The sequence below is a fragment of the Amblyraja radiata genome, chromosome 5 (assembly GCF_010909765.2).
Source record: "Amblyraja radiata isolate CabotCenter1 chromosome 5, sAmbRad1.1.pri, whole genome shotgun sequence".
Taxonomy (NCBI): Eukaryota; Metazoa; Chordata; class Chondrichthyes; order Rajiformes; family Rajidae; genus Amblyraja; species Amblyraja radiata.
The window spans coordinates 78704231-78776319 of NC_045960.1; the positions used below are offsets into that span (position 1 = coordinate 78704231).

The 72089-nt window shown below is 44.3% G+C and overlaps 1 long non-coding RNA gene across 1 annotated transcript; it reads right to left on the reverse strand.

The window, feature by feature from the left end:
- Positions 1–21894: 21894 nt before the first annotated feature.
- LOC116972857 lies at positions 21895–43060 on the reverse strand. Its single transcript, XR_004411927.1, has 3 exons — positions 43047–43060; positions 25722–25727; positions 21895–22054 (listed from the first exon to the last, which is right to left on the reverse strand). It is a non-coding gene; the product is annotated as an uncharacterized LOC116972857 (long non-coding RNA).
- Positions 43061–72089: the final 29029 nt, after the last annotated feature.

The window sequence follows — 72089 nt, forward strand, 5'->3', positions numbered from 1 at the left end:
CCCTCAAGCCTGATCTGCTGGCAGCTCACTGACGGCTGGTGGGCTGGCAGTTGACTCATGGCTATTCCTTGAAATTTCATTTCAAGCCGGGTGCAAGGCCACCAAATTCAAATCCATTTTCCTACCATTTCAAGCAGGGTGCAAGGCCACCAAATTCAAGTGCAGTTTCTTACCACTTTGAGCAGGGTGCAAGGCCACCAAATTCAAGTGCAGTTTCTTACCACTTTGAGCAGGGTGCAAGGCCACCAAATTCAAATGCAGCTTCATACCATTTCATGCAGGGTGAAACCACCATAAAACCACACCAAACTCACAGTTCAGTAGACATTCAGTGTGTTCAGTTGATTCACAGCTCAGACAGAGTCGTGACCTCTCCCTTCCCCATAATGCAGAGACTGAGCCACACCCACACTTCCGGGTTTTATAACCCCTCCCCTTCCTACCGGAAAAGGTGTGGCATTCATGGCGTGATTGACAGGAGAGAGATTCTCAACGTTTTTTAAACACTAATAACACTTTTATTTTTCATTGATTGGAAGAATTATCTGCACCTGCTTAGCGGAGGGGAACTGGGTAAGATGGCCAAAAATCACAGCTAAAATCTAAAATCAATATATAGTGCAAAAAGTAAGTAAGTGCATTTGCAGTAGTGCCTTTTAACTTCAAGCCAAAACACCCAAGCCGCCATTTGCAGTTAGTGCCTTTCAACTACAAGCCCAAGCACCCAAGCCACCATTTGCAGTAAGTAGTGCCTTTCAACTTCAAGCCAAAGCACCCAAGCCACCATTTGCAGTAAGTAGTGCATTTCAATGTCAAGCCAAAGCACCCGCCACCATTTGCAGTAAGTAGTGCCTTTCAACTTCAAGCCAAAGCACCCGCCACCATTTGCAGTAAGTAGTGTCTTTCAACTTCAAGCCAAAGCACCCAAGCCACCATTTGCAGTAAATAGTGCCTTTCAACTTCAAGCCAAATCACCCAAGCCACCATTTGCAGTAAGTAGTGCCTTTCAACTTCAAGCCAAAGCACCCAAGCCACCATTTGCAGTAAGTAGTCTTTCAACTTCAAGCCAAAGCACCCAAGCCAGCATTTGCAGTAAGTAGTGCCTTTTAACTCAAGCCAAAGCACCCAAACTACCATTTGCAGTAAGTAGTGCCTTTTAACTTCAAGCCAAAGCACCCAAACTACCATTTGCAGTAAGTAGTGCCTTTTAACTTCAAGCCAAAGCACCCAAACAACCATTTGCAGGCAGTGCCTTTTTACTTCAAACAAACCATATTTTCATTTTCAAACCACATTAAAGGGACTCACAGTTGAGTAGACATTTGTTCAGTGTTATTCAGAGCTCAGAGAGATGTGACCCTTTGGCTTCATCCATCTTGCAGAGATTGAGTGAGGCACACCACTTCCTGGTTTTATAGTACCTCCCCCTCCCTCCAGCAGGGGCAGCAGAGAGAATGGTGAATTTAAAAAAAACATTAATATCTCTCTGATTTGTCATCAATGGGGAAAATCCTCCAGTCCCAGAAGGCGGAGGGGGGCTCTGAGCGAGGTGGCCAAAAATGACGGCCGTAGGTGGCAGCGTTCTCTCGGAAATCACACCACAGCGAACCAAAAGCGGTCTAGATCAGACTTTTAATAATATAGATATGTGTGTGTGTGTGTGTGTGTATAATATATATACCTACACACACAATTTCCCTCCTGGGATTAATAAAGTTCTATCGTATAGTATTGTGTGTGTAGGAAGGAACTGCAGATGCTGATTTAAACTGAAGATAGACACAAAAAGCTGGAGTAACTCAACAGGTCAGACTGAATCTCTGGACAAAAGGAAAATATTACGTTTTGGGTTGGGTCTGAAATGGGTTCCTGCACACCTTTGGAATGTGGAAGGAAACAAGAGCACCCGGTGAAAACCCATGAGATCAAAGGGAAAAGGAGCAAACTCCATACAGACAGCACCCATATTCATGATCAATTCCGGGTCTCTGGCACTTTTAGGCAGCAACTTTATGTCCAATGTACTGCCCCATAGTCTTGAACTGAATTCAAACATACAGTAGCTGTAAAGGGGAACATAGCGTCACTTGGAGATTTAAGACTGAAAATGGATTGTTTCTTTTTTTTAGTAACCATAGTTATCAACGTATAATTTTTTGTGTGTTGGAAAACAAAATATAGTGGCACGCTGGTAGACTTGCTGCCTCACACACCAGAGATCTGTGTTCGATTCTGTGTTGAATTTGCACATTCTCCCTGCAAGTGTGTGGGTTTACTCCCACATCCCAAAGACGCATTGGCTCTGTAGGTTAACTTGTCTCTGTAAAATTTCCCCTAATGTGTAGGGAGTGGATGAAGAAAGTGGGATAACAGAACTTGTGTGAATGGGTGGACAAAAATGCTGGAGAAACTCAGCGGGTGAGGCAGCATCTATGGAGCGAAGGAAATAGGCAATGTTTCGGGTCGAGATCCTTCTTCAGACTGATGTTGGGGGAGGAGACACGAAAAAGAAAGGAAGAGACGGAGACAGTAGGCTGTGGGAGAGCTGGGAATGGGAGGGGAAGGAGGGAGAAAGCAAGGACTACTTGAAATTAGAGAAGCCAATGTTCATACCACTGGGGTGTAAACTACCCAAGCAAATATGAGGAGCTGCTCCTCCAATATGCGGTGGGCCTCACTCTGGCCATGGACGAGGCCCAGGACAGAAAGGTCGGATTCGGAATGGGAGGGGGAGTTGAAGTGTTGAGCCACCGGGAGATCAGGTTGGTTATTGCGAACTGAGTGGAAGTGTTGTGCGATGCGATCGCCAAGCCTGCACTTGGTCTCACCGAGGTTGATCATACGCTGAATAATCAAACCACATTTTTGTTTGGAAGTGGAAAGAAATAATAGAAATTGCATTAATTACAATGTGTATAAAGAGTTGCGATACTGTATTATAATTTTGCTGCATGTCATTGTGGTATATATCATGTCTTGATTGGTGAATATGTTTAGTTTGTGTCTTTATTTGAAGCAGAAATAATATGTGAATGCTTCATTGAGCATAATTCCGACTGGTAACTACGCACTTCATCTGAGCACATTATCGCACACGTCATACAAGCCATCTTAAATTACCACCTAAACTGTCATTTGGCAACTTAAAAAGCTGCCAAGGTTGCCCGGATGACAACAGAGAAAAATAGTTAAGTGAGAGCCCTGCAAGGTGTATAATATTTTTGACACTGTCATAGGCCTTTCTTACATCTGTTGTCACAACGCACTGTAGTCTCCAAACAACACTTCAGTAATTTTCCTTGCCCTCCATTTCAGAATAATAGTGTTTTAAACCGATAACACGACACTAGCACTGGCAATAAATAAATAAATAAAATGTGCAGCTTTCCAGCCCCTTATCTCATTGGCCACGCTCGGCTGCAAATCGGTATCAATCTGGTGGACCATCTTCCTCTAGTCCTGGGGTTGGGGGATTGGGAGAGGCCTTACAAGTGGAACAGTCTAGGGCCTCTCTTCATCTAAATCCGGCCCTGCCAACAGTCCTTTCAGGTTAGGCTGAGGTTTATTTACACCTCCTCCAACCTCATCTACTGCATCCGTTGTTCAAGATGTGGACTCTTGTACATTGGTGAGACCAAACGCGGCCTGAACCTACCTGATCTCTTGGTTGCTGTAAAATTTAATTCTCCTTCCCATTCTTTCACAGACCTTACTGTCCTAGGTCTCCACCAGAGTGAGGATAAGTGCTAATTGGAGGAACAGCATCTCATATTTCGCTTGGGCTGCTTACAGCCCAGTGGTACGAATATTGATTTATCTCCCTTCAGGTAACCCTGGCATTCCCTCTCTCTTTTCCCCTCCCCCACCCAAGTTGCACTAGCTTCTCATTTTCACCCTTACAAACAGCTAACAATGTCCTGTTTCTATCATCGTTACTTTTTTGCATATCTTTCATTCAATGTTCTTTATCTATCCATATTGTCTATATCTCTCGTTTCCCTTATCCCTAACCAGTCTGAAGAAGGGTCTTGACACAAAACGTCATCCATTCCTTCTCTCCAGAGATGTTGCCTGTCCAGCTGAGTTACTCCAGCTTTTTGTGTCTATCTTCGATTTAAACCAGCATCTGCAGTTCCTTCTTACACAGATTTGTAGGTCAATTGGCTTCGGTAAAATTGTAAATTGTCCCTGGTGTGTTGGTTAGTGTCAGTGTACGGGGTGATTGCTGGTCGGCTTGGACCCGGTGAGTCGAAGGGCCTGTTTCCACGCTGTATCCCTAAAGCCTAAAGTCTAAAATATTTTCAGTTAATTTTATAATCTCTTCATTAACCAATGCGATCTAAACTATGTTATGTTTCTTAGTCTGCTCAAAATGCACAAGGCATTTGCCAGAGTTAATGAGAATTGACCTTTAAATTGATTGAAACCTTTTTCTATTGAATTATGGCAAGCCGTGGGCATTCTATACCTACCATGATCAAAAAATCAACCCTGTGGTTCTTCAATCTGCACCTTTGTTACGCTGCTAACAGAAAATGCCAAAAATATATATTTTGTATTATCGTGCTTTACATTTCATGACAGGAAACAAGTCCCTAATTGTTTAAGTAGTTGCGCAACAAGCAAACACTGAATGTTTTCTCTGACTTATTCATTCAGCCCGAGAAGTGTTGTAAAGGCTCTTTAGTTGTAAATTACTTGTTCTGCCCACAAGTCGCTGCAATACATTCATATCCCGTGTTTTCTGTTGTCAACTCCTTGTTTTAAATGCATTAGGAGGCTCGGAAAATGTGGTAGAAAATGTGGTCAAATTCACCATTCAATTTACCACAGCAACGTTTGAAGATTAAATCTCCAAACGTGAGACAAATGATTGAGAGGGAAAGATAAACCATGATTAAATGGCAGAGTAGACACGATGGGCCAAATGGCCTAATTCTGCACCAAGAACCTTTGAAATTATGAATTCATGAACCCTGTCTTCCTAAATGTTTCTGCGACCTGCACTACCTTCAGTCACTTGGCCCTTCATTTAATATCTCATCTGAAGGTTGACACTTAGGACAACAAAAAGCATTTTTAAGTTACATACTCAAGTTCTGGAATGGAATAATCCATAATCTTCTCACTTTGGAACTAAAGGTGTTACCTCTGAGTCAAACTCCTATTAAACATTTACCTTCTAAATGCCATGCAAATAATTCAGAAAAAAATATCAGTTTCTATAGCATCAATATTGTTTCAGACAAAGGGCGACATGATTGCGCAACGGTAGAGTTACTGCCTTACAGCGCCGGAGATCCAGGTTCGATTACGACTATGGGTTCTGTATGTACGGAGTTTGTATGTTCTCCCTGTGACCGCGTGGGGTTTTTCCAAGAACTTCAGTTTCCTCCCACACTCCAAATACATACAGGTTTGTACGTTAATTGGCTTGGTATAAGTGTAAATTGTCCCTAGTGTGTGTAGGATAGTGTTAATGTGCAGGGATCGCTGGTCGGTGTGGACTCGATACAACTGTTTCCGCGCTGTATCTCTAAAAAAAACTAAATTTAATATACTTGAGTAGCCAGTGTATATGAGCCTGAACCGTCTTATGTTTGTGCCCATATCAAATCTGCTTAATTAAATATCCATGTTCTCCAGAGATGCTGCCTAATTTGCTGAGTTACTCCAGTACTTTGTGGTTTTTGCTTAAGATTCCAGCATCTGCAGTAGCTAGTGTCTCATTAAATATGTGTTTATTTTGTCTAGTTTGAGCAGAAGGCTGAAGCTCTTAATTCTATTTTGTCCTCATTTATGTCAAACCTGGGTATTGGCTGCTCATCCCTGCTTTCACCTTAAACTAATTTATTTTGCATGGAGGAACAGGAATAGAAATTAATTGAAGAATGGTTGGCTGTTTCGAAAATAACAAGTAATGAAAAAGAATGAGCAGAAGCAAGATAGGAATTGCAATAAAATGATGAAAATATAAACAAATTCAAGTGATAAATACTGTTAGTAGGAACATTATAATGCAATGTTGTGCAATTATCTAAATAAATGAAAATAGAATCTAATAAGCATTTCTCATTATTGCATAATAAAACACTTCAAACTGATTCATTGTTCACAAAAGTGCTTCTCAAAGTGTTTTTCAAGGACGTGATAAGATAGCGATAGAGACAAGCAGGCCAAGATTAAGTAGATATGGAGAGGATGTTTCCAGTAGTCTAGGACCAGAAAAGTGAAGGGCACAGCCTCTCAATAAAAGGACGTACCTTTAGCTCTGAATAAAAGGACCTACTTCTCTATATTGGTGAGCCGAAGCGCAGGCTTGGCGATTGCTTCACCCAACACCTCGGCTCAGTTCGCAATAACCAATCTGATCTCCCGGTGGCTCAGCACTTCAACTTCCCCTCCCATTCCGAAACCGACCTTTCTGTACTGGGCCTCCTCCATGGCCAGAGTGAGGCCCACCGCAAATTGGAGGAACAGCACCTCATATTTCTCTTGAATAGTTTACACCCCAGCAGTATGAACGTTGACTTCTCCAATTTCAGGTAGTCCTTGCTTTCTCCCTCCTTCCCCTCCCCTTCCCAGCTCCCCAAAAGCCTACTGTCTCCGCCTCTTCCTTTCTTTTTCCCGCCCCCCCCTAAAGAAGAGTCTCGACCCGAAACGTCGCCTATTCCTTCTCTCCAAAGATGCTGCCTCACCCGCTGAGTTTCTACAGCATTTTTGTCTACCTACCTTTAGAAAGGAGATGAGGAGGAATTTCTTTAGCCAGAGGATGGCGAAGTGGTGGAATTCATCCCCATAGACGATGGTGGGTGCCAAATCTCTGGCTATTTTTAGACCGGAGATTGATAACTTCTTGTTTAGAAAGTGTATCAAAGGTTGGAAGAGGTTGAGAGGGAAAAATAGATTAGCCATGATCAAATGGTGGAGTAGACTCAATGGGCCAAATGGCCTACTGCTTCTCGGTCTAATGTCTTATGATTACGTCAGGGAGACAGGCCCTTCAGCCCACGTGTACCACACCATACTACAATTTAAACCACATTATTCTCATTTTATTTTCGCCAAATTCCCATCATCTCCACCATATTCTATCACTCACTCATGCACCAGAGACAATTTAGAGTGGCCAAATTAACCTACTGACCTGCACGTCTCTGGGATGTGGGGGGAAACCAGGGTAACCGGAGGAAATCACTGGGGTCACAGGAAGAACGTGCAAACTTCACACAGGTAGCACCGGATCAAACCCAGGTCTCTTTGGAGCTGTGAGCCACTGCCTCTATTAGCTGCACCACTGAGTTAGCCCAAAGGCATTTTATATTTACAAAAGTTACCGCCATTATGGATAGATGAAAAATATTGATGTCCTTTTTGCTTTTTAGTTTATTATAGTCATGTATACTGAGATGCAGTGAAACGTTTTAGGTTTACATGCTATCTTGTCAAATCATACAGTGACCACAATCATACACAAGTAAAAGAGTAGGCCGATTGTAGTCAATAATTGTAGATCCTCTTCTGGATGTCGTCACGTTTACGGCGCCATCTTACATCTTTCAAGTCAAGTCTCTGAAACATCTGACCTTGGTGTACGGAGATATGCATTTCTTATTTTCTCACTAAGGCCCGGTGTTCTGGAAGAACAGGATGGATGATTATGGGTTGGCCTGGTCCAGCACGAGACTGATGGTTCCCTTTGCCGCCCCACACAGCTGCTGCAGGCTGCACTCCATGTGCTTGCTCAGCCAGCTGCTGTAGGGCCTCCAGTGGTTGCCTCGTATTTCCGTTACAACACCATGACCTGTGGCCGCTGCAACCATGCCAGCTGTCATCCCCCACAGCCACCTCTCCATCTGCCAAGGTCGCCATGTCCTGGATCCCTGAACTGACTGGAACCTCAGGGTGCTTTTCATATGTTTATATGTTTCTATAAGAGGGGATCCTATAGAAACACATAAAATTCTTGAGGGATTGGACAGGCTAGATGCGGAAAAGTGTTCCCAATTTTGGGGTAGTCCAGACCAGGGGTCACAGTTTAAGAATAAGGGGTAGGCCATTAAGGACTGAGATGAGGAAAAACTTTCTCACCCAGAGAGTTGTGAATCTGTGGAATTCTCTGCCACAGAAGGCAGTGGAGGACAATTCATGGGATGTTTTTAAGAGGGAGTTAGATTTAGATCTTGGGACTAACAGAATAAAGGAACATGGGGAGAAAGCAGGAACGGAGGACTGATTTTGGATGATCAGCCATTATAATATTGAATGGCGATGCTGACTTGTAGGGCCGAACAGCCTACTCCTGCACCTATTTTCTATGTTTCTATGTTTCCCAAGGGATGTGAACTCACAGATCATTCACAGCCACTGATTTTCCCCTTCACCTTCCACTGCTGCCATCTTGAAATGGTACTTAAGGCCTCTTGCAACTTTCTTGTTCTCTGGTTACCCCCCGGTGATAAAGTAGTGAGAATAATGCTCTTTTGTTGCTTGCACTTCATAATCGCTCCTCAGTTTTACTGCACCATCAGATGGCTGGAAGATATAACCAACAGACACATATTGTAAATGCAGGAAAATCTAGCAAAGGAAATTACCCTTTCACTGCATTCCAGAATATAAACAAAACAAAGCAGATGGTGTTATAATTTGTAAGATGCACAATTTTATAAAACAATTAGCCAGATCCAAGCATGCCATGGATATTACCTTGTTGAATAAATCTTAAGTAAAGTTTATTAGACAATAGAGTAGACGATAGACAATAGTTGCAGGAGTAGACCATTTGGCCCTTCAAGCCAGCACTGCCATTCAATGTGATCATGGCTGATCATCCACAATCAGTACCCTATTCCTGCCTTCTCACCATATCCCTTGACTCCACTATCTTTAAGAGCTCTCTCTAACTCTCGCTGGAAAGCATCCAGAGAATTGGCCTCCACTGCCTTCTGAGGCAGAGAATTCCACAGACTCACAACTCTCTTGGTGTAAAAGTTTTTCCTCATCTCCGTTCTAAATGGCCTACCCCTTATTCTTAAACTGTGGCCCCTGGTTCTGGACTCCCCCAACATCGGGAACATGTTTCCTGCCTCTAGCATGTCCAATCCCTTAATAAGCTTATATGTTTCAATAAGATAACCTCTCATCCTTCTAAATTCCAGTGGATACAAGCCCAGTCGCGCCATTCTTTCAACATATGACAGTCCCGCCATCCCGGGAATTACCATCGTGAACCTAGGCTACACTCCCTCAATAACAAGAATGTCCTTCCTCAAATTTGGAGACCAAAACTGCACACAATACTCCAGGTGTGGTTTCACTAGGGCCCTGTATAACTGCAGAAGGGCCTCTTTGCTCCTATACTGAACTCCTCTTGTTAGGAAGGCCAACATCTCATTAGCTTTCTTCACTGCCTGCTGTACCTGCATGCTTACTTTCAGTGACTGATGATCAAGGACTCCTAGATCTCATTGTACTTCCCCTTTTCCCAACTTGACACCATTCAGATAATAATCTGCCTTCCTGTTTTTGCCACCAAAGTGGATAACCTCACATTTATCCACATTAAACCTGATCTGCCATGCATCTGCCCACTCCCCCAACCGGTCCAAGTCATCCTGCATCCTCAGAGCATCCTCCTCACAGTTCACACTGTGAACTACACAAGAGACAAGATTTCCTCCTAACTTCTTTCGGTTACCTTAGCAATTGTAAACATTATTTAAGATACTAATGGGCCTGTCCTACTTAGGTGATTTTTCAGGCGACTGCCGGTGACTGTCAAAGGGCTCCCCCGACTTGCCCTGTTCCCCCGCCTGTATAACGGGCTGGAGAAGAAAGCGATGTGTGTGTGTTCCACTCTGACAGTCGCCGTTCCAGTTGCCGGTTTTTCAGGCAACTGCCGGCAACTTGACAGTCACCGGCAGTCGCCTGAAAAATCGCCTAAGTGGGACAGGCCTTTTAGGCAATATTTCTTCTCCTTTGTAGCTTGACATTAACTTGCCCAGTTTATGTGCGCTGGCACTGTTTGGTTAGATTTGGAACATGTCAGCAGTAAAAGGTAGTAAAAGCAGTAAAACGGCGACTTCTCCCGCCCGAGTTGCGGGGTTGAAGAGCTCCTGGAGCGGGGCCTTACAGCACCGCCCCGCGCGGCTTGGAATGGCTGCGGGACTGCGAGCGCACGCCGGGGGCTCTAACACCAAGACCCGGTGCGCGACCTTGCATCACCCGACGTGGCTTTAATGGCCACGGGACAATTCGCCATCGCCCGCCGGGGGCTTTGACTTTGACTCTGACATCGGGGGGGAGAGTGCAGTGGAGAGAGAAGTTTTTTTGGCCTTCCATCACAGCAATGTGATGGATGTTTATGTAAATTATGTTGTGTCTTGGGTCTATTTGTTTGTAATGTATGGCTGCAGAAACGGCATTTCGTTTGGACCTCAAGGGGTCCAAATGACAATAAATTGAATTGTATTGTATTGTATTGTATTGTCATTGAATGATCCAGAATAGAATACCATTCAACACATTGTACATTTGTTGGGCCCTTGATAAAGCTATTCAATTAGTTTTGCTCTCCTGCTCATTCCATAACAACCCATACATTTTCCCAACAAATGTTTATTCAAATTATTTTTCTATGTTATAATTGAATTTCTTGCTCCCACACAAAACTGCCAACACAAAAGGCCATTGTAATCTTTCCTGATGGTGTTAGAACATATAACATAGAAAGGTACAGTACAGAGACAGGCCCTTTGGCCCACAATATCTATGCCGAACATGATGCCACTAATTTTCCAAACAGATCATTAAATTGCGTAGGTTCACCAGGTTAATTCCCATGATGGCAGGACTGACATATGATGAAAGAATGGATCGACTGGGGTTATATTCACTGGAATTTAACAGCCCGAGAGGGGATCTTATAGAAAAATATAAAATTCTTATGGGATTGAACAGGCTAGATGCAGGAACAATGTTCCCGATGTCAGGGGAGTCCAGAACCAGGGGTCATTGTTTAAGAATAAGGGGTAGGCCATTTAGGACTCAGATGAGGATAACATTTTTCACCCAGAGAGTTGTGAATCTGTGGAATTATCTGCCACAGAAGGCAGTGGAGAACTATTCACTGGATGTTTTCAAGAGAGATATACAGTAGCACTTAGGGCTAACTGAATCAAGGGATATGGAGAGAAAGCAGGATGCACATGATCCATATCCCCCCCATTCCCAGCATATTCATGTGCCTATCCAAAAGCAGATCAACAGGGTTCCAGACTGTTCATTTGTCAAATGAACCAGATATGAATCCAAACAATTACATTCTTACTTTCTGCATTTTTACAGCTATATTAAATGCAACACAACAAATAAAAATACAATAAATGATGCTTTTTGTAAGTTAAACAGACCACAAAATACTGCCTTGTGTTTTTTGAGCATGGCATATAGTTTCTCAAATCTGTCTGACAGCTGGGGCAGGATGTAAATTGCCGTCATGACAATGGAGATAAACTCCTTTGGGATGTAGAAGGGATGGCACCGTATTGCGAGATGCTCCAGGTGAGGATAGCAGGAGTTCGGCAATACCGACACATCCAAGCACCACGAAAATGGATGACCATAAGGCAGACTCTGCCACCTTTCCCTTTTCCTGAAGACACCGCCTGGTTTGAGAAGACTTTGAGCTGCAGGGCCAAGTCTGGAGAGCTAATATCAAGGCAAGTCTCTGTGGAAAAGAGTCTGCAGCATCCCCTCATGTCCCTTTGGTAAAGCATGATGTGAATTCAAACTTTTGAATTGAATTCACAAATTTGGATCTCTGGGTTTAACAATTTCTCATATCCGACCTTGTGTAACAAATTATTATAAATTACTATCATTTATAAACAATATTATTGCATAGATTCTAATTCCTTCAAATTTAATGAAGACTTTAAATATTACACACTTTTATTTGTTTCATTTTTCCTCCTCTATCCCTCTTTTTCTCAGACATCTTTATTGTGATTGTGCTCTTTCTTTTTTTATGCACTATGAATTCTCCCTCTCATTTCTTTCCCTTCCTGTGTGTCTTCCTGGATCTAGCAAATTATTCATCCACTTTAATTTAAATTCCCAGTCCTTCTGCTTGTTATTTCACAATAATTCAATCTGATTGCTCAAGAAGATTCACCGATAAATGCCCTATTCATTCAGGACGCAATAGACAATAGACAATAGATGCAGTAGGCCATTTGGCACTTCGAGCCAGCACCGCCATTCAATGTGATCATGGCTGATCATCCCCAATCAGTCCCTCGTTCCTGCCTTCTCCCCATATCACCTGGCTCCGCTATTTTTAAGAGCCCTATCTAGCTCTCTCTTGAAAGCATCCAGAGAACCTGCCTCCACCGCCCTCTGAGGCAGACCCGGCATACCATTATTAACAACTATCCAAGCAAAATAACATACCATTCAAACATATAAGTGTAATCTGTAGGAAGGAACTGCAGGTGCTGGTTTACACTGAAGATAGACACAAAATGCTGGAGTAACTCAGCGGGACAGGCAGCATCTCTGGACAGAAGGAATAAGTGTCGTTTTGGGTTGAGATACTTCTTCAGTCTGAAAGAGCCGAAACGTCACCCATTCGTTCTATTCAGAGATGCCTCTTGTCTCGCTGTTACTCTAGCATTTTTTGTCTATTATAAGAGTAATCTAATGTACAATTGAATCCCTGACAGTAAAATCTGGTTTAAAGTCATTTTTCCAAATCAGCATTTTGAAGCCCTATAATAATATAATTTAATAGGTGAATTACAAAAAATGGTGTTCTCATCCTCCCGACAATTTCTGTGCCAGTCACACAAGGGATGTGGATGAATTATTAATCAGGTAGATTGAGTTAACTCACATCGCGTTGATTCCTAAAATAAATAAATCCACAAAAAAAGCAGATTGGCAACTTGTTATCACTAGCCTTGAATACTGTTATGTTCTCTGTGATCTTCAGAAAATGTTGATCAAAGTGAGGCAGAAGAGAATCTTCTTGCGTATGCGTGCACAGCCTAAAGTTGTAATACAACTTGTTCTGTTTGATCTTCTGTTTGTGCACGTCAGGTTGATTGCATTCATTGAAACAGGGTGGACCATGTGAAGGTTGCAATCTCCCACCCCAGAAGAGAATGGGAATGAAGGGCAGCAGACAGTAGTGAAGTGAACTTGCTCCCATTTTGTGATGGGAGCTTTAATGTTTTTGCCAATATTGTCCCACAAACTAAAAACTCGATCCTATTCTGTCATAAGTGTGCCAGATTCCAGCTGAACCCAGTTCGGTTTGAAATTGATTAGTTGTGAGAGTAATAATAATATTCAAAGGCCAAAATTCTGCCTTTTATTTGCAGTGTTGACTTTAGCACTCACTTCTATTGAGAGGAGCTGGGTGGTGCTCGATCCAACAGGATCATTTGCTTCTCCAGCCCCATTTGTGGGTTGCGTAAGGCAGGGATTGTTTCCCCGCACGCAGTACTAGTAGACCCCCCTCGGTCATGACTGACCGTGGGTGATGCATCCTGGTCGGATGCAAGCCTGGGCAATGTCATTTGAAGGACATGCAGCACGCCCCCCCCCCCCCCCTCCACGTTGTTGATCGATCCAAAGGAACAGCAGGGCCGTTACAGTTTGGCACCAGCGCCATTGCAGAGCGAGGTTGTAGTCAACGCCGAACTGCCTTAGGGGCTCTGACTCTGGATTTGCTTGAGGTTTACTCCTGGAGCCTTTTCCATGAATGGATATGGCCACAAGGCAGTGGAGGTTTTAAATCCGAGTTTTCCCTCTCCTAGATGGACTGCCTTCCCAGGCTGACGAGCCCCATCTGCCCGAGACTCATGGGGGTGAGAGTGTCTACCTTCCCATGCAGGTCTATAACACTTGCCCACTGTTTCGCCGGCCCCCCCGGGTAATGTCACGATTGGATTCTCTGAACTTACTGAACTTCCAGCTTCACACCTTTAGTCTGCACATTTCTCGCCAAATCCTCACCCTTTATCCCTTCGAAGCCATCTCGCCACTGCATACATTACGTCTCCCCTGCATAAACTCTTCCAGGCATGATCAAGTCTTTATTCTCCATGTCTCCTTCCCTTCAATTCACTCTTTCATTCTTGCACTCTATCCTGCCATCATCTTTAGCTCTTAAGATCCAACATCTCCACTCAGGATCCTTTCTACTGCCATCAGCAACCACAGAACAATCCTCTCATGCCAACTCTGAATTGAAGGAATGGTGAAGACCATCTGCAACCTTCAGCCTTCCTGCAACCAGGCCACTCATTTGTGCTGTGGCCTCAACACCATCCCTTAATTTCAGATCTAGGATAGGTGATGCCTATCACGAGCAGTTAAATAAATTAGGTCATAAGTGATAGAAGCAGAATTAGGCCATTCAGCCCATCAAATCTACTCTGCCCTTCAATCATGGGTGATCCTTCTCTCCCTCCTAACCCCATTCCCCTGCCTTCTCTCCATAACCCCTGACACCCTTACTAATCAAAAATCTATCTATCTCTGCCTTAAAAATATCTATTGACTTGGCCATCATAGCCTTGTGTGGCAAAGAATTCCACAGATTCACCACTCTGACTAAAGACATCCCTCCTTATCTCCTTCCTGAAGGAATGTCCTTTAATTCTGAGGCGATGACCTCTAGTCCTAGACTCTCCACCTAGGAGAGTGGTGAGACTGTGGAATTCTCTGCCTCAGAGGGCGGTGGAGGCAGGTTCTCTGGATGCTTTCAAGAGAGAGCTAGATTGGGCTCTTAAAAATAGTGGAGTCAGGGGGTATGGGGAGAAGGCAGGAACGGGGTACTGATTGGGGATGATCAGCCATGATCACATTGAATGGCGGTGCTGGCTCGAATGGCCAAATGGCCTACTCCTGCACCTATTGTCTATTGTCTATAGCGGAAGCATCCTCTCCACATCCACTCTATCCAAGCCTTTCACTATTCGGTATGTTTCAATGAGGTCCCTCCTCATTCTCCGAAATTAGATACATGTTCTTTGTAAATTAAGAGAATGAGTAATCCTATGAAAACATCCTAAAGGAACATGGCATGGTGATGTCAAGATGTTTCCACTTGTGAGAAAATTAAAGTAATGCAGTTACATAATTGAGGCCAATCATTTAAAACTGAAGTCATCGAGTCACAGATTCAATGAGACATAATGTTCAGAAATGGGCCCTTTGGCCGAACGAATCCATGCCAATCTTTTCCGGCCCTCTACATTAACACCATTTACGTGCAGTAGGATTGTATCCTTCTGTGACTTTCCATATTAGTGTCTCTTAAATGTAGTTATTATGCCTGAAGTGTGTGAAGGAATATTACCAGGTGCAGAATTCTACTCCAAAGGATTGGGGAGCCAAGATCACAACGGGATTTACAGAGAAAGTAAATCTACTTTCAAAGATCATGCAATTGAGGTCTATGTGGAACTGGCACAGAAGAGGAGACAATGCTTGGGATAGATCAGACAAGACCATATTTGAACAATGTGGCACTGAAGCTGAGTGGCCTCCTCCTGCTGCCATTTTCTACACTCTTATATTCTCTCCTGATCTCAATAAACTTCCTCATCCTTTCTCATCTTGCAATCACTATCTTTCAATTCATCATACCCTCCCCCCCCCCCCCCCTCCCCCCCCCCCTCCCCCCCAGTAGTCTAAGGAGTATCTGCACCCAATACTAATTACTGATCTTCTCAATTCTAGCTGACAATCCCCAGTGGAGGTACTTTCCTTTGGAGGCTGGCTCATGAGCAAGGCAATGTGGTCTACCAAAGCCCAAGGTCAAATATGGCACCATGACTGTGAATAGCCTAGAAATATTTCAATTGTCAGCAAGCAAAATGGAGTAATTCATTGCAAAGTAAAATATGTATTGGATATTTACTAGAACGTTGCCTGGGTTTCAACAACTAAGTTACAGAGAAAGGTTGAATAAGTTAGGTCTTTATTCTCTGGAGCGCAGAAGGTTAAGGGGGGACTTGATAGAGGTCTTTAAAATGATGAGAGGGATAGACAGAGTTGATGTGATCAAGCTTTTCCTTTTGAGAATAGGGAAGATTCAAACAAGAGGACATGTCTTCAGAATTAAGGGACAGAAGTTTAGGGGTAACATGAGGGGGAACTTCTTTACTCAGAGAGTGGTAGCGGTGTGGAATGAGCTTCCAGTGGAAGTGGTGGTGGCAGGTTCGTTGGTATCATTTAAAAATAAATTGGATAGGCATATGGATGAGAAGGGAATGGAGGGTTATGGTATGAGTGCAGGCAGGTGGGACTAAGGGAAAAAAGTTGTTCAGCACGGACTTGTAGGGCCAAGATGGCCTGTTTCCGTGCTGTAATTGTTATATGGTTATATGGTTATATGGTTATATGATATAGAAGACAGCACAACTCCTGGATGCAGCAGCCAAGGGAATGCACAATTGTGATTCGCTGACTTTTGTGCGCAAAATAGCATGAATTCATATCTGAATTTAATTTTAAGTGCTTTTAGTTTCTATTTTTCCATTGTGGCCAAGTGCACTGTGATGGGTGGTGATAATATAAAAAGTGCAATATGGGGAATATGGATTTGGGGTTGCAAATGTCACACTCAATCAATTCTCCCATGTGGAAGGTTTCTTCCGCTATCTCCTAATTTCCTTCTTGTGTCCTCCTATTCCTGTTCTTCCACTCACAGTACGGCTGGTGGTTACAAATGACCCCCTCATGATGGCAAATGTTGTGCAGTAGATCACTACAAATTCTGATTCTCATTCTGTTGAGCAATGCAAGATCTCACAGATTGATTCAGGCACTGGAAGTGTCTTTAAGCCGGTCAGCAGTTTGCCCTATCAAATGCTGTGCCCTATCAAATGTTGTAAGTATTTTCTGCATGGATTGTAAATTAGGATCACCATTAATGTCATTTGTTAGCAACTACTACTTGGTTAGCCAATAAAATAGGTTAGGAAATTAAAAGTGAATCATAGAGAGATAGAGCATGGCAACCCACTGAATCCATGCAGAGGATCACCCATTCATTTACTCTCATCCTGCACTAGTCCCCTTTTTTTAAATTCTCCACACATTCTCAAACTCCCCCACGATTCTAGCACTCCTCCAGGAGCCAGGAGCAACATAGCATGGTCAATTAACCTACCAACACGCATGTCTTTAGGGTGTAGGAAGAAACTCACACTGTCACAAGGAGAATTGGCAAACTCCACACAGCCACCACTCAACATTAGGTATGAACCCAAACACTGTGAACAACAACTCAACTAGTTGTGCTGGTCTGCCATTTGCACACACAAATCTGTTGTTTCCTCTAAAATAATCTGTCTCCACTTCTAATCTCAATTTAACTTGAGCGCAATTCTTCCATAATACAAGGACTGGGCAGATTATATTGTATTTATGTTTTATAACATAGTAATATGTCCTACATAATTTATGGATATATTATCAATTTGAAAATGTAAGATCCAAAGTTAATTTATGCAAATGTAATATAAAATGAATTTAAAATACTTATTGTAATAATCAGCAAAAAATTCTGTTTGATAATCTACTCAGTCAGTTACCGCCTCACATAAATCTCTCAGTTGTTATCATTTAGCTTTGCATTTGAGCTCTGATTGAAGAGCACTCCCTCATCATGAAGTCCTGCCACGCTTATTCCGACTGTAATAAGTTGATGCTGATTTAGTGATTAGGTTAATGATGCTCAATGGTGTATTCAACAAATGCAACACATGACTTCTTGTTTGCGGAACATTCACATTATGTCGGTCACCAAACCTGCAGAGAAATGCCAGCGAAGCAAGAAAACTATTTGAAAAGCTTGCTTAATCATAACTGATTATTCTAAAATTAATTTCAAATTTTCTGCAAATCGTTATTGCAATGCTATCTTAAACTAGGAAGCAATCTAATCTTTGGTTCTATATTTAGCACAAGACTGGTCACAAATTTGCTTGACTATCTTCTCAGTTTCTCCTTTACTTATCCGCAAAATGTCCACCCACCCCACCCCCCCTTTGATTTCCCAGCCTAATTAATTCCATGGCTGAAACCTTTGCTGCCCTTCAACCCAAGGGGCACAGAGTTGACACATTTTGTGAAGATCTGGTATAACATGTTATGCAGATATGTTATCACATTCAAATATTTGTTGGCAAAATAATCCATTACTTTGTTTACTTTGGAGAGCAAATGGCCTTTACCTTTTATTCTCAGTGTCCCTGCTGCCTCCAGCTTCATCCCACCAATATGTTACAACCTCACAGAATACTTTACAACCAGTAGTAACATCCTCCCAATTGAAACTGTTGACTTCCTACCAAAGCAAGTTCCTTCTGCAAACAGACACAAAGTGCTAGAGTAACTCAGCAGATCAGGCAGCATCACTGGCGAATGCAGGTCGGTGACTTTTCAGGTCGATCCGAAACGTCACTTATCCATATTTTCCCATGTTGCCTGACCTATGAGTCAATCCAGCACTTTGGACATTTTGTGTATTAACCAGCATCTGCAGTTCTTTGTATCTACATTTCATCTGCAACCCTCCATCAACGCTTCCTTTCAGATATGTTATTTCTTCCTGTAAAGCCTTATTGGTTATTTTTTCTTTAACTGTGACCAATGAACCTACTTTGATGACAGCAGGCCAAGGGACTGGAGCTTGGCCGTATACATTCCAAAGGGACTGGAGCTCAATGTTAGCTGAGACCCAAGGACTGGAGTCTCATTAATCAACTGTGACCCAAGGATTAGAGTCCAACAGCAATTGAGACCCAAGGACTAGAGTCCAACATCAAATGGGACCCAAGGGTTAGGGTCCAACATCAACCGGGATTCGAGGATTTGAGCCCCACCATAGCTGGTCCCTGAAGACTGGGCAGACAATGGGAAAGGTCTCATTTTCACAATATCTCAACAGTTGCTGTTCTACTGTGTTCCCCTGCCTCACCATGTGGGACAGGGGGTTACAGTAAACATGACAATGATGTCAGTGGCTCTTCCATTTCAGGTGTTCGTATTGTCCTAATAGTTCTGGTTCTAACCTTCTTGTCTCGATGGTTTTGCAGTGAGATTAATGTCCTATATCAATGTCATATCGAGCAATCTATTTTCCTTTTAGATGGGAATTGCTCTAGAATACTATATATGACTCTAAGTTACTCTTTGGACCTTAGCGAGGCATACCACAGAAAGTATTAAAAAAAATCTAAGACTCCTGATGACAAGACATCAACCTGAAAGAATAACTCAATTTATTTTTGTAGAATCCCCTAACCTCAAGTATGTTGCATTTACAATCTGTATATTAGATTTCCTGCATCCACCGCTTTTGCATATATCAGAGACCCTTTTCCTCCATCCTTTCTTCAGCCTTGACATGAAGATATAGAAGTGTCAACCAGAATATAAATAACACAGCACTGATATTTAAAAACATCACCAGCCTTTTATTACAAAGTTTTGATTAGGCCATGATTGCAGTGGATTATGTGATAAACAACTTCTTGAGTAAATGAGCAAAATAATAAAAATGTTAATATCCTGGGGATCAGAAAACATTGAATGGCTTATTAAGTGATAACTCATGTGTATCAATAATGTGTGGAATTTTCAGAAGCCACAGGAAAATCATATGCCATGGCTGTGAAACCAAGCTACTTAGAATGGATTATGTAAAAAAGCATAATTGCTGTTATGTCACAACATTGATTTGAATAACTATGAAGAAATGAGAAAAGAGAAGAGTGAGGTTTAAATCAAATCATTTTAAGACAAGGATTTAGGGGAAAAAATTAGACATTTTATCTCGAATATGGAGAGGTTTCGGTCTGAATGCAAAAGACCAGGGACACGATTCAGGAGGGTTGATGGAAAATAATAAAAATACACGTTGAAGCCAAGGAGCAATCATATATTTTTTTGAAGTAATTCAGCAGGACATCTCTCTCAGGAATTGTAAGTTTCATAAGACACTCTGTTCACTAAATGGCATGCAGTAATCACCATTATGTTTCTTTATTGGACTAGCATTTCAAAAAAGAGAGTTCTGTGATGAAGAACAAATTTGTTTTGCAGAAACTGTAAAGGTCTGGAATTTGCGCTGAGAAATAACAGAGAGGTTATAACCGCACACTGCAACATGGGAGGAAATCTCCATGCAACCTCCAGGGAAGCAGTGCGTTTGAATGTTTAGTTTAGTTTAATTTAGAGATGCAGCGCGGAAACAGGCCCTTCAGCCCACTGGGTCCGCGCCGACCAGCAATCCCTGCATATTAACATTCTCCAACACACACTAGGGACAATTTTCACATTTACCAAGCCAATTTACCTACAAATCTGTACATCTTTGGAGTGTTCTTCCACCTGGAAAGCAGTTCCAGCAAAACCTGCAAAATTCGATCATCTGATTAGAACATCAAATTATTTTTATAGACACAAAGTGCGAGAGTAACTCAATGGGTGAGGCAGCATCTCTGGAGTACATCAATAAGTGATGTTTCCGGTTGGGACCGTTCTTCAGACTGATTGTGGTGAGGGTGGAGAAAGCTGGGAAGAGAGGAGGGGTAGACCAAAGCTTGGCAGTTAGAATACAATAGAATGCCTTTTATTGTCATTCAAACAGCTTGGTTTGAACGAAATTGCATTTCTACAGTCTGAACACACTGAATGTCTACTGAACTGTGAGTGTGGTGTTTATGTGATGTTTATGTGGTGCTTTGTGTGGTTTTATGGTGGTTTCACCCTGCATAAAATGGTATGAAACTGCATTTGAATGTGGTGGCCTTGCACCCTGCATGAAATGGTATGAAACTGCATTTGAATTTGGTGGTGTTGCACCATGCTTGAAATGGTATGAAACTGCATTTGAATATGGTGGCCTTGCACCCTGCTTGAAGTGGTATGAAACTGCATTTGAATTTGGTGGCCTTGTACCCTGCTTGAAATTGCATAAAACTGCACTTGAATTTGGTGGCTTGCAACCTGCTAAAAAAGGCATGAAACGGCACTTGCATTTGGTGACCTTGCACCCTGCTTGAAATGGCATGAAACTGCACTTGAATTTGGTGGCCTTGCACCCTGCTTGAAGTGTCATGAAACTGCACTTGAATTTGGTGGCCTTGCACCCTGCTTGAAATGGCATGAAACTGCAATTGCATTTGGTGGCCTTCCACCCTGCTTGAAGTGGCATGAAACTGCACTTGAATTTGGTGGCCTTGCACCCAGCTTGAAGTGGCATGAAACTGCACTTGAATTTGGTGGCCTTGCACCCTGCTTGGTGGCATGAAACTGCACTTGAATTTGGTAGCCTTGCACCCTGCTTGAAGTGGCATGAAACTGCACTTGAATTTGGTGGCCTTGCACCCTGCTTGAAATGGCATGCAAATGCACTTGAATTTGGTTGCCTTGCACCCTGCTGGAAATGGCATGAAACTGCACTTGAATTTGGTGGCCTTGCACCCTGCTTGAAATGGCTTGAAACTGCACTTGAATTTGGTGGCCTTCCACCCTCCTTGAAGTTGTATGAAACTGCACTTGAGTTTGGTGGACTTGGACCCCGCTTGAAGTGGTAGGAAACTGACCTTGAATTTGGTGGACTTGCACCCTGCTTGAAGTGGTATGAAACAGCACCTGAATTTGGTGGCCTTGCACCCTGCTTGAACTGGTATGAAACTGCACTTGAATTTGGTGGCCTTGCACCCTGCTTGAAATGGTAGGAAACTGCATTTGAATTTGGTGGCCTTGCACCCTGCTTGAAATGGAATTTCAAGGAATAGTCGTGAGTCAACTGCCAGCCCACCAGCCATGAGTGAGCTGCCAGAATATCAGGCGAGTGACTGAGCTGCCACCCAAGAATCCATTTGGCCCACAATGTCCATACTAGCCCTCTGCAAACTAGTCCCTTCAGCCCACTACACCCACACTAGTGCTCCAGGAAGCCCCTCCCCTCCCCACTGGCCACCAATATTGGAATTGGTGGAGAGATGGAATATTGTGTGTGCTGTGTGTGTGTCTGTGTGTGTGTCTGTGGGTGTGACTGGGTGTGTGTGTGTCTGTGTGTGTGTCTGTGTCGGAGTGTGTGTGTGTGTGTGTGTGGGTGTGTTGGTGTGTGGGGGTGTGGGTGTGTGTGGGTGTGTGTGTGGGTGGGTGTATGTGTGGGTGTGGGTGTGTGTGTGTATTTCCATTTTTCGCTGGACAATTTAATCACTGGATTAAAGTAAAAGGCGTCTTCTAACACCCTCAAAACCTTCAACGTCACGGATCGCAATATCAGGACAAAACAAACGGTGAGTCGTGTATTTCACATATAATCTTGCTTCTTGGGGTAGCTTTATTCTAATTTTATGATGCGAAAAATGTATTTAGGCCCCATACGAACCGGCAGTGTCTTGCCTGCCGATATGGGCTTAAAATTCACGGCAACGGCAACGTTCCAATCGATCACATTCCAGAAACACCCACTCGCAAGATGATTTAAATCCTCATTTATTTTGGAAAATCATGTCTTAAGAGCATCTAAATCGTCTATATTCTGTGTTATTGTCTATCCATAATCAATATTTTTATACTAAATATCCACAACAGTTTTAGTCACATGTATTGTGCAAAAAATAATAATTTTGATTATATTGAGTGGATGTTTCTAGATTATTTGGATACTTAGGCTATTTAAAATGTTTAACCTTTTCTTAAGAAATGGATAGATGTTTAGATCTAGTAATTGAATTTAGATTATTTTAATTGATTTGATGAATTGATTTGATGAAACTGATGAATATGAATTTTTTGTTGGGTATTTACTATTTGTTTTAGCATTTAACTTTATCATATTATAAAACTGCAAATAATAACTTGTTTCTGTTAATGCTGTTCAGTGTTTTTTTTCCTTTACATTTTAAACAGATGTCCCTGAAGAAGAAATGCAAAATTGTCAAGCCAAATGCCCAGCAAAAGAGATTGATTTAGACAGCATTTGCAGAGATTATCCAAATTTGGACTACTCCAAATGTGATGATCTACAGAACATTGTTAATGGGAAAGTAGTGGGCAGAAAGGCATGTCATGCATGGCTTGAAGAGCAAAAACCTGTAGTTTACAATGCCAAAATTGAAAAGTTGAGGAAAAACAATGTGTACAGAGTTGCTTATTGGTTACAATCTGAGGAGTATGATGATGCTACTGATTATGATATGCCTATGTACCAGCTATGAACTGATCTTCACCATAAAGACTCAGTCTATTGCTAGAAATTGTAATTTATTTACCTATCTGTTATGGACTTACAGCATATAATACAATAATATTAAAGTTCTGATCTTGAGAATATCTCATTTTTTCATTTTCAAGGCAGTCTGGGCGTGTACTACTATTTCCGTCACAACGGTCAATTTTGTAATTAGCTACAATTAGGTAACTAACTAATTATATGCTTTAATTTCAGGTTATCCAAGTAAGATGTTTTATATTTGTTTCATAATGCTTCAATCTAGAATAACTGAACATTTCATTCAGTTCTCTTAATTTATAAGAAAGTTATGGGCTTTTGACTGTCCTCGATCACAGCTTTTATGTTAAGTCAGTGGAAAAGCAATAGGGAACAAGATGCTAATTTCCGAGTATGAAAATGACCATAACTTTTTTAATACTGAAGATATGAAAGTGAATTAGGTGTCAAATGAAATTTCTTTTTATGCTTTATCTGATGGGATAAATTACAGGCTTGATTTTTAATATCTCAAAATGTTGTAACATTCCTATATATATTGATAGACTCTCTCACTATCTTGACCATATTACTGCTCCTCCATTATTACTAAATCCAGTAATTCCCTCACTAACAGCACTGTAGGATTACTTCCCACTGACTGACTACAGATGGGGAATTGTTTGACCACACATGACTCTGTTGTCCATTATCTTCTCAAGGACATTTAGGCATGGTCGCTTAACACTGATCTTGCAATGCAGCCCTCACTCAGAAATGAAATCAAAATCCATAATGCTTACACATATTTCACAAGCTGCAGTTTAATTTTTAATGGGTGTTCAATACCATAATAACCAGTCTTTATCCCTCATACGGTAATGTTATGTGTGTTGATTCTCATTCTCTTGGATACATTTTGAAAAGTAATACTGTTCAAAATAATTGTATTCATATTTTTAAATTCTGTTTATTATATTTGTTGTACTTATCTATGATTGATTTTTGTATCTTTCTTTGAATTTACTTTGTAGAGATCTTAAAAAGTTTTTTAAAAATGTTTATTTTTTTGGCATATTTTTCCCATTTGAATACAAGGAAACCCCTTTTGAGTGAAGCCTAAAGCGGCCTTTTCACGGGGCGAGTTGACGCAAGATGTCACCAGAGTGAAGAGGTCGTGGTCCAGCACGAGTCTCGCACGATATAACGGCAGTAGATAAAGAGTTCCCACGGTACTCGGCATTTCTGCTATTTGTGCGAGTGACTTGTCCGTTTCCCGAGCTTTCCCGTTAAATCTTGAATGAACATCGTGAACTACACGTGACACAAATGATGTAACTTTTTTTTTCACACACTATATATATCCTCCCTTGGTTGAATTGGCTCATTTGGAGACATATTTTACTGTGTATGTGGGAGACACAGATGGACTGAGCACAGTACCTCGGTCTTACTGTGTGTGGGAGAGGGGGAGAAAGAGACGTACACTCACAGAGGCAGAGTCTCTCAGCCTGTGTAAGAGGGAGGGAGAGAGAGAGAGAGGCACACACAAGGTGGATGTGAAATCTCACCTGCCTGTTTCAGTGACAGACACCCGCCGCCAGTAAATGAAGACACCCCCATCTGTCTCCCGCTCCTCTCCCTCGACTCCCCCACCTTTACCTCCCAACTCCAGTCCCGTCCCGACCCCCTGGGAAACTGAATAGAGCAACAGTCAACTGCTGCCTGTGCGCTGATATGACAATAAAGGCTACTTTACTTTACTGAGTTAAAGAGTTCCCACGGTAGACTGTAAAACTGGGACCCTGGTTCTGGACTCCCCCAACACCGGAACCCTTCTTCAGACAGCCTAATCGGAATTGAGTCTGAAGATGTGTCTCGTCCCGAAACATCAGCTTTTTTTCTCCAGAGATGCTGCTTGACTCGCTGAGTTACTCCAGCTTTTTGTGTCTGTCTTCGGTTTAAACCAGCATGTGCAGTTCATTCCTTACACGGGTCTCTGTACAACATTGATTGGTAGCGTTCCGGACCCCTGGACCCGAGGACTCCGACCTGTATCTCTCAAAGAAGTACATGTGAAAAATTTCTCACGGACCATAAAAATGCGTAACCTTTCAGTAAAGTCCCTTTTAAAGTCCCTTTTAAAGATTATAGTTATTTTCTTGAATCTCATTAACATAACTCATGAATAAGTTGATGTCCATATGCGGATGCAAATCTTTATTTTTATTTATTTTTTAAATTCAATCCCACATAAGATAATTTTTACTCACCTTCTGTCCCCTCTGTCCAGCTTCCGGGTTCACCGTTCGCAGGAGTTCCCACGGTACCCGCAAGAGTTATTACGGATATCGCACTGGCCACTACGTTCATATAATGTTGCAATGCTCAACCACAAGTGTACAAGTCAATCTTGGAGAAATTCAAACTTTCTTGAATTTTCTCCCGAGTGACCAAGTTACACGATGACCTGCCGTTAGCGCTACGGTGCTCCACGGTAGTCCACGAATGCCGTACTGTTATCGCACGAGGTTCCCACGATGTTAAACTCCGGTTAACTCTTGCGTCAAGTCGCCCCGTGAAAAGGCCGCTTAACAGTAAACAATATATGGGAAAGAGAAGGCAGCACCTGAGAACGCATTGGACACTTTCTAGACCATATTTTCCCCAAGTTCATCACCAAAACAATCGCTGTGCTGTTAATCTATCTTTTTTTTTGTTTTATAATCATGGACCATTCTCACCCAGTCACTCCCTCTTCTCCCCTCTTCCATCAGGCAAGAGGTACTGAAGTTTGATAATGCATACCTCCAGATTCTTCCCAGCTGTTATCAGGCAACTGAACAGTCCTCTCATCAGCCAGAGTGTGGTCCTGACCTCCCATCAACATCATTGGAAACCTTTGAACTATCTTTAATCGGACTTAGACTATATCTTGCACTAAATGTTGTGCCCTTTATACTTTATCTGTGCACTGTAGACTGCTCGATTGTAATCATGTTTTGTCTTTTCTTTGACTGGAACAAAAGCTTTTCACTGTAATTTTTCTTGCTTTTCATGTTTCCAATACTTCAGACTCAAGAAGGGCTTCAGACTTCAGTCAGAGGAAGTGATCCGACCCAAAACATCATTTGTTTCTTTCTCCAGAGATGCTGCCTGACCTTCAGTTTAAACCAGCACCTGCAGTTCCTTCCAACACATCTTGCACCTTCATTCTGTTACTGATTTTACTGTTTACACCACATCCCCCACCCTCCACACCCAGCATTATAAGAACATTCAATATATTTTTCTGTCAAAGCTCAATGTATGGCGAAAGGAGAGGACGTTTGGCATGCATAGCAACTCAGTCAATATCTCAATGACAAAAACTGGGCCATTTTCACAGCCTTTCTCTGAATCACAAGCGCCAATCCAGCTTTCTAACTGAAGGCAACAAAAATTCCTGTCACCAAAACATAAATGGGATATTTAAACCCTGAAGGAGAAATCATTCATAAGGTGATCTGCAACATCAAAGATCTGAGCTCGGAGGAAGACGCTGAGAAATTGTCTCATCAGTCATGAAAGGCAACAGTGAAAGGATACATCAAAGAGTTACTTGCAATGATAAATACTGTATTCAAAATGAGACCATCGACAGCGATGCTATCAGTTGTTGTTTAGAAACATCGTGGTGCAATCCACTCGGCCCACCGAGAATGCGCCGACCAGCAATCACCCATTCACTAGTCCTGACCTACATAGGGCAGCACTGTGGCGCTACGATAGAGTTGTTACCTCACAGTGCCAGAGACCCGCTTTAATCCTGACCACTGGTGCTGTCTGTACTGAGGCTCTATGTTCTCCCCGTGACTGTGTGGGTTTTCTCCCGGTTCTCCGGTTTTCTCCCACATGCCAAAGATGTACAGGTTTGTAGGTTAATTGGTGTCAGTAAAGATTGTAGCTGCTGGTGTACATATGGTGTACATATAGCTGCTAAATTTGTATAAGATTTGTATAAGCAGTTGAATAAGGGGTGGGAATTAATAAGCTTTGGCTTCTTCCTGCTCATTTTCAGACACATACGATTTCATTTATTTATAGATATTGTTTATGACACTTTATAAATATTCTTTTTTGTTTTTTGTATGCTTGCTTTTTTATTCTTTTATTCTGTTCGAAATAAAGAATTAAATAAATAAATGAAATTAATTGTTCCTAATGTGTAGGATAGTGCTAGTGTGCAGGGATTGCTGGTGGCGCCGACTCAGTGCGCCGAAGAGCCCGTTTCCACGCTGTATCTCTAAACTAAACTAAAACTAAAATATTGGGGGCCATTTACAGAAGCCAATTAATCTACAAACCTGTACATCTTTGGAATGTCAGAGTCAACCATAGCACCTGGTGAAAACCCACACGGTCACAGGGAGAATGTACAAACTCCATGTAGACAGCACCCATAGTCAGGATTGAACATGGGTCTCTGGCGCTGTAAGGGTGCAACTTTACTGCTGCACCACTGTGCCGCCTAAGTTTTCTGGGCTCTTACTTTGCAATGATCTAATTTGGCCTTTTGGCTTCTCAATTTCTATATTTTCTTTAAAGGAGCAGCTAAAAATGTACATCTTTTAAATTAGTTTATGAGACGGCCACATAATTGGGCAGTGGGTAGTCTTCCTGGGTGCTATAAAAGATAAACCAAAAGTGTTAAATTATGACCACTACTTCTTTCTTGCAAAATCTATAAACTTGCAAGCACAGTAGCACAACTCCTAAAACTGCTGCCTCACAATGCCAGAGATCTGGGTTCAATCCTGTCCCCAGGTGCTGCCTGTATGGAGATTGCACCAGTTTCATCTGGGTGCTCTTGTTTCCTCCATATCCCAAAGATGTGCTTGTCGTTAGGTTAATTTGCCTCTCTAAATTGCTCTAATTGTGGAGGTGCAGTGTGAAGAGAAAGTGGAGTAACAAATGGGATTCATTAGTGTAAAATAGGTGGTTGACAGGTGGTGCAGACCCGACGCGCCACAGGGCGAACTTCAGTGCTCTATCCCTCTATGATGTAATTGCTCCATGAGCAATAGAATTGGTCTGATGGTTCCCAGTTATGTCTGCAGAAAGGCGTATTAAAGAAATGCCAATGAAAAGTTTTTTTTACATCTCAAATTGGCTTAAATACAAAGATAATGTTCTGATTGGCTTGTCTAGATCCCTGGACTTTTCTCAGGTTGGTACATTACATTTAGTTTAGTTTAGTTTAGAGATATAGCATGAAAACAGGCCCTTCACCCCACCGACTCCACACCAACCATCGATTACTTGTCCATACTAGATCTATGTTATCCCACTTTTACAGCAATGGCACTGACAGCAATCTACAGAGGCCAATTGACCTACAAACACCCACGCGAAGTCCACACAGTTACAGGAAGAATGAGCATACTCCACACAGGCAGAACCCAAGGTCAGGATTGAATAGGGGTCTCTGGCACAGTGAGGTAGCAGCTCTACCAGCTGTGCCACTGTTTCACCCCACTTCTCAACAAAGAATCTTCCAAACCTTGGAGATGGCATATCAGAGATATGTCTGAGTTCTACTAGGGTATAAAGAGCTAAATAACCCACACCGGCTGATTGCACAGATCAATTGCACAGCATATCACTTGATATCAAGAAATGACCGTGTATTCTGGAAATAGAAAGGCTAGTAATTCAGAGACTTTGAGAATATTATTCAATCATTTCCAAACCCTAGCTAGGAATTTCTTACCACAACAGACCTTGGAACGAAGAAGCAGTAAGATAGGTACTGTACCTAGATAGGACAGGGTTAGAGGGATATGGGCCAAACACAGGCAGATCGGACAAGTGTTGATGAGACATGTTGGTCGGTATGGGCAAATTAGGCTGAAGGGCCTGTTTTGACACTGTATCACATGTGACACTATATAAACTAGCAGGTTAAGTAAAGCAATATCTCTCCAAATCTATTCTTAATCTTTGAATACTCAGAGAGCAAAAGTCTGTATTCTCACTGTCGGCCCCTGAAGCTCCTGGTGCACCAGGTCCTGAACTTCATAATTTGGAGTGGAAATTGCCCACAAGTAATGAGTAACTTTAATGCAAATTTGCCGTCAGAAACCAACAGTCAGTACAGCTGCAAAATACACATCCAAATGAAAAATTGTGTGTCTGTGCACAAAAATAAGGATAATCTAAAACAGCTAATTGCTAGCTCAGTACAAATGTTCTCAATTATATGTTGACAATGCCATCAAACTGCAATTGATATCAACAATTTTTTTACCATAGTTCTGCTGGGACGTAGAACAGCACAGGAATGGGCTCTTTGGTCAAGGTAAACTAATCTCATCTGCCTGCACATGATCCATGTCCCTCCATTCCCTGCATATCCACGTGCTTAAATGTCACTATTGTATCTGCCACCTCTATCACCATTGACAGCTCATTCCAGGCACCCACCACTTCTGTGTGAAAAACATGCCCTGCACATCCCCTTTAAATTTCTCCCCTCTCACCTTAAAGCTACGTCCTCTTGTCTTTCATATTTTCACCCTGGGAAAAAGGTTCTGTCCGTCTCTATGCCACTTGTAACTTTATACACCTCTATCAAAACCAATGGGTCCAAATCACGTTACTGCTTTATCCCAAACAGGAACCAAAGAACTGAAAGAATGTCAATAATGGCAGCATTTGACCAGGCACGACATCGGGGAGATTCAACACAGACTGTAATCAATAGGAAACTCTCCATTGCCTGGAGTCGTGCTTTGTAAAAAGGAAGATGGTTACAGTTGTTGGAAGTTTGCTATACCTGGTGCAGATCAATGTAGCAAGGGTCCTCAGGTGAACCATTCCAGGCTGCTTCATGGATGGACCACCTTCCATCATTATATTAGAAGTAGAGTTCTCAGCTTGTTGGTTATTGTTCAGTATCCCATTCCAGTTGCAACACCTCAGATAATGCACACAAATAACAGGACGTGAACAATTTTCAGGCATGGGCAAGTAAGTCAGGCATTGATCACACAAGAAACTGTAGATGCTGGAAAGGCCAACCTCTTGAACAGTGAATTCTCCAATTTAATGTAATACCCTCCCTTTCATTCTCCTGCCCACCCCCCACCCCTCGATGCACACATTTCTCCCACCAGATCCCACCACCCGAGACACCCTGCTCCTTTCCCCTCTCCTGTGTGTTTACCTCCCATCCCTGAATCTATATTTCCATGTTATTCATCCTCCCTCCCCTCACCCCTGTCCCCTTCCATCCATATCCCTCCCCCCAGCTTTACATTTAATTCTTATTTACTTATCCAACACCCTCTATTTCATCTCTAGCCTTTGTCAACTACTCTACCCATTTGCCAATCACCCTCCTCACCTATATTCTGAAGAAAGGTTTTGACTCTAAAAACGTCACCCGTTCCTTTTCTCCAGAGATGCCGCTAAGTTACTCCAGCGTTTTGTGTCATTCTTCAGTGTACAAGCAGCATCTGCATTTCCTTCCTCCGCTTATCTCGTCAGGTTTATCCCAACCCCCCAGCCCTTTATCCCAGCTTCCCCTCTGCCTACTCCACTTGAAACATTGTGACCATTCCTTCCAGAGTTGCTGCATGACCTTCTGAGATCCTTCAGTACTGTTGGTTTTGCTTAATATTTGCCCAGATTGGCACCAAGCAATGACAGTTTTGAATGACTGAGGAAACAGGAGATTGAAGTAACAGAATGTATTCTGAACATCAGAGCTGGTATTAACATCAAATAAGTATCAGGTTACACGTTGTCCTTACTACTAATGCTGACAATGCCTTGAAATCTTCTTGATGTAGGTGTTTGGACTTAAACTGAACAGTAATGTCCTGGAAAAAAACAAATTGTTTCAATTTAGTGGATGTTAAGACAGGATGTGATGAATGTTGTATCATTATTTATGCATTTGTCAACAGTTTCAGCACCTGTCATGATTCTTTCGCCTGTTCAATCAGAGAACGCTTTGAGAGATGCAACTTGCATTGATAGCTAGCTGCTGAACAAGTACAAAGCATTCATTTATCATCCCTTTGATCCAATTGCTTGTATTAATGTTTCATTCTGCACTCCAAGTTGGGGGCTGCGGGTAGATGCATTGGCCCACAGGCCCAACAACAAAGCTCCATATCTGAGCCTGAAACCGTTCTCACGCATTGTGTCTGTTGTGCAGATTATTCACGCACGGCTAGGTATACAAATCCGTCAGCATTTTTTAATTCACAAGTCAAAAAAAAAATTAGCACAAAAACAAAAGCAACAGCCACCACCGAAACAAAAGACTGATGCACACTAATAACAAACAGCTGAGAAAACCAAGCAAACCTTTCAATGGGGAGTTGGAGAATGGGGCTGAGAGGGAAAGATAGATAAGTCATGACTGAATGGCGGAGTAAACTTGATAGGCCGAATGGTTTAATCCTGTTCCTATAACTAATACATTTATAATACTAATTCATGCAACCATTTGCCTTGAACGACAGTGATCGTTTTCATGAGATACAAAGTATAACAATTTATGTGTATATTCTTCAGGGAAATGCAAGGAATTCCTACTGCTCCTCCGAGTCAACGGCATATCCACTGTCAATTTCAGTGACCAATTTGTGTACTGGAAACCATTCTTGTTGTGGACATTGAGCCACCATTGAATCAATAAGTTTAAGCCGTGATATAAAGTTACTGTGCTGTAGATATTGAGTTTGTCCAATACCAATAACAAGTGAATGAATGGGAGTCAGCCGCCCATTTTTCATCATTGCAGTTTAAAAAAAAATTTTCATCAAAGAAAATAGAAATAAAAAAGTTATGAGAAAGGTAAATCAGCACAGTGACTTGCGAGCTCACATGCCATGCTGCCACAAAAGCCTGAGAACAACTGTGATACCTGACAGATTGTTGAATTAACAGCAGATTTTTATGCTACGGAACAAAGATGGCGAAGGTACTGCAAGCCTTCAGGTGCCAAAAACATGAGTAATGATCTTCAAGTGCAAATTTATAATCTGATTATAAGATGCATAAGTAATGAAAATTCTATGTTTGAAATTTTCAGCAGTTTGTTATGCGTGATTTTGAATAAGTTTATAGCCTTTGCTATGACTCATTCTTTGTAGGGCAAGAATGTTAAAGTGACTCTGCTATCAGTTTGGTTTAGTTTAGTTTAGTTTAGTTTATTGTTACGTGCACCGACATACAGTGAAAAGCTTATGTTGCATGCTAACCAACCAGGCCATTTTGAAGTAGTAGTATTCTTTTAAATTTATAAGCAGCACGGTGGCGCAGCAGTAGAGTTGCTGCCTTCAGTTACAGCGCTTTCAGCGCAAGAGGTGCGGGTTCGATCCTGACTACGTGTGCTGTCTGTATGGAGTTAGTACGTTCTCCCCGTGACCGCGTGGGTTTTCGCCAAGATATTCAGTTTCCTCCCACACTCCAAAGACGTACAGGTTTGTAGGTGAATTGGCTTGGTAAAAATGTAAATTGTCCCTAGTGTGTGTAGGATAGCTCTAATGTACGGGGAACGCCGGTCGATGCGGAGTTGGTGGGCCGAAGGGCCTGTTTCCGAAACTATGATCTCCGAAAATAGAACCTATATCTCAAAACTAAACTAAACTAAATAATGTAACTTTGGATATTTCTGATTTAGTATTAACAATTTGCAATTAAATCACAAAATAAATTATCATTTTATTAATTTTATTTCCCTGTTGAGATGTTGTTCATATCGCATGGGTAGTTCGAAGACCCAGGTGGAGAATGATTCATACTGAATACCATCAACACCTTCTTAGACATGATAGAAATGTAACTTCCTATTGTGCACCACCTAGAAGTAGATGATTAATTTAATAGATTCATCACATACCTGTTTGCAGCAGAGATTCATTGTAGCGTGCTGATTAATATTCTTACATCGCAGTGGTGTGTTTTATTAAACAGTCTTACCCTTTTTTTGTGGCAAGACAGCCTGCTGGATGTTTTGTATGTTAAAGCAATCAAGAGATATGACGCATAGAGCAAGGAGGTTGCATTGAAGTTAGACACAGAATGCTGGAGTAACTCAGCGGGACAGGCAGCACCTCTGGAGAGAAGGAATGGGTGACGATTCAAGTCGAGACCATTCTTCTCGATACGAAATGTCACCCATTACTTCTCTCCAGAGATGCTATCTGTCCTGCTGAGTTACTTCAGCATTTTGTGTCTATCTTCGGTTTAAACCAGCATCTGCATTTCCTTCCTACACAGGGGGTTGCATTGCAGTAGGATATTAGTCAAATATATTGAATGGCAGCAAAAGACCAAGTGCTGGGGTACCTCAGTGGGTCAGGCAGCATCCATGAAGGGTAGACATTAAAAACTGGAGTAACTCAGCAGGTCAGGCAGCATCTCTGGAGAAAAGGAATAGGTGACATTTCAGGTCGAGACCCTTCTTCAGCAACTGTGGAGGGAATGGATAGGTGATGTTTTGGGTTAGGACCCTTTCTCAGATGCAGTCCATTCTCTCCAGTCCACTCCTGACCTGCTGTGTTCCTCCATCACTTTGTGTTTAGCTCAGGATTTCAGCATCTGCAGTTCATAGTTCACATTGAATGGCAGAGCAGCTTCAAAAGGTCATTAGCCTATTCATGCTGTGGCCTCATATTCTAATGTTCATCAATCTAATGTCCAAATATTAGGGGTATTACCTAGAAACCATTGCATTTAGGTCATGGAGAAAGTAAAAGCAACCCCAAATTTAAATAATTTAATATTTAAATAATATTTAATTTAAAAAAAGCTGATGAGGAAGTGGCAAGGGTTCCGAACTAGGGAATTGGGATCACAGTACCAGACCCTGCAGTCCAAAACTTGTTAGATGGTGGTATTTTCAACACAGCACCAGGAACCCGAGTTTGATCGTGATCTTGAGTGTTGTCTGTGTGGAGTTTGCATGTTCTGACCATGATTGTGTGGGTCCCCACCAGATGTTTTGGTTTCCTCCCATATCCCAAATATTTCCTGATATTACTCCTTTGGGATAAGTAGCAAAAGAGCCAAAGGGGTGTTGATGGACATTAATAGAAATCATTAGGCAGGTGACCTCCTTCAGTGTCAGAACTGAACGAGGAGGAGGACACAAATGCAGGCTCAGACACAGGGCCGATCAGTCTTCGGCGTTTAATCGGTCCAAGTCAGTACACAGGTAGGCAAAACAGAGGCAACAGTACCATATAGGAGCAGGCAAGAACCAGTGGTCGAAAATACAGGCAAAGGTCGAGATCACAAGGTCACAAGATTTCGAGAGCTGGAACGAGGTGATACCAAGTAGCATACACCACGAACTGGCAATGGGAACTAAAACACAAAAGGCTTAAATACAGACTAGCAGGGGATAACGAGACACAGGTGAAACACATCAGGGCGTGGCCAACAGACTAGCAGGGGATAACGAGACACAGGTGAAACACATCAGGGCGTGGCCAACAATCACATGAGGGTAAACGACCTGACAGGAAATGGGACCTGAAACAAGAGGAGATGTGAGACACCAAAATAAAACAAGAATGCAAACTCTAATACTAAAAACCAATAAGAAACAGAAACTAGATCAAACGCGAGACCTGACAGTACCCCCCCCTCCACGGCCGGCTCCTGACGGCCCAGGATCTTCAGGATGTTGGCGCCGATAGTCCCTGATAAGTTCCGGGTCGCATATGTTGCGAGCTGGCACCCAAGACCGCTCCTCAGGTCCATACCCCTCCCAATCCACAAGATACTGACAACCACGACCACGCCGGCGCATCCCCAGCAACCGGCTGACCGTAAACACTGGACCCCCATCAAGGAACTGGGGGGGCGTGGAGGCAGGGACCAGAGGACTCTCCTTAAATGGCTTCAGACGGGAAACATGGAAAGTAGGGTGGACCCTCATGGCACGGGGGAGTTTGAGACGAACCGCCACAGGATTGATGACTTTCGATATGGGGAAAGGACCAACAAAACGAGGAGCCAGCTTCCGGGATTCCACCCTCAGCGGTAAGTCTCGAGTGGAGAGCCACACCTTTTGACCAGGCGAGTATACTGGAGCCGGCGTTCTTCCACGGTCAGCCATCCTCTTGTAACGCGCAGAACTGCGCAACAGCATCTGACGAGCCCCATTCCAAACCTTGCGACAGCGACGGGCGAGAGCCTGAGCGGAGGGCACACTGGACTCCTTCTCCACAGCAGGGAACAATGGCGGTTGATAACCATAGGCACACTGGAATGGAGAGAGACCAGAGGATGAGCAAGGAAGTGTGTTGTGTGCATACTCCACCCAAATAAGGTGTTTGCTCCAAGTTGAAGGGTTCTGTGCCACCAAGCACCGCAGTCCTGTCTCCAATTCCTGGTTAAGGCGTTCAGTCTGTCCATTGGATTCCGGGTGATAACCAGATGTAAGGCTGACCGTGGCGTCCAACAGAGAACAAAACTCCTTCCAAAACCTGGACATGAACTGAGGCCCCCGGTCAGACACAATGTCTCTGGGAAATCCATGAATGCGAAAAACATGAGACAGCATGACCTCTGCCGTCTTCTTGGCGGAGGGAAGCTTGTGCAACGCAATGAAATGGACCATCTTAGAAAATCTGTCCACTACAGTCATGACTGAGGTGTTACCTTCAGAAGAGGGCAAGCCCGTGACAAAGTCCATGGAGATGTCCGACCAGGGGCGTGAGGGGACAGGCAGCGGATTCAGGAGGCCAAAGGCGGCCCGACGGGAGGTCTTGTTCTGAGCACAAATACTGCAGGCGGCGACGTACTCCTTAATCCCCCTCTCCATGGAAGGCCACCAAAACCGCTGTTTGGCCACAAACAGGGTTCGGCGGACACCGGAATGACAGGAGATCCGAGACGTATGAGCCCAGTGAATCACCTGTGAACGAAGAGACTCGGGAACAAACAGACGATTAGAAGGACACCCTAGCGGAGACTGAACACCAGCAGTTGCCTCGGAAACTCTCTTCTCAATCTCCCAAGTAACCGCCCTAACAAAACAGGAAGCAGGCAGAATGGGAGTTGAAACCTTAGGGGATGGGTCAGGATCAAACTGTCTGGAGAGAGCATCAGGTTTGCCATTCTTGGCACCAGGGCGGTAAGACAGTACAAAATCAAATCGATTAAAGAAGAGAGCCCACCTAGCTTGGCGCGAGTTGAGGCGTTTGGCTGACTTGATGTATTCCAGGTTTTTGTGGTCTGTCCAAACTAGAAACGGCTGCTTGGTACCCTCCAACCAATGTCTCCATTCCTCCAAGGCTGTTTTAACCGCTAACAGTTCACGGTTACCCACATCGTAATTTCTCTCAGCAGGAGAAAGCTTCTTTGAGAGGAAAGCGCAGGGATGTAATCGACCATCTGTGGGGGATTTCTGTGAGAGTACGGCCCCGATGCCCACACCCGAAGCGTCCACCTCAACCACGAACTGGAGTGACGGGTCAGGGTGAACCAGGATGGGGGCTGAGGAGAAGCTCCTCTTGAGTCTCATAAATGCAGTTTCTGCTTGAGAGGACCAAGAGAAAGGCACGTGGGGTGAGGTAAGAGCATGGAGCGGTGCAGCATTGACACTAAAGTTCCGGATAAACTTCCTATAAAAATTAGCAAACCCAAGGAACCCCTGAAGTCGCTTACGACTGGAGGGTGTAGGCCAGGTGGCCACAGCACTGACCTTGCTCGGGTCCATCTGTATACCAGCAGGTGATACAACATAACCAAGGAATTGAACAGTGTTAACATGAAATTCACATTTCTCAGCTTTCACAAACAGATCATTCAGGAGCAAACGTTCTAGCACCTGGTGTACATGCTGCACATGGGAAGTCTCGTCTGGAGAAAAAATCAAAATGTCATCAAGGTACACAAACACAAATCGGTTCAGCATGTCCCGTAATACATCATTAACCATGCCTTGAAAAACTGCTGGAGCATTAGTAAGACCAAACGGCATGACCAGATATTCATAATGACCACTGGGTGTGTTAAACGCAGTTTTCCATTCATCCCCGTCCCTTATCCTCACCAGATGATACGCATTTCTAAGATCTAACTTAGTGAATACTGCAGCGTCTTTTAACAGTTCAAATGCAGAGGAGATAAGAGGAAGAGGGTATCTGTTCTTAACAGTAATGTCATTGAGTCCTCTGTAGTCAATGCAGGGCCGAAGTGTTCCATCCTTCTTATCCACAAAGAAGAATCCAGCTCCTGCAGGTGAAGAAGAAGGTCTGATGATCCCAGCAGCAAGGGCATCGTCAATGTACTTTTCCATGGCGAGCCGCTCAGGTGAAGACAAGGAGTAGAGATGGCCCTTAGGAGGCGCTGTACCTGGCAGAAGGTCGATGCAGCAGTCGTACGGTCTATGCGGCGGAAGAGATGTGGCCTTGGCCTTGTTGAACACCTCCTTTAGGTCTAGATAATATGAGGGAACCTTGGTGAGATCTGGAAAATCCTCCTCCCTTGAACGGGGAGGCTGCCGGAGGGTGGTCCTGGAAGATCCCAGCAAACTGCTCCTTGACGGATCCTTCATAGACTCAGGAGAAGAATCATGCAGATAGATGAGTTTACAGTTATTCCCCCAAGAAATTACTTCCCCAGTACCCCAGTTCATGTGAGGATTATGGTAAGACAGCCAAGGGAGCCCCAACACCAGAGGATGAAGAGGACAGTCGAGGAGATGAAAACTGATGGTCTCAAGGTGATTACCTGCCACGATGAGTTGAACAGGTTGAGTTCGGTGAATTACCCTGTACAGTAGGCGCCCATCCAGTGCACTAGCCTCCATAGGATCTTGAAGCTGTTCACGTTCCAGCTTCAATTCATCAGCCAAGCGAATGTCCATGAAATTCTCATCTGCCCCAGAATCAACCAAAGCCTGCAGGGAGTGCCACTGGGAATGCACCAACAATTGTACCGTCGACAATGGAAGAGAGGAACGGCTCATAGGAGTGGTACAACTCACCAATGTCCTCTCTTTCATTGGTGAGCTTTGTCTTTTACTGAACAGCTGTTCAACAAATGTCCCAGTTCACCACAGTAAAAACAGCTCATTTCCCTTAGGCGGCGCTGCCGTTCCTCCGGACTGAGTTTGGCTCGTCCCACCTGCATGGGCTCCTCCGAAGATGCAGGTGGCGCTGTAGGCTGACTGGACCGGCCGAGAGGGAAGAAGTCCCGACTGGAAGGTGAAGGGCAACGCTGCCGCCACTGCTGGGAGGAGGACCGAACTGCAGCCGATCTCCTCTCTCGCTCTCTTTCTCTGAGCCTAGCGTCAATTTGGATAGCCAGGGAAATCATAGACTCGACGTCGGAAGGCAGGGTTAGAGGAGCCAATTGATCTTTGATAGCTTCAGACAATCCATTGCGAAAAGCATCCAACAAAGCAGCCTCATTCCATCCACCCTTAGCAGCAACAGTTCGAAAGTCAATAGCAAAATCCATAACAGAGCGATTACCTTGTTTCATGGAGACCAGGTTCTGTGAAGCCTCTCGGCCAGGATTGGAGTGATCAAACGTGCGGGACAGAGCTTCCATGAACAGGACCGATGTCTGGCAAACAGGAGAATTCCGAGACCACTCCGCCGTGGCCCAAGCCTCCGCCCTACCCGACAGGTGCGTGATGATAAAGGCTACCCTTGAGCGTTCTGATGAAAAGGAAGCCGCTTGAAGTTCGAAATGCAGTCCACACTGAATCAAAAAAGGTCTACATTTCTCCGATTCCCCCGAAAAGTGTTCCGGTCTTGCCAGGTGGACGAATGGAGATGCTGCAGCAGCCGCGGCCATCGGAGCTCCTGGAGACACAGACAAGGAAACACACTCGGCAGGCACGGGAGCCGCAGCAGGAAACAAAGAATTCAGCCGAGTAACCAGGTCTTCAAACCGAGAACTTAAAGTGTTCACCTGTGAACCGATGTCTGCCTGGAACCCCTGCTGACGCTCGCCGAGATCCCGGAACCCGGCGACGATCGAGGAGAGTTGACCCTCGTAATGCGAGATGCGCTCCTCTTGCTTCTGGAGCGCTGCACGAAAAGGATCAGAGCCCGCTGAGTCCATTGTTGGCCAGTTCGTAATGTCAGAACTGAACGAGGAGGAGGACACAAATGCAGGCTCAGACACAGGGCAGATCAGTCTTCGGCGTTTAATCGGTCCAAGTCAGTACACAGGTAGGCAAAACAGAGGCAACAGTACCATATAGGAGCAGGCAAGAAACAGTGGTCGAAAATACAGGCAAAGGTCAAGGTCACAAGATTTCGAGAGCAGGAACGAGGTGATACCAAGTAGCATACACCACGAACTGGCAATGGGAACTAAAACACAAAAGGCTTAAATACAGACTAGCAGGGGATAACGAGACACAGGTGAAACACATCAGGGCGTGGCCAACAATCACATGAGGGTAAACGACCTGACAGGAAATGGGACCTGAAACAAGAGGAGATGTGAGACACCAAAATAAAACAAGAATGCAAACTCTAATACTAAAAACCAATAAGAAACAGAAACTAGATCAAACGCGAGACCTGACATTCAGGAGTTATGGGGAGCAGCATAGGAGAGCCAGTCTTCAATCTAGAACAAGGATAGCTGTGTGAATCCACACCACTATTGGCAGAGAACTTTCTCTCAACGCAGTGGTTAAAAAAACAGTTTCCAAACAAAGGCACTTGAATATATAGAAGTGTTCCCAGTTGCGAAGTGCTCCCACTGTGATATGTGACTCCACAGTCATTTACCAGCACCTCAATGTTGAAGTTGAAACTGTAGTCATCCATCTGCTGCTGTCCTTGCACTTAAAGAGTAAAAATCCTCAAAAAATCCTCAAGAACATCTGCTTGTTGTACCAAATACAGACATTCTACATATACGATGGGGATAGTCAGGGCGAATGCACAGTCTTCTTTCCCCCAGAGTAGGGGAATCAAGACCAAGAAGGTAAAAGTTGGAGATGTGAGGGGAAAGATTTAATAGGAACCCAAGGGGCAACCTATTCATGTAATATTGGCAATGGGTATCAGGAACAAGCTTGCCAGGAGAAGTCGCTGAGGTACAATATGACATTTAAAAGACATTTGGACAGGTACATGGATAGCAAAGGTTTAGAGGGATATGGGTCAGGGTCAGGCAAATGAGACTAGTTTGGTGATCTTGGGCATCTTGGTTAGTAGAGTCATAGAGTGACTATGAGGAGGAGTCATCTTGGGGAACGGCTGCTAACCAGCAGCCGTCCGTTTAATTCACTTTTTTTTGGAAGTTTTAGTGTGTTCTGTGCCTTGACTGTGGGAGAAATTACTTTTTAATGTGGGGGGTAGGGGGTAATAATATTTCTAGGTCCCTACCTGGTTGGTCGGGCTGCCCCGTCGACCCGTCCTCGTGGCCTACCAGCGGGCGTGGAGCGCCGTTTCCTGTCAGGGACCGCCCAGCACCTCGGCTTCGGTGGCGGCACAGCGCTGGAGCGCTATCGTGGAACGGAGCGGGCGATGCCTTGCCTGGGTCGCCGCAATGGATCGACGCGCTGGAGCTCCGGTGAGCTGTGACCACCGTGTTCAACACCTCCGGGCTGCGGGTCTGCGGAGCGGAGCGGGCGGCGCCGACTCTAACATCGGGAGCCTGGGAGCTCCAAACCGGCGCGGCCTTGTCGGCTTCGGGAGCCGCGGTCCCCAGTTACGAAGCGACCATTCCAGGTGGCCCAGCCGCTGAAAGGACTCTCCCGACGCCGGAGCAACACCACCCGGCCAGAACGGCCAGGAACATCGGGCCTCCGTAGAGGCAATAGCCGTGGCCTCAATAGGCCTGACTTTGGGAGAACTGGAGATGGGGACTGGACATTGTGCCTTCCCCCCCAGTGGCAATCATTGTGGGGGGATGATTTTTTTTTGTGTGCAAGTTAATATGTTAGTCTGTGTCCAAATTGGCTGTCGGAAGGGAGAGTGGACGCTGGCGCGCTTTAGCTGCCGCTGCTCTCTCTTCACATTGTGTTTTTGATTTTTTGTCTTTGGAGTGATTTCTGTCTTTAATTTGTGTATTGGTGATGTCCTTATTATTTATTTTACTCCGACTATATGTTTTTTCTCTCTTGTTAATCTCTGTAAGGTGTCCTTGAGACTTTGAAAGGCGCCCGCAAATAAAATGTATTATTATTATTATTATAGAGTCATAGAGTGATACAGTGTGGAAACAGGCCCTTCGGCCCAACTTGCCCACACCAGCCAACATGTGCCAGCTACACTAGTCCCACTTGCTTGCGTTTCATCCATATCCCTCCAAGCCTGTCCTATCCATGTACCTGTCTAACTGCTTCTTAAACGTTGGGATAGTCCCATCTTCAACTACCTCCTCTGGTAACTTGTTCCATACACCCACCCCCCTTTGTGTGAAATAGTTACCCCTCAGATTACTATTAAATCTTTTCCCCTTCACCTATGTCCTCTGGTCCTCGATTCACCTACTCTGGGCAAGAGACTGTGCATCTACCCAATCTATTCCTCTCATGATTTTATATACCTCTATAAGATCACCTTTCATCCTCCTGTGCTCTAGGGAATAGAGTCACAGCCTAGCCAACCTCTCCCTATAGCTCAGACACTCTAATCCAGGCAACATCCTTGTAAATCTTCTCTGTACCATTTCCAGCTTAGAAACATAGAAAATAGGTGCAAGAGGAGGCCATTTGGCACCGCCATTCATTGTGATCGTGGCTGATCGTCCCCTATCAATAACCTGTGCCTGCCTTCTCCCATATCCCCTGATTCCACTAGCCCCTAGAGCTCTATCTAACTCTCTCTTAAATCCATCCAGTGATTTGGCCTCTGTGGAAGGGAATTCCACAAATTCGCAACTCTCTGGGTGAAAACTTTTTTTCTCACCTCAGTCTTAAATGGCCTCCCCTTTATACTAAGACTGTGGCCCCTGGTTCTGGACTCGCCCAACATTGGGAACATTTTTCCTGCATCTAGCTTGGCCAGTCCTTTTATAATTTTATATGTTTCTATAAGAATCCCCCTCATCCTTCTAAACTCTAGTGAATACAAGCCTAGTATTTTCAATCTTTCCTCATATGACAGTCCCGCCATCCCAGGGATGAATCTTGTGAACCTACGCTGCACTGCCTCAATCACAAGGATGTCCTTCCTCAAATTAGGAGACCAAAACGGTACGCAATACTCCAGATGTGGTCTTACCAGAGCCCTATACAACTGCAGAAGAACCTCTCTATTCCTACACTGAAATGCTCTTGTTATGAAAGCCAACATTCCATTAGCTTTCTTCACTGCCTGCTGTACCTGCACGCCAACTTTCAGTGACCGGTGTACAAGGACACACAGGTCTCGCTGTACCTCCCCCTTACCTAACCTAACCCCATTGAGATAATAATCTGCCCCCTTGTTTTTGCCACCAAAGTGGATAACCTCACATTTATCTATATTATACTGTGTCTGCCACGCATCTGCCCACACACTCAACCTGTCCAGGTCACCCTGCAACCTCCTAACATACTCTTCACAGTTCACACTGCCACCCAGCTTTGTGTCATCCGCAAACTTGCTAGTGTTGCTCCTAATTCCCTCTTCCAAATCATTAATATATATGGTAAACAGTTGTGGCCCCAACACCGAGCCTTGCGTCACTCCACTCGCCACTGCCTGCCATTCTGAAAATGACCCGTTCACTCCTACTCTTTGCTTCCTGTCTGCCAACCAATTTTCTATCCCCGTCAACACCCTACCCCAATACCATGTGCTCTAATTTTAGTCACCAGTCTCCCGTGTGGGACCTTATCAAAGGCTTTCTGAAAGTCTAGATACACTACATCCACTGGCTCCCTTTCATCCATTTTACTTGTCACATCCTCAAAAATTCCAGAAGATTAGTCAAGCATGATTTTCCTTTCATAAATCCATGCTGACTTGGACAAATCATTTTACTGCTATCCAAATGCCCCATTATTGCCTCTTTAATAATTGAATCCAGCATCTTTCCCACCACCAGTCAGGCTAACTGGTCTGTAATTCCCCGTTTTCTCTCTCGCTCCTTTCTTGAAAAGTGGGATAATATTAGCTATCCACCAATGCACAGGGACTGATCCTGAATCTATTGAACATTGGAAAACGATCACCAATGCGTCCACTATTTCTAGAGCCACCTCCCTGAGGACCCTGGGATGCAGTCCATCAGGCCCAGGGGATTTATCATCCTTCATTCCCATTAGCCTACCCAATACTATTTCTCGCCTAATGAAAATTTATTTCAGTTCCTCTACCCCCTTAGATCCTCTGTCCTCCAGTACATCTGGGAGATTGTTTGTGTCTTCCTTAGTGAAGACAGATCCGAAGTACCTGTTCAACTCTTCTGCCATTTCCTTATTCCCCATAATAATTTCACCTGTGTCTGCCTTCAAGACATCTTTCCTATAACATGGTGCCCAGAACTGAACATAATACTCTAAATGTGGTCTCACCAACAAATTATACAACTGCAACAAGATCTCCCAACTTCTATACTTGGTCCATACTACTATGGACGAGTTGGGCCAAAGGGCCTGTTTCCGTGCATTATGTCAAGGACTAGAGGGCATAGTTTTAAGACGAGAGTGACAAAGTTAATGAAAATGTGCTGGGGATGGGTTTTTTTTAAACTGATGGTGGTGGGTGCCTGGAAAGTACTGCTGGGAATATTGGTGGAGGCAGATATGATAGTGCAGTTAGTAGGCTTTTAGATAGAAGATAGATCCCGGTTGTGTTGCAGGCAAATTAAATTAGTTTATCCTGGCATCGTGTTTGACACAGACTTTGTGGGCCAAAGTGCCTGTTCCTGTGCTATACTGTTCCTGTTTTATGCTTTATGTTCTAAGTTGCAGGGTATAGGAGAGGGGATTAAAGTAATGGAATTACTCTGCTGGGAGTTGGCATGGACTGAAAGGGCTGACATTCTGTTAAAACAATAATGAAGGTCCTCTTCGTTTAACAGTGAAAGTAGTCACAAAACCACCATGCTCTCTCATAAATGATTGCACCAAAAATGGTCCATGGGTGCTGCAGCACATCCTTTCATCCCAATGAGATAACATTTAAGATGCCTGGAGGACCCAAGAGGAATATTGTAGGCTATGAACCCTACAATGAGCAACTCCTTGATTTTCCCTGATATTTGTTCTTCCATTGAAATGTAATCAAGGAGGTCAGAAATATCTGTTGCGTATGAGGTCACATTTCCAGACAACAAGTGACTTATCTTATTGATTTACCGCACTTTCTTATAATTTTCAGTAAGGTCCTCTCTCATTTTTCTCTCTCAAGGCTAAACAACTCATATTTCCCCAATCTTTCTTTGCAAAACTAGACCTGCCCATTTTACAGTTTTAAAACATCTGATATATTTCCCACTTGTATGGCACCAGAATTCAATACTCCATTTGCTTTATTTATCACCATCTCCCACATGTCTGGAGAGAATGACATTCAATGCCGAGAAAAGGTAAAACCACCTTCGCAGAGTTTCATGAAAGTGGATCTGAATCACTGAGTTGGAGCTGGTGCAATTGGCTGCATCTCTCCTTTTCTTGGATGCAGTCCAAGGCTTCACTGCACAAAAAAAAAAAGAGTAATTCTGGGAAGATTTAAGGGCTTCTGCCTTTCCGATTTTGGGAAGCAAAAAGCTCAGAATGCCTCAGTTTGATTGGAAAATTCAGTTAAAGGTGGTGCTAAAGTTCAACAATAAGTCTGAGAATTAGAACCTTGAGTATATAACCTATAACCTTGAGTAACAAAATATCAGTTTTCAGACTCCCAAGTTATATCTAGGTGTGTAGGAAGGAACTGCAGATGCTGGTTTCAACCAAAGATAGACACAAAAATCGGGAGTAACAGCGGGCCAGACAGCATCACTGAAGAAAAGGAATAGTTGACATTCCAGGTTGAGACCCTTTTCAGTCTGAGGGCCTCGACCTGAAACGTCACCTATTATTTTTCTCCAGAGATGCTGTCTGACCCACTGAGTTACTCCAGCTTTTTGTGTCTATCATGAGTGATATCTTGTGCTTCTGCCCTGGGCCACCACCGGCCAATCAACCTGGACTAAAATAGTCATAAGCAACATTATGCTCGACAGCCCGAAATGCACCCGAGACCCTGACACTTACTTAGCTTGTCTTAGCAAGTTGAGTAAGTGTTAAGGTCTCAGGTGCATGCAAGGCTGTCAAGCATAGTTTTATAACATGCACCTGTTAGAATATATACCTGCGCATTTCAACACATGTATGCTGACCCACAACCCAATGACTAGTGGAGAAAACGTGAAGGGCTAACGGTTTCCATGGGGACCATCTTGTCAGGATTTTGAAACAAACACTGTCTGATTGTCAGAAGGAACTGCAGATGCTGGAAAATCGAAGGTAGACAAAAATGCTGGAGAAACTCAGCGGGTGCAGCAGCATCTATGGAGCGAAGGAAATAGGCAACGTTTCGGGCCAAAACCCTTCTTCAGACTGATGTGAGGGTGGGGGGGAAGAAGAAAGGAAGAGGAGGATCCAGAGGGCTGAGGGGGAGCTGAGAAGGGGAGGAGACAGTTGGGACTACCTGAAATTAGCGAAGTCAATGTTCATACCGCTGGGGTACAAACTGCCCAAGCGAAATACGAGGTGCTGCTCCTCCAATTTCCACTGGTCCTCACTCTGGCCGTGGAGGAGGCCCAGGACAGAAAGGCCGGATTTGGAATGGTAGGGGGAGTTGAAGTTCTGAGCCACCGGGAGATCAGGTTGGTTATTGCGAATCGAGCGGAGGTGTTCGGCGAAGCGAACGCTGATTGTCCTCCATTTCTGAAATGTATTCGGGATGCTTAGCACACTTGAATAAAGGCTCGGACAATCTTACAAGCTTCTTTACTACAGGACGCCACCTTGAGCCTCCCGCACATGCGTACTTGCACAACATATGACAAGACACTAATTACATATGCTAATTACATATGCTAATTATCACATACCTAACACTCCTCCTCCTTTAACTTGGAGGCAGGTAACACCACTTCTATTACATACTCAACACTTTCTATGTTTGAATAGTAATTTGTCTTCGTTTGTCAGCATAGAGAATCTGGTTTCACATAAATAAAATGAATCCAATGTAAAGGATCTTTGACAAAACTAGAGAAACTGAGCCAACGATAACATGCCCAAGGACTGCTCCATCTCTCAGGTTCAGGCAGATCCTCCTCAAAGTAATAAAAGCAGAAAGTGGTGAAAACACTCAGCAGGTCAGGCAGCAATTGTGGAAACAACACGACTTAACATTTCATGTTGAAGACCCTTTGTCGAAACTCCCCAATGTAGTTTGTGTGCAGGTAAACCATTCATGCTGGAATATACAGCAGGTATATATTTATATATACATATGGAAACCTCCCAGAGGAGGTAGTTGAGGCAGGGACTATCCCATCATTTAAGAAACAGTTGGACAGGTACATGAATAGGACAGGTTTGGAGGGATATGGACCAAGCGCAGGGAAGTGGGACTAGTGTAGCTGGGACATGTTGGCTGGGATGGGCAAGTTGGGCCGAAGGGCCTGTTTCCACACTGTATCACTCTATGACCCTATGACTATGACTCTACTAACCAAGATGCCCAAGATAACCAAACTAGTCCAATTTGCCTGAGCCTGACCCAAATGGAGGTGTGTGAAGAATACAAGGCATGGAATCCTAGTCATAAGGATCTTTGCCCTCTCTATCGTTTCCTTCCTTTCTTTCTTTCCCCACTCTCTTTCTCCCTTCTTACTCATTTGGTGATCTGCCAGCTGCTCAGAACATGTGGGGAGAGGTAAAGCCAAGGGGAGTATGGCATGAAATTTAGGTGGGTGCCCAGGGCAGGGGAGTCAGTGGGTCATGCAAGGTGGATTCTGCCCTGGGTCCTGTTCATCGATTAACGCAATATGACGAGGCAACAGGTAAGAGTGAAAGAAGGTCCAGACACTGAAGGAAAAGAATCTGCAGTCCAGGAAATGAAAAGATCAGTGATGGAACTGCCAGCGCTCACAACCTCCCCCAATCCCTCCCCCCAAACTGAGAGGGAGCCGATAAGATAAATTGCCTTACATATCATGTCTCACAATTTGAAGATTTCTGGTTTATTATCACATATTTTATTATCCTACCTAGGCAACGGAACACCGTGAACCACATCTTCCACTACAATGGACGTTTATTTCTTTGTGTTTTGCAATAGAGTCTGGCTTTTTTGCTGTCTGTTTATTTTCACTGTTGTGCAGAATTCATGTGCAGTTTAAGAACAATTCATGTTTCAGTGTGTTGGCTGAGTCTATGTGCCTGGCAGCAAGATTTCCATTGTACCCTATTTGTGCATATAACAATCAACTCCACTTGACTTGAAAACATCTTGCACCAGGCAAGTCCATTTGCAATAAATCAACTAATGCTGGATTATAAATAGAATTGATGCTGGAATCAATTACAAGAACAGAACACAGAACACTGGAAGGACTCAGTGGATCAAGCAGCATCTGTGGAGGCAAAAGATGTAACAGGTTCACCTGCACCTGGTCTATTACATTCGGTGCTTGTGATGTGGTATCCTCCTCGATGATGAAACCAAGCATCGATCAGGTGACCGTTTAGCAGGGCCCTACTCTGCCTGCAATTGCCTTCCCAAGTTCCCAATTGGCTGTCATTTTAATTGTCATTTTAACCCCCCCGACATTAGTTTGAAGAAGGGTCTCGACTCGAAACATCGCCCATTCCTTCTCTCCATAGATGCTGCCTCACCCGTTGAGTTCCTCCAGCACTTTTGTCTACCTTTAACTTTCATATGATCGCCCACACTAACCTATCTGTCCTTGGCCTTCTCCATTGCTGTAGAGGTCAAACACAAATTGGAAGAGCAACACCTCATGGCTCGTTTATAACACAATGGTAGGAACATTTGATTTTCCAGTTTCTGGTAACCCACATCCTTGCTGTTCTTCTCCCCCATTCGCATACCTGTCCACCTAGTTTTATTTTTATTCTCTGTTCATTACTCCTATCCCTCCTACCCACCTGATTCCACCTGCTTATCATCACCTCCCCATCTGGTTCCAGCTTTTGATGGTGGAGAGGCCTTTGCCCATGATGGACCGGGCTGAGTCAACCACACTCTTTCTTTGGTTCTATATTCTGTGCTGTGCAAATACTCGCTCAACATTGTAAATCTGAAGCAGTGAACCATTGCTGTGAAGTTCATATTGTGCCATTGAGCCCTTTGGTTATCGCTTGTGCATTGCAAGTGAGAATTAAATGCAGAATTGAGCCAGAAGTGTCTTAAGACACAGGAGGTAGGAAGGCAGATTAGAAAGCATCTAGAATACACAAAAAAATAAATAAATGCAGGATTTTAGTGTAACAAGAACATTACAGTCTTCAGTCTTCAGTCTGAAGAAGGGTCTCAACCCGAAACGTCACCTATTCCTTCTCTCCATAGATACTGCCTCACCCGCTGAGTTTCTCCAGCATTTTTTGTCTATCTTCGATTTTTCCAGCATCTGCAGCTCTTTCTTAAACATTACAAAAGGTTTAGCAGATTAGCAGTCACCGCAAGCTGACTAATGTGTGACAATAGTAAAATGAATTGTGTTGATTGATAACTGTTGGGCTATCATTACATGTTATTTGAGACCTTTTAGTTCAAACTGCTTACCTTTCACCTCACTTTTTCCTTCCTCTCCTTTGGTCGTTGATAACAATAACTATACTTCTGCAGAGGGAAGATGATATAACAGCCGTTGTTGTGGAGAACAGGATCTCCAGAGAGTTGCTTGCAGCACACTTTGCCTTCATTCTGCCAACCGGAGTCCTTCTGTTATTGATGTGTTTGCAGATGTCCTTGTTCTGTCATTGTAGCTGCCCTCCCGAACCCATCATCTGCACTGTCAGCTTAAGCACATTATCTTCCTCAAGCAGAACATTTTGAAACTGCAGATCTTTCTCATTCTCTCATCCTTCATTTGGGCAGTTCACTGCCATGAAGGATGAATGTGACAACAAGCCATTGGGATAGATTTGACATAATTCACACCAAGATCACTTTTAGCTTCCATGCGCACTATTCAGATTCCCTCCCAAACATTTATCTGGCTCTGTAACGGGTCTGCCCAGGCAGATAAACAAGCCTAATTACTTTAAGCAAAAATCTATCATAACCTTGGCCATGCCTGCATTATCTTTAGTGACGGACAGTATCTCTTCTTTCTTGGCATTGATACACACTGATCTTTTTTGCCTAGTGTACATACTGGTGTATTATAAACAGTATCTACCAATCCTATATCGTCTGCACCCTGATGATAGTCATTTTACTTTGTGAACATGCTACCAAAATTGATTGCATTCATTTCCAGTTCAAGGGTTTCTAGGAGGAAATAATATTAAAAATAACTAATTTCTGACTGCAGTCTTCATTTTTAGTTTAGAGATATACAGCACGGATACAGGACCAAGCCGACCATCGATCACCCATTCACACCAGTTCTGCATTGTCCCACTTTCTCATCTACTCAGTACACATCAGGGGCAATGTTTAAAGAGGTCAATTAACCTACTAACCTCCATGTCTTTAGGATGTGGGAGGAAACTGGAGAACGCAGAGGAAACCCACGATCACAGGGAGAATGGGCAAACTCCACACAGACAGCACCCAAGGTCAGGATCAAACCCAGGTCTCTGGCGCTCTGAGGCAGCAGCTCCATCAGTGCCACCCTTTACAATCAATCACAGTTCCCATGTTGAATGATTTTCAATCAAATGAAGAAGTCTTTCAGAACATATGCGTAGGATAACCCCAGGGCCATGCAAATCAAAATGAAAAATAGAACAAAGACTGGAGGTCAAGAAAGTAATCCACATGCAAAGGTATAAATAATAAAGTAAAGTAAAGAAACTTTGTAAATGGCTGGAATGAAGATGATCAGAAGTCTAAGCAGCATAACTGGGATAGTGTACAGACAGTGAACATTAGGAACATTTGGGCACCTTCTAATGACTCAAAGACTATATCTGAAAAGCATCAAGAATCCAGTAATGACATAAATTGTAAATTGTCCCTAGTGTGTAGGATAGAACTAGTGTATGGATGATCGATTGTTGGCATGAACTCGGTGGGCTGAAAGATCTGTTTCCACGCTGTATCTCAAAACTACACTTAACGAATGATCCTAATATTTTGGATAATTAAGTGGCAGTGAACAAGCCCCTTTAATAAAAAGGGTTAAAAGCCAACATTGCTTAGACTGGCGAAGATCTGTCTGGAACGTATGGGATGGTTTGCAGTCTTTTGGTAGTCCCTGACAATTATAAGTGCAAGCATCAGCAATTTCATGCAGACATTTCCTGGAAAAATCATTGATTTTGACAAGAAGAAAATTATAGTAATCAATTCAAAAACAACTTCAGAATTTCTGCAGATTCAGTTTAACAAATTTTTATTGAGAGTTATTTTCTCAGAGGCTGTGAAATTCCATTCAAAGCCGCTTCACACATCAAACACAAGGTCAATGTATGTCAGACCATCAGAAGGGAAGTTGACTTTGGTGACACAAAGCTCCAAACCGTCTTCACTAAAATGTGGAAATGTGGGATTCTGTTTCTGCATTCATAAAAAACCTCTCATGGTTCCCTAACAATAAGTGCTAAATGTCACTTTCAAAACTTAATTTCAGCTATAAAAGATCAATGATCTGATTAGACCAACCGATGTTGCCATCAGGCAATTTTCTTTTTCATTAGAGGCATCCAAAACCTTTACTCAACAAAATTAATAGTTCGAAGATAAACACAAAAAGCTGGAGTAACTCAGCGGGACAGGCAGCATCTCTGGAGAGAAGGAATGGGTGACGTTTCGGGTCAAGACCCTTCTTCAGACTAGTTAAGGATAAGGGAAACAAGAGATTTAAGGGTTCAAAGGTCAATTTATTGTCACAATTAAGGTTCCAATTAAGGTACAGTGAAACTCAAATTACAGAGATGTAGACGACAAAGTAGAGAGATAAAGCACAATGAATGAAAGATAAGCATAACAGAGACGATAATAAAAGAAACAAGCAGGATCATTTCATTCCATAAAGGTAGAAAGATTCTAAGGGGAGTAGGAGGCAACCGTGGCTGACAAGAGAAGTTAGGAATAGAATAAAACTAAAAGAAAAGATGTATAACACAGCAAAGAGTAGCCAGAAGCCGGAGGATTGGGAAACTTTCATAGGACAACAGAAGGAAACAAAACGGGCAATACGGGCTGAAAAGATGAAGTACGAAGGGAAGCTGGCCAGGAATATTAAGAAGGACAGTAAAAGCTTCTTTAGATATGTTAAGGGAAAAAGAGTAGCAAAGTCAAATGTGGGTCCCTTGAAGGCAGACACGGTTGAAATTATTATGGGCAACAAGGAAATGGCAGAAGAGTTGAATAGGTACTTCGGATCGGTCTTCACTAAGGAAGACACAAACAATTTCCCAGATGTACTGGAGGACAGAGGATCTAAGGGGGTAGAGGAACTGAAATAAATTTTCCGAGAAATAGTATTGGGTAGGCTAATGGGACTGAAGGATGATAAATCCCCTGGGCCTGATGGTCTGTATCTCAGGGTCCTCAGGGAGGTGGCTCTAGAAATAGTGGATGCATTGGTGATCATTTTCCAATGGTCAATAGATTCAGGATCAGTTCCTGTGGATTGGAGGATAGCTAATGTTATCCCACTTTTCAAGAAAGGAGTGAAAGAGAAAACGGGGAATTACAAACCAGTTAGCCTGACCGGTGGTGGGAATGATGCTGGAGTCAATTATTAAAGAGGTAATAATGGGGCATTTGGATAGCAATAAAACGATTAGTCCAAGTCAACATGGATTTATGATAGGGAAATCATGCTTGAATAATCTTCGGGTATTTTTTGAGGATGTGACAAGTAAAATGGATGAAGGGGTGCCAGTGTATCTAGACTTTCAGAAAGCCTTTGATAAAGTCCCGCACAGGAGACTGGTGATTAAAATTAGAGCACATGGTATTGGGGTTAGGGTGTTGACATGGATAGAAAATTGGTTGGCAGACCGGAAGCAAAATGTAGGACTGAACGGGTCCTTTTCAGAATGGCAGGCAGTGGCGAGTGGAGTGCCGCAAGGCTCGATGTTGGGGCCGCAACTGTTTACCATATATATTAATGATTTGGAAGAGGGAAATAGGAGCAACACTAGCAAGTTTGTGGATGACACAACGCTGGGTGGCAGTGTGAACTGTGAAAGGATGTTAGGAGGTTGCAGGGTGACCTGGACAGGTTGAGTGAGTGGGCAGATGTGTGGCATATGCAGTATAATATAGATAATTGTGAGCTAATCCACTTTGGCGGCAAAAACAAGGGGGCAAATTATTATCTCAATGGGGTTAGGCTAGGTAAAGGGGAGGTGCAACGAGACCTGTGCGTCCTTGTACATCGGTCACTGAAAGTTGGCTTACAGGTACAGCAGGCAGTGAAGAAAGCTAATGGAATGCTGGCCTTCATAACAAGAGTATTTCAGTATAGGAATAAAGAGGTTCTTCTGCAGTTGTATAGGGCTCTGGTGAGACCACATCTGGAGTATTATGTACAGTTTTGGTCTCCTAATTTTAGGAAGGACATCCTTGTGATTGAGGCAGTGCAGCGTAGGTTCATGAGATTGATCCCTGGGATGGCAGGACTGTCATATGAGGAAAGGTTGAAAAGATTAGGGAGAGAGAGAGAAAGAGAGAGGGAATGCTATCATACCACTGGGCTATAAGCTGCCCAAGCGAAAAATGAGATGATGTTCCTCCAATTTGCGTTTAGCCTCACTCTGACAATGGAGGAGACCTAGGACAGAAAGGTCTGTGTGGGAACGGGAAGGAGAATTGGTGTGTTTAGCAGCCGGGAGATCAGATGGGTTCAGGCGGACTGAGCGAAGGTGTTCAGCAAAACGATCGCCCAGTCTGCATTTGGTCTTGCTGATGTATAAGAGTCCACATCTTGAACAATGGATACAGTAGATGAGGTTGGAGGAGGTGCAACTGAACCTCTACCTAACCTGAAAGGACCTAACCTGTTGGGGTTCTTGGACAGTCGAGGACGGAGGTTTAGGGACAGGTGTTGTTTCTTCTGCGGTTGCAGGGGAAGGTGGTTTGGGTGGGAAGGGATGAGTTAACCTAACCAGTCTGAAGAAGGGTCTCGACCCGAAACGCCACCCATTCCTTCTCTCCAGAGATGCTGCCTGAGTTACTACAGCCTTTTGTGTCTATCTTCGTTTTGAACCAGCATCTGCAGTTCCTTCCTACAAAATTAATAGTTGCTCAGGTAACCCTTTATGCTGCACTATGATTAAGGAGGAACTGACTCAGTATTTTACATAAGAATGGCCATTTCCTGCAACAATACTGGCATACATGCAAAATCTTGGCACTCCGTGCTCCAAATGATGCCAGCAAATCTCTAATAACAGCTGTGTGATGTTATCCGAGAGCTGTCCTTCACTTGTCAGTGCAGGGGAAATTAATGCCCAGTGACAGAGAAAATTAAGTACTCGAAGGATATTTCCACAATGCATCACTTAAGGCTGTAGCATCACGGAGCTCAGTTTCTGTGAGGAGCAGTCCATAGGACTGCCGCAAAAGTAAACTGCTCTGTGGAAGTTGGCGAAGTATGTCATATCTCCACCGTTGAAGCCAACACTGAAGTATTGCAATATCACAAACGTCAACATTTTAGCCTTGTCTGAAATAACCTCTGGCCTTATGTTGTGCTGCTGCTGCTTGAAACCTGAAGTAAAAACAAAAACGTTGGAACCTCTCAGCAGATCAGGCAGCATCTGTGACAAGAGAAACCCTCTAGAAGGAACAGCACCTTACGTTCCATTCGGTTTCTCTGGGTGGCACTCGTGAAACTCTTGGGTAAGATTAGGGTCCGGGATGTCACAATCAGGTACCCGCGAGCAATCTTTAGGATCAGTCTACCAGATACTAAAGGTGACCCCGAAAATGGCAAGAATCAATGAGGCACCAAACCGTATAGGTGGGTTGACCATCAACCATGTGGGGTAGAGGAGAGTGGCCGGAGTGAAGGCACTGGTCATCACAGGCTTAAAACAAGACGTGGAAGGTGGAATGAATTCTCATGGGCCTGGGTAGGTAGAGGCTATAGGCCACAGAATTAGCCTTTTTTAGGTTCTTGAAGGGGCCGACGAACCTTGGTGTCAATTTGCAGGACTCAACACAAAGTGAAAGATTTTTTTGTAGTGAGCCAGGCCTCTTGACCCAGCCATAGCAGGGGAGGCATGCCGTCAATGATGGTTGGACTGGCGCTGAGACCAGGAAGCAGTACACAGGAGGATAGACCAGGCCTTTTGCCATGTTCACCTGCAGCAACAATGAAAATCTGTTCAGAAGGGACCCCACTTCCTATTCCTGCTCAGGGAAGCGTGGATGTTGGAAGCTGTGCTGACACTTGAAGGGAGACTTTAAGAATAAGGGGTAGGCTATTTAGGTTAAGAATAAGGGGTAGGCAATTTAGGTTAAGAATAAGGGGTAGGCAATTTAGGACTGAGATGAGGAAAATCTTTTTCACCCAGAGAGTTGTGAATCTATCACAGAAGGAAGTGGAGGGCAATTCACTGGATGTTTTCAAGAGAGAGTTAAGTGGCTTTTTCACGGGGCGACTTGACGCAAGAGTGAACCAGAGTTTAACATCGTGGGAACCTCGTGCGATAACAGTACGGCATTCATGGACCACCATGGCGCTAACGGCAGGTAGTCGTGTAACTTGGTCACTCGGGAGAAAATTCAAGAAAGTTTGAATTTCTCCAAGAGTGACTGTACACTTGTGGTTGAGCATTGCAACATTGTATGAACATAGTGGCCAGTGCGATATCCGTGCGATATCCGTAATAACTCTTGCGGGTACCGTGGGAACTCCTGCGAACGGTGAGTAACTGAGCAGTTTGATTGTCAGTGCTTGTTTTACCTCATTGTTAAATAAATATATTTTTTACTATCAGATTGATGTCTGCAATTCTTCATTAACACATCACTACAAGATGAATGTCTCTAATGTTATAATCCCTCTCATGCTGAAACACAAAATAGTTGAAGGGAGGTGAAATAATCACATTTTCATTCTTTTTCATTTTTGAGTGTTCAGGTACCTCACTTGCTGAGCTATTTTACTCCAGCAGTTTGTGTCTCTTTTTGTCTAAAGCAGTTTCTAAGACTGTAGGAACTCCGCGGGCCAGGCCGCATCTACGGAGGGAAATGGACAGGCGACCCTTTCTTCAGGCTGCCTTATCTCTCTCCCCCCCCCCTCCCCCCTACTCCCACCCACACACACAAATGCTGGAGAAACTCAGTGGGTGCAGCAGCATCTATGGAACGAAAGAAATAGGCAACGTTTCGGCCCGAAACGTTGCCTACTTCCTTCGCTCCATAGATGCTGCTGCACCCGCTGAGTTTCTCCAGCATTATTGTGTACCTTCGATTTTCCAGCATCTGCAGTTCCTTCTTAAACACAAATGCACCGAGTTCCTCCAGCATTTCGTGTTTAGCTCAGTATTCCAGCATCCGCTGTCTCCCGCGTCTCCAATAAAACAAAACTACTGTCAAAAGGGTGAAGAATAGGGGCAGAGATAGATACATTCCTGATTAGTGCGGCTGTCAGGAGGTTATGGGGAGAAGGCAAGAGAATGTGGTTGAGAGGGAGAGATAGATCAGCCGCGATTGAATGGCGGAGTGGACTTAATGGACCGAATGGCCTAATTTTGCTCCTATAACTAACAAAGATAGTAATTGTTAGAGAAATGTAGTTATTAAAGACGAAGGGGAGCAGAAATGGGCAGTCTGGGATGGCTCGCGAGATACTTGCATAGACGCACAAACGTTAAAGAAAGGGCAGATAAACAGAGAGGGGGGGGGACTTCCCTCAGTGCCCATCTGTTACCATTAATTGGACAGTTCGGTCTGTGAAACGCAACACGCCAGCCCCGACATCCAGCCCGGTGGTCAGTCCTTTGAAGATAGACACCAGTTGCTTGGAGCAACTCAGCCGGACAGGCAGCAAATCTGGAGAGAAGGAACAGGTGGCGTTTCGGGTCGAGAGCCTTCTTCAGACTGAGGTCAATCCCCTGCATGGATAACAGGAGTCCCAGCCAACACGACAATCGCCCGCTGCACAGTCTCGGAGCTTCCACTGCGAAAACGGTGCCTACATTTGAGCACTTATGTAACTGAACCATCCTAACACCAACCACAGAGCATTCCTGAACTACTACCTACCTCATTCGAGACCCTCGGACTATCTTAGATCGTATACTCACTGGCTTTATCGAGTTACAGTGTGGAAACCGGCCCTTCGGCTCAACTTGCCCATACCGGCCAAAATGTCCCATCGAAACTAGTCCCATCTGCCTGCGTCTGGTCCATATCCCTCCCAACCTGTCTTATCCATGTACCTGTCTAAATGTTTCTTAAATGTAGGGATGGACCCAGCCTCAACTACCTCCTCTGGCAGCTTGTTCCATACACCCACCACCCTTTGTGCGAAAATGTTACCCCTTACTCAGATTCCTATTAGATCTTCCCCCCTCACCTTGAACCTATGCCCTCTGGTCCTCGAATCCCCTCTGTGGGCAAAGGACATATATTACCCTGGACTCTGTCTATTTCCCTGCTTGTTCGTCCCATGGTTTTGTACACCTCTCAGCCTCTGTCACCAGTGTGGAGTTAAGGGCTTGTTTATGGGCGCCCTGTGCTGAGAACTCTGGAGGATGGGTTTTAGACTTTATCGGGAATCGAGATAGACCCCGTAATGCAGGAGCAAAGAATCGCAGACGCTAATCTGCATTGGAAAGACACAATATGCGGGAGTAACTCAGCGCTGAAGAAGAGTCCCGACCCGAAACATCATCTATCCATGTTGTCTAGCGATGCTGCCTGACCCGCTGAGTTGCTCCAGCGTTTTGTGTCTTTCCACTAGACCTGTAATAAGTCTCGGCTGGGTGTTTACTGGGATCTCTGGTGTTTAATAGACATCCTGATGTTGTTTTTGATCGGGTTTACTACTGACAGTATTTAATCAGATCCATATTAAATCATTTCCCCTTCACCTTAAACCTATGTAATCTGGTCCTCGATTCGCCTACTCTGGGCAAGAGACTGTGCATCTACCCGATCGATTCCTCGCATGATTTTAAACATTATCTTGCACACAGCGTTGTTCCCTTCACCATGTATACACCATTTATGGCTCGATTGTTACTATTTATTGTCTGTCTACTGACTGGTTAAACGTTTGAAAGTTTCACCTCTCAGTAGATAATAAAATAAGACAACCATCACGGTCAATGTGAGACAAAGTCTTTATTCCTATTTGACAAAATAAAAAGACGACTTCTTGCACATATTGAGAGAAGGTGCATCACACCAAACAACATTTGTCTAAAAAAAAACCAGATTATTCTTCAGCTCATTAAAGAGCTCGGGTGAAATTCTGACAAAGCTTGTGAATGCACTTTTATCCTCTTCGCACAGCACATTAAGCAGCTGATCATATTGTCCAAATTGAGGTCTCCGTTGAAAGATGGGCTTCACCCAGTGAGACTTCCTCTTAATTCTCTTTTTAATTACTCTCACCCTTCTGCCTTCACGCAAGCGTTCTCGATGCACATAGTGGGCTGCTGCATACAGCGCGTCAATGAAAATAACCACCAACCTGTACTCGAAAATACTTAGTATAGGCATGTCTCCAAATGAGCCAATTCAACCAAGGGAGGTATATAGTGTGTGAAAAAACCCAATATAGTGTGTGAAAACAAAGTAACATAATTTGTGCCACGTGATTAACAACACTACAGTTCACGATGTTCATTCAAGATTAACGGGAAAGCTCGGGAGACGGACAAGTCACTCGCACAAATAACAGAAATGCCGAGTACCGTGGGAACTCTTTATCTACACCCCGTTATATCATGCAAAACTCGTGCTGGACCACGACCACTTCACTCTGGTGACATCTTGCGTCAACTCGCCCCGTGAAAAAGCCCCATTAGATATAACACTTAGGGCTAACTGAATCAAGGGATATGGAGAGAAAGGAACGGGGTAGTGATTCTGGATGATCAGCCATGATCATATTTAATGGAGGTGCTGGCTCAAAGGGCCAAATGGCCTACTCCTGCACCTATTTTCTATGTTTCTATGAGACAGGCTGGAGACGGAACTCTGGAGGGTGTTGAAGGTGTATTCCACCCATGCCGGAAGTTTACTTCAGAAAATCAAAAACGAAAATAAGAAATAACAAGAGAAAATGTAAACAAAAATTAAATAATGTTGCAACAATATGGAGAGATGAGTAGACCCAAGCACAGAGGAAACACGGGTCAGGAGTAATTCATACTCAAAAAGGCTTTTCACTAGAATAGTAAGATTAAACGAGAACTTACCAGTTTGAAGTTTGATCTTTATTTTATGAGGAGGAACGTTGAGGGACTACGTGAAGAACCCCGCTAGGACGCATGCGTGTCATTCTTCAAAGCAGCGGTGTGAAATCACAGATAACTGTAATGACTAAACATAGTAAGATTAGACAACAGATACCAGTTCAGACTATGATCAAGGGTGGGAGCGGAGAGCACGTAGTCCCTCAACGTTCCTCCTCATAAAATAAAGATCAAACTTCAAACTGGTAAGTTCTCGTTTAATCTTACTATTTTACTTCGGAGTCACGTGAGTGACTACGTGAAGATTTTAAAGCTCTGTGATTTCATGCCGTGGAACGAGTCCATGCATCACATCTGCCTTGATTTTTGGGGAGAATAGAGTTAACATCATTAGACATCAATACGATATTGAAATCCAACAGTAAAAATATTAACACCAATTATTGCCCCTATTTATGGGTATATTATAGTACAGAACTTAAATTTGTTTCTGCAAATGTTCCAGGTTCAATGACTGGTTTGTTATAAAGTTGTTGGAAAATTCCTACGTTGACCATCCTGCTGTCTTGAGGATTAGGTCCATTGGTACGTCCAACTTCATAGCTGCCAATGTAGCTGCAGCCCTGGTGGAGTGAGATTTGAAATGCGAGTGTCCACTCCAGCCTATTTAGGACTTGTTTTAGCCATCTAGAGATGGTCTGGACTGTCACTGTTTTGAATGGCTGTTAGTAGCTGATTAAAGTGACATTTCTTCCCTCTGATGATCTTAGTATACTTCATGTATGATAGTAAGTGAGTTATAATACAGAGACGACCATCTGTAGGGTAGGCTCTGAATTCTGTTTTTTTTTTTTTTTTTTTTTTTTTTTTAGGCGTGTTGATCCCTGTCTGTTCTGTATGACTTTTACACTGATGTAAACCTTAAATTCCAGATGAATTAATCATGTTGTCCAACCTTATTTTCTGTGGTGACTGGACCCTTTGTGGCGTGACCAGGACCATCAGCATGACTGTTTTCATAGTCAGTTTCCGTAGGAACAGAGCTGTAGCTGGAGACCAGTTTCTTAACATGGTCAGTACAATGCTCACATCCCATATTTGGGAGTACCTGGTTCTTGGGGACTAATTTTAAAAATGCCCCTCATGAGTTTGTTTACCAGGGTTTGTCCCAACAGAATGCCGCTCTCTACCTTCGACAGGTATGTTGACAGAGCACTTCTGGCGCAGTTGATGGCACTATGACTGAGCCTCTCATCGTAATGGAGGCTTGCCAGGAATTCCAGAACAGACGGGATGTTCATAGATCTGTGGGTGATGTTATTGTTGTGACAGTACTTCCCATTATTAGATGATACCAAGTACTGATGTTTAGGTGGACTGTCTGTGACCCGCTGAAATAATTCCGCATTCGGTCCGTCAGTCCCAGGTGTAGAAGAGGTGCTTACAACTCTAAATAAATAGGTTAATATATAATAGTGACATGGATAACTCCCCTTGTTGCGGGAAGACCCAGTAAGTTAGGTCTATGATGGATGGTGATGTATGGTTCTGACCCATGTTGATATCACCAGTACCCCTGGTTGCGTAGGGCAATCAGGTATTATCAAAATTCGAGACGTGGAGTCTATAGTTTCTTCCTAAATACCCGACTGATGAGGCAAAGGGAGGGATGCATAAAGGATCCCCCAATCAGCGAAGATACATCTGAACCACTGCCCCAGGTTCTGGCTCCCAAGAACATAATTTGATAACTGGTAAGAGCATGGATGTGAATAGGTCGTTATCTGGTGTTCCATACCGGCTGTTCCAGCAATACATATTTTATCCAACATCCATACAGTGTTTTTAGACTTAGCGTGACCTGTTGTCTGCCGCTAAATTCAGTTTCCCTGGTAGTTGGAAGCTGATATCCAATCTCTATCTGGATACGCCATTAATCCAGATTAATAGAGACAGTAACTCTAAGACTATTGCCTCCATTACAGTGAGGAGGTGTTTGGCGAACTCACTGTGGTGGATGTTAGTTTGTGTTTATTGTGTGTTGTTATTATTACATGTATGGCTGCAGGCAACAACATCTCGTTCAGACCGAAAGGTCTGACTGACAATAAAGGATTCAATTCAATTCAATTCACAAATAGTGTTGGCCAGATAGTCAAATGGTGTCGATATGTTTCTACCCATATGGTTGACATATGCTACCCCGGTGGTGTTGTCAATTTGTAGACTAACATACTGGTGATATAACCCAAAACAATATGACTTAAAGCCATGACTAGCTCTCACTTCCCCAGGTATATATGCCCAACGTTAGTAGTGATGCCTCCTGAGCATTCCATCTCCCGCTCAGCTGGAGATGGAATTAGTAGCATCCCAATCCAAGGCCCATCAGTTTGTGGTTCCATAGACGGGCAACTGAGTTTGGTTAGGAACAATGCCTAATGTATGTTCCACCATTTTTGTACCATAGTGGCCTCTGTTAGTTGCTTCATTCGTCTGTCAGAATGAACCCCACATAATTTCTTGAGTGACGCGTGTTACGCCCCGTACTATGATTATGTAAAGGTCCGATATCATGTGGCTGTCACACACAGCCCCTAATGCCAATTATTCTACTACCAGTCTGATGGATGGTTTAGTTCCCTGCAAGCTTCCATAAAGGCTGTACCCTTTCTTACGGCAAAGTCACTGCCATGTGAACTGTGTTAACAGTGGACCGCAGTCGATGTTTCTTTCCTGTGATACGTGTTGGATGTCCTCCATAACTCCTATAATATATGGGCACTGTAGTTCAGTATGCGCTTTAGTTGATTCTTACCCGTTAAGCATGAACATTCAGTTCGGTACATGCTGAACTGGAGGATAATGGAATGAATAATTCTAAGGTATACCCTTATAACTCTGAATTTTAAGTGTCGGTAGAATAATTCTATGCATACAGATGGATCTGTTATCTCCCACCAACATCCCTGGTTACTATTAGTAGGTGTGTTACTATTTCGGCATCCTCCGTGGTCGTTGGGGTGCCGGTGTCTGATGAGGGTAGCACATTTCCCAGGAAGTAGTTTTTAAGACGTTCCTTAATGTGCCCCAGAGTTCCCTCTATGTGAAGTTCTTTCCCTGTTAAGATAAGATGCCTCCAAATTTTAATATTGGAGGTTGGGAGGTTCCAGGTTAGCATATAAGGCTAGTGCATCCTGGTGATATAGTGTCATGTCTCTGTTTATAGTGCGGCCGATCCCGTCCCGCTGTTAGGACTTAGAACTTTCTTTCGTTTTAATTCCCTGCCCTACCATGTTTTGGTTGATACTGGGAACATTCAGGTTTGCAGTTCCCTGATGGTAAGTGTTTTCCAATAGGTTATCTGCACCCTAAGTGTACTAGGGGTATGTTCTGCTCCCCTGTTCAAGTGCAGCCCAAAATTGACCCCCTATACTCCCCTCTGATGAGGGAGAACACTGTGCAGCCCTAGAAGAGGTACTGCTGTAGGACTTACTAGCTGCCTCTCTGTGACTAGTCTCCATCTCATGGAGCTGCCACTTACCTGCTCCAACAGCCGCTCCAGCTGGTCCCGATGCTCGGCTGCTCCTGAAGCCGTTAAGCGGCCTTTTCACGGGGCGACTTGACGCAAGAGTTAACCGGAGTTTAACATCGTGGGAACCTCGTGCGATAACAGTACGGCATTCGTGAACCACCGTGGACCACCGTAGCGCTAACGGCAGGTCATCGTGTAACTTGGTCACTCCGGAGAAAATTCAAGAAAGTTTGAATTTCTCCAAGATTAACTTGTACACTTGTGGTTGAGTATTGCAACATTATATGAACGTAGTGGCCAGTGCGATATCCGTAATAACTCTTGCGGGTACCGTGGGAACTCCTGCGAACGGTGAACCCGGAAGCTGGACAGAGGGGACAGAAGGTGAGTAAAAATTATCTTGTGTGGGATTGAATTTAAAAAATAAATAAAAATAAAGATTTGCATCCGCATATGGACATCAACTTATTCATGAGTTATGTTAATGAGATTCAAGAAAATAACTATAATCTTTAAAAGGGACTTTAAAAGGGACTTTACTGAAAGGTTACGCATTTTTATGGTCCGTGAGAAATTTTTCACATGTACTTCTTTGAGAGATACAGGTCGGAGTCCTCGGGTCCAGGGGTCCGGAACGCTACCAATCAATGTTGCACAGAGACCCGTGTAAGGAGTGAACTGCACATGCTGGTTTAAACCGAAGACAGACACAAAAAGCTGGAGTAACTCAGCGAGTCAAGCAGCATCTCTGGAGAAAAAAAGCTGATGTTTCGGGACGAGACACATCTTCAGACTCAATTCCGATTAGGCTGTCTGAAGAAGGGCTCCGATTCGAATCGTCACCTATTCTTTTTCTCCAGAGATGCTGCCTGACCCGCTGACTTACTCCAGCTTTTTATGTTTTTCTTCCCAGATCTGACTTACCTGCTGAGTTACACCAACATTTTGTGTCCTTCTGTGCGTATTAACCAGCATTAACCAGCGTCTGCAGTTCCTTTAGACATTACCTAACTTCAGATTTTAGAGATATAGCGCGTGGGAACTCCTGCGAACGGTAAACCCGGAAGCTGGACAGAGGGGACAGAAGGTGAGTAAAAAAGGTGGTCTCAATATCGACAAGGGAACATGTGTCCTTCGAGGACGTCCCACCTAATTGTCATTGTTGGATAATCTTTTTAACAGGAACACTTGCAGAGATGGCTCCCAGAAAATCTCAAAGAAAGGGGGTAAAGCGTGTCAGAGATGTTTTTGCCATGTTGCGCTATTCAGTTTCTATATTGTTTCAGTTTCTATATCTATATTGTTGCTCTATTCAGTTTCCCAGGGGGTCGGGACGGGACTGGAGTTGGGAGGGAAAGGTGGGGCAGTCGATGGAGAGGAGGGGGAGACAGATGGGGGTGTCTTCATTTACTGGCGGCGGGTGTCTGTCACTGAAACAGGCAGGTGAGATTTCACATCCACCTTGTGTGTGCCTCTCTCTCTCTCTCCCTCCCTCTTACACAGGCTGAGAGACTCTGCCTCTGTGAGTGTACGTCTCTTTCTCCCCCTCTCCCACACACAGTAAGACCGAGGTACTGTGCTCAGTCCATCTGTGTCTCCCACATACACAGTAAAATATGTCTCCAAATGAGCCAATTCAACCAAGGGAGGATATATATAGTGTGTGAAAAAAAAAGTTACATCATTTGTGTCACGTGTAGTTCACGATGTTCATTCAAGATTTAACGCGAAAGCTCGGGAAACGGACAAGTCACTCGCACAAATAACAGAAATGCCGAGTACCGTGGGAACTCTTAATCTACACCCGTTATATCGTGCGAGACTCGTGCTGGACCACGACCTCTTCACTCTGGTGACATCTTGCGTCAACTCGCCCCGTGAAAAAGCCCCATAACTCCTGAGGCTGCTCCTACTCCAGTTCCGGCAGCCAGCCCAGGATTGACTCTCGGTGTTCCCCTCTGATGAGTGAGAAACTCTGTGCCCCCCACAAGGAGTACTGCTGTGGGCTTGTTAGTTGCCCACTGTGGCTTTGCCTCTTTGGAGTATTTCCACTCTGCAGCCCCACAAGGGGTACTGCTCCTGCAGCCGGTCCAACCGGGTCCAATGCTCTCGGGCACTGGCCGCTCCCGGCTGCTCTTTATCCTGCATGCTGCAGCCGCTACAACCGACCCTGGTGCTCACGGGCACTGGTCGCTCGCGGCTGCTTAATTTCTCCTGCAGCCGGTCCAACCGGCTCCAATGCTCTCGGGCACTGGCCGCTCCCGGCTGCTCTTTATACTGCATGCTGCAGCCGCTCCAACCGGCTCCAATGCTTTCGGGCACTGGCCGCTCACGGCTGCTCTTTATACTGCATGCTGCAGCCGCTCCAACCGACCCCGGTGCTCACGGGCACTGGCCGCTCACGGCTGCTCGTCATGCTGCAGCCGCTCCAACCGACCCCGGTGCTCACGGGCACTGGTCGCTCGCGGCTGCTTGCCATCTCCTCCAGCCGCTCAAACCGACCCCCATGCACACGGGCACTGGTCGCTCGCGGCTGCTCCTCTCCCGACCGGCCGGGGCCGGCGCGGGAGCGAAGTCGGGCACAACTGTTCCCATTACGGGAGATCAGCGTGCCGTTTGCTGCTGCTGCCGGCTGCCAGCAATTCTGCGGTTCTCCCCCGCCAGCGTTCCCGCAGCCTTCGTGGATCCGGTCCATGTCTCCACCTAAAAGGTAAGTGGAAGGAACGCAGAGTCTCTTACCTGCTGTTCCCGACTTTCAAATTCTGGAACGCAGAGTCTTCTTACCTGCTGTTCCTGGCTTTCAAATTTTGCCGCTAAGGGGAACGCTGTTCCCCCTGCTGTGACTTGTTGCAATGCGTGTAGCGATATGATACGCATGCGTCCTAGCGGGGTTCTTCACGTAGTCACTCACGTGACTCCGAAGTAAAATCCTGATTAAACAACAGTACACAGCTCAGTACTAAAAAAAATCCTAGATAAGCAAGGGCAAACATCTGAATTTAAATAGGGAACTCGATAGATAACACAAATTATAATGACACATGTGAAAATGTTTGAACATAATTGAACACAAAACAACCCAGTCTATGCTGCCCTCAGTGGTCAGCAGAGTGATCAGCAGGCACAGAAATAGCTAACTGTATGGAGTTTGCACGTTTGCCCGTGTGGGTTTCCTCTGTGTGTTTGTGTTTCCATTTCCACCCAACATCCCAAAGATGTGCAGTTGGTAGATTGCCCCTTGTGTGTAGGTGATTGGCAGAATTTGGGAAAGGTTGATGACAGCGTGGAGAGAATAAAGTTGGACTAGATTATTGTAAATGTGTCATTGATGGTCAGTGTGGACTCGATGGTCCGAAGTGCCTGTTTCCATGCTGCATCTCTCTCGGGCTGATATATCCTCCTATGTAATTGACAAAGCATAAAGAAAAACTGTGGATTGGGGAGTTACAGAATGAGTCATTTGTTGTCCATTGAAAAGATGAACAAGTAATGTCGTACCTGAATATAACCTCTAAAGGAAGCCTATGTGAGAACATCCCATGGTCCTATTTCAGTAATATCACAGAAGCTTCTTATTTGCAGGCATGCATAGAATGCATGGTTACTCCTTGTCTTATCTATCAGGTACAGGCTAATAGCTCTTTTATGGAGACATCAGGAATACAGTATATTTGCCCATAGATATCATCTTAACTGCCATTATTTACTTCCTCCTTCCCGGTTTCTTGTTTCACTTGCTCAATAAACAGATGTACGTATCTGAACCAATGACCTCGCTATGGGGTGCCTGATATAAAGACTCTAATCCTGAAGTCAATCTCCAATAATCCATTAGATGGACTCATGGACCACAACAATGTTACAATCTAATCTAAGATTAGACTTGGACAATCCTGAATCAAATCAGTATAGCATAAACAAGATGCAGCCTTTCATTGTTAAAATAGTGAATCAGAGACACACTGATGTGGGATTGCAGTGAGCAAACACATTTTACAAATTCATACTTTTTTGGGAAGTGTCAGTGACCTCCATGAGGTAAACCCAATGCAATTAAACAGCTGTCAACTTTATCTGCAACTTTAATTTTCTTTTCTAATGCTTCAGGCCAAATTTATCTTGATCCCAATAACTATCCATCAAATCTAAGTGATGGCAACGAGGAGAAGCCTTTGTGGCTTTTTGGCAAGCTCTTAAGTTTATAACCGGTAGGGAGCGCTGCACTTGCAGCAGCCTGTCGGCAGCGTGTCCGTCATTTTTTCAACTTTTTAATTTTTTTTAGTATGTTTAAAAGTTTGTTTTTAATGTTTCTTTGTGTGTTTTGTGTGGGGGGTGGTGTGGGGGGGTGAGGGGGAAACCGTTTCGGCCGCCTCCTCCATGGAGAGGCGACTTTTTCAGGTCGCCTCCCCCGTGGCCTAACAGCAAGGATCGGCGCGGACTTTCCCGGAGACGCGCCCGGAGCTTCAGCGGCGGGCACAGCGTGGACTCTCGGCGTGGAGCGGGTGAGACCTCGCTGGAGGGGAGCGCTCCGTTACGCTGGCCCGCGGCAGCCGGCAGCCGGCAGCCGGCAGCCTGAAGCCGCGGTCTGCAGAACTCCAGCTGGTGCGGCGTCTACAGCCACGTGGAGGACCCGGGGGGAAGAAGAGGCTTCCACCGCCGGCCCGCGGCCGTCTTCTACCACGGGTGCGGCATGGACTTAACATCACCCCTGGAGGGGAGCTTCGACCGCCGGCCCTGCAGACTGCGGTGCTTCAGGCTGCGGCACAGCAGGTACTTTAAAACTTTGACCGCCGGCCTGCGGCCTTCACCAGCCTGAAGCCGCGGTCTCTGGTTGGAAAGAGCCGATCCTGGACTCACCTTGACTTTGACTTTGTCCCTTACCATCTGGACGCCCGCAGCAACGGCTGTGGAGGGTGGTGGTCCCGACCACGGGGGAAAATGGAGGAGGACTGGCCAAGCTCTGTGCCTTCCACCACAGTGATGAATGCTGTGGTGGATGTTTGTGTAAATTTTTTATTGTGGTTGTGTTCTTTATTATTGTACCGCTGCTGGCAACCCAAATACCACCGACCTTGGTTGTGTGGCAATTAAATTATTTCAATTATTTCAATTTCAATAAGTTCTAAGAGCAGAATTTATACCATTCGGCCCATCAAGTCAACTCCACCATTGGAGTCTACCCCACCATAGATCATGGCTGATCTATCTTTCCTTCTCAATCCCATTCTCCTGCCTTCTCCCCATAAACTGTATCGTATCAGCAGGGAATACCTGCAGATATTGTTTTTTTCCTGTGCTGGTTTTAAGCCTAGATAACAAATCTTAGGCTTTCCTCTCCCATTCTGATTAGGAACAGTCAACATGGATTTGTGCCTGGAAGGTCATGTTTGACTAATCTTCTTGAATTTTTTGAAGAGGTTACTCGGGAAATTGATGAGGGTGAAGCAGTGGATGTTGTATATATGGACTTTAGTAAGGCCTTTGACAAGGTTCCTCACGGAAGGTTGGTTAAGAAGGTTCAATTGTTGGGTATTAATGTTGGAGTAGCAAGATGGATTCAACAGTGGCTGAATGGGAGATGCCAGAGAGTAATGGTGGATGGTTGTTTGTCAGGTTGGAGGCCAGTGACTAGTGGGGTGCCACAGGGATCTGTGTTGGGTCCACTGTTGTTTGTCATGTACATCAATGATCTGGATGATGGTGTGGTTAATTGGATTAGTAAATATGCAGATGATACTAAGATAGGTGGGGTTGTGGATAATGAAATAGATTTTCAAAGTCTACAGAGAGATTTATGCCAGTTGGAAGAGTGGGCTGAAAGATGGCAGATGGAGTTTAATGCTGATAAGTGTGAGGTGCTACATCTTGGCAGGACAAATCAAAATAGGACGTACATGGTAAATGGTAGGGAATTGAATAATGCAGGTGAACAAAGGGATCTGGGAATAACTGCACAGTTCCCTGAAAGTGGAATCTCATGTAGATAGGGTGGTAAAGAAAGCTTTTGGTGTGCTGGCCTTTATAAATCAGAGCATTGAGTATAGAAGTTGGGATGTAATGTTAAAATTGTACAAGGCATTGGTGAGGCCAATTCTGGAGTATGGTGTACAATTTTGGTCGCCAAATTATAGGAAGGACGTCAACAAAATAGAGAGAGTACAGAGGAGATTTACTAGAATGTTGCCTGGGTTTCAGCAACTAAGTTACAGAGAAAGGTTGAACAAGTTAGGGCTTTATTCTTTGGAGCGCAGAAGGTTAAGGGGGGACTTGATAGAGGTCTTTAAAATGATGAGAGGGATAGACAGAGTTGACGTGGATAAGCTTTTCCCACTGAGAGTAGGGAAGATTCAAACAAGGGGACACGACTTGAAAATTAAGGGACAGAAGTTTAGGGGTAACATGAGGGGGAACTTCTTTACTCAGAGAGTGGTGGCTGTGTGGAATGAGCTTCCAGTGAAGGTGGTGGAGGCAGGTTCGTTTTTATAATTTAAAAATAAATTGGATAGTTATATGGACGGGAAAGGAATGGAGGGTTATGGTCTGAGCGCAGGTATATGGGACTAGGGGAGAATACGTGTTCGGCACGGACTAGAAGGGTCGAGATGGCCTGTTTCCGTGCTGTAATTGTTATATGGTTATATGGTTATATGGTTATTCTGTCTCTCCCTTTATAAACATTAGACTCATGAGATGGCTCCAAACCCAATCTCACTGGGCTGGCACTAGGCTTCCTGAGACAAGTTGACCATCTTGAGACAACCCGGGCTTCATTTCTGTCTCATTCCCACTCACCAATGGAAGGCAAATAGATTAGTTTGCTTTTAATCATCATGCAACAACAAACAAACTAACTGCTAATAAGCGAGTTTGGTAATCCGAAAAACGCAAGGAATCATGGGAGAGCAAGCGATGTCTGCGAAGGGCGCGCAGCATCGCCAAGGACTGCTCTCACCCCAGCCACAGACTGTTTACCCTCCTATCATCCGGGAGGCGCTACAGGTCTCCTTTGCCGGACCAGCAGGTTCAGGAATAGCCTGTTTCCTGCGGCTGTTACACAACTTAACTCTGCACCTTGGTGATTGCCAGTCAGCCCCCCACCCCCGCCCCCCCCCCCATCCCACCCCCCCCCCCCCCCCCCCTCCCTGGACACTCCTTCCCCCAGAAAAAGTGAACTACTGCTACTGTATGTACATATATATATATTTTACTGTTCCATTATTCTATGTTCGCTCTTCTGGGTGAGATGCTAACTGCATTTTGTTACCTCTGTACTGTACACTGCACACTGACAATAAAGATTGGATCTGAATCTGAATCTGACACCGGCCCTGAGCAGCGGCTGTCCCTGGCCCACAGCCAGCATGGAGAAGAAGCACCAACTCCTGCCCAACCAAGCTCCAACTCCCGAGGAACCCGTTCCCTGACGGGCCGAGGACCATCAGCTGCAGCGGCTGCCGGCCACCCCACCCCCCCTGCACCGGCTGAAGCCGAGCACCAGTCATCAATGGGGGCACACACAAAATGCTGTAGCAACTCAGCGGGACACCCTAGCAGCCCGTGTGCATCCCCACTGATGAACGGTGCGTTCGGCCCCCGCCGGCACCAAGGAGGGCAACTGACAGCCACTGGACAAGGCGATAGGCACAGCCAACAGTCCCCAGCCCGCTGGGAACATGCCCGCCCCCGGGAGCCAGAGCAGAGCCGAGCCTGAGCCAGCACTCTCACTCTGTGCCTGCTGCAAGTCTGGGGCTGCCACTGCCCCGGGCCTGCGCCCTGCCAGCCCAAGGCCACCTCGGGCACCGCCGGCTGCCCCCGGATAGGGACAGGACACCCAGGAGGGGACGGGGAGTGCCCAGCAGCAACTCTACAGTGCCCGCAGCGAGAATGTTTATCGTGAGTGACCTCTGACCTGGGCAGGCGCAGTCGGAATACCGAACTCGCTTATTGTAAGTGATTATCTTTACTCAGGCTGATTAAAAATAGCTGACAATATCAGAATGCCTTTAAAAATGGAGAAAACAGATGAAGGCATGAGGTTGACAAGAGCAGAAAGATATGCAGATCAAATGAAAAAGGATAGGAGGAGGCTTGAGTGGAGCATAAATATCAACATGATCCTGTTGAGATGAACGGTCTGTTAATCTGTAATGACTGCTAAATAATTAAAATGTGATTTGAAACACATTATTAAATGTACTTGCCAACAAAAATACTTCTGCATTGAATTATTAAATACATTCAAATGAAAAGATTCTAATAAGGTAGTCAAGAGTTTTAGTTTTTTTGTTTTAGTTTTAGAGATACAGCATGGAAACAAGCCCTTCGGCCAACCGAGTCCACGCAGACCATGATCGCCAGCACAATAATTCTATCCTACACATTAGGGACAATTTACAGAAGCTGATTAACCTACTAACCTGCAAATCTTTGGGATGTGGGAGGAAACTGGAGCACCCGGAGGAAACCCACGCGGTCACAGGGAGAACATATGAATTCTGTGCTCTGTACAGACAGCACCCGTAGTCTGGATCGAACCCGGGTCTCTGGCGCTGTAAGTCAGCAACTCGACCTCTGCGCCACTGTGCCATTCTGGGGAAGGAGGAGCAACGTGAATCCGAGGCCGATTGTACACTCTTATTGAGTGGTGGAGCGGCCTGGAACTTCTTGGAAATTCCCGATCCTTCTTGTTATGATCTTATGCTCGCATTATTCCGCACCTATCAGTCTAGAGTTGGAATTATGCGGCAGCTGCACAGGCAGAGGCCATCTACTGGAAGTAAAATCCAAAGATGTAAAATCCATTTTTCTCCACGTGGCATGTTTTCAGTGGAGCAGACCAGAGGTCTGTTCCCTGTGAGCAACCTGTCAAAGCTACTCTTTCTAAATTTGGTGAAATGTCCTTATTTGACTGTATTCTTTTCTAGGATAATTGGTAGCTGGTGCTGCTATTGCTTTCACTTTTGCTTTGCTTTGCTTTGGCTCGTCTCAATTCCGTAAAACATTGTCACCACATCAGTACTGTCACCTGTCAGACCTCTGCTTCCATTAATTGCATCGCTGCTTCTCAAATTCGTCCAAACAATTGTATTTGTCTGCTCCTTGCTTTTGACTGTCCAATTTTGACAAGCCCGAGGTTGGATCCCAGTGGATCATACTTCGTTGTCACCCATGGTAGAAGGCACAGTCATTATCTGTTAGCATCGAAGTACAAAGCCAGGCATGCAAGCTACAGATCTTTAATGCACAGGTTCAATGTGAAGAGGCACAATTTTAATAGTTAACTAGACTAAGTGGGACCCGTTGGGTCCCATGTTCACAAGGGAGGGCTGGTCCCCCGACGCAATATTCCACATCTCCACCAATTCCAATATTGGTGGCCAGTGGGGGGGGGGGGGGGGGGGCTTTCTGGAGTGCTGGTATGGTTTCTTGGGGTGGCAGCTCACTCACGGCTGATGGGCTGGCAGTTGCTTGAAATTTCTTTTCAAGCAGGGTGCAAGGCCACCAAATTCAAGTGCAATTTCTTACCACTTTGAGCAGGGTGCAAGGTCACCAAATTCAAGTGCAATTTCTTACCATTTTGAGCAGGGTGCGCCACCAAATTCAAGTGCAGTTTCCTACCACTTCAAGCAGGGTGCAAGGCCACCGAATTCAAGTGCGGTTTCCTACCACTTCAAGCAGGGTGCAAGGCCACCGAATTCAAGTGCAGTTTCATACCACTTCAAGCTGGATCCAAGGCCACCAAATTCAAGTGCAGTTTCATACCACTTTCAGCAGGGTGCAAGGCCACCAAATTCAGTGCAGTT